Source organism: Chenopodium quinoa, unplaced genomic scaffold (assembly GCF_001683475.1).
Source record: "Chenopodium quinoa cultivar QQ74 unplaced genomic scaffold, ASM168347v1, whole genome shotgun sequence".
Classification (NCBI taxonomy): Eukaryota; Viridiplantae; Streptophyta; class Magnoliopsida; order Caryophyllales; family Amaranthaceae; genus Chenopodium; species Chenopodium quinoa.
In genome coordinates, this window is record NW_018742204.1 from 9,183,868 (window position 1) to 9,255,956 (window position 72,089).

Genomic DNA, 72,089 nt, shown 5'->3' on the forward strand with positions numbered 1-72,089 from the left:
GGCATTTTTAATGAGCTAGATTATCTCATTGGTTAACCCGCCTCAACTACTTAGGAAAGATCTTTTTAGAGTGAGGGAAAGTGTAAGGCATCCCCACCCCTAAGTTTCCTATATTGAGAATTGGTACCAAAACCTCATGGCTGCTCAGATTGTTTTGCCTATTTTTGTTTTAGTTGTGTATTATGAGCTACAACTAAAAAATGCAAATACCAAATCAACCTATAACATACTTATATTATTCCTCGACTAATTTATAATAATAATATTTATCAATCAATAATCTATAACTTAAAGGAAAAAAAATATCTATAACTATAGATTACCTTGCATGGCTTAAGATCTAATTCAGTATTAAACTAAATGACCTATCCCTAGTGGGTTTTTTTGTTTTTTTTTTTTTTATGTTTTAGATATTTCAATTGAATGAGTAATGTAGACACCTAAAATTGTCTCCCTAAATAAAGCTCGATGACTAAATAACCTTCACTACCTAATTTGGTCTGGCTCATGTAAAGGATCTAAGAATTACTTGAATAATTCTTTATTTTGATCTATTCCACTATCATTATATAATCCATTTTATCCATTTCAATAATACAAACCCTTTTCTTTGCCCAAAATCCATGAACCATTACTCAATTCCTCTTTTCATAATTACAATTCGAAAACTCAGCAAATATGTAATTTTCTCTTCATGATATTTTATCTACATCCTACATGGTTGGATATTCCTTGAAATAATATTTCCAATGGTATAGCATAAGCGCAATTCCGATTTGAAACGAAAAGGTGTATGATCTAAATACTAAACTTGGTCCAAAATTAATACTCTTTCACTATTTTGACTATATCCTGACAAAATAAAAATTATGTTGATCTGATTCGATTTGAAACGAAAAGGTGTATGATCTAAATATTATTTGTTTCATAACGAGTTTGGGATCAAAATTTATGATATAAACAAAACTTGTAAAATTGCAAACCCATGCAACACACTTTCAAAATTCTATCATCTTCCAAGATTCTATCTTCACCTAATTTTTATTCTATTAATATCACCCTATTTTCTAATATTTGGGATAGTAATAATTCGACACCTTGAGTACTAGCTTGATATATAATATCTGATCTATTATTCTTAGCTTTATTTATAACCCTATTCAAGTAATGTTAAGTCCAAAATAAGGTATGAAACTTCTACCTTTAGATCGTGAAGGTTTAGTCCTGACAAGGACGACCCTCAATTAGGAATGAAAAAGTATGGAGCAGCCAACAAGCTCTTAAGGAGCTTGTAAACCGTTCATGGATGATTTAAGGTAACCACTACCGGGACAAACAATAATTACACCTACTAGGGTGTTGAACGGTCGCACAATCCACACTAGGTCAATCAAATTTATAAACAAACACCTGAAAAACCAATCATAATGATAAGTAAGTGTTTGGTCCACAAGGAAACGGGGTACATTTGCTAAAGATCCAAATGCATTAGTTAATTTGATGAAGAATTTAAGATGGTTGTGTAATGGTTCATCAACTAGACATTTAGACAAATAAGCAAAGGGTTTAAACCAATTAAAGTTATATCCCTTGTAAAAAAAATTGACCTTTCAAATGTGATTTAACAATAAAAACAATACAATAGCATGTGTTTTAATTTATAAAGCAACCATCACATATATATTTTATTTATTACCACTTTTATATTATAAAGTAAAGACATAAAAATATATTTTATAATTTTAGATCTACTTAATAAATTTCACTATTTTGACTATATCCTGACAAAATAAAAATTATGTTGATCTGATTTGCTCATAATGGAGTTTAATTTGCTCAATGGTCTTTCCCGGAAGCCTTATAGCAATTTGCTCAAACAAATCATTTTCGCTAACATCCAATTCCCCAAGAGAATTCTCAAATATCTTATTTTCCTCCTTTGTCCATTCTCCATTATTATTCTTCTGGTGGCATTTTGGCGATTTTTTTGAAGGTCGTTTTGATGATTTCTTGGAACTAGAACTTGAATTCATTGCTTGGTATTGTTTATAATTGAAGACAATTTTTTATTTTTAAGGGATTGTGGAAACTAAGATGTTGTGAATACATCAAAAGAACTAAAGGTAGCTATATAAGCAACAATTATCTAGGTTAATATGGTATATATTCCGTTTAGATTTTGCACTAGAAAATCTCATACGATACGCTCTTAAAATTTACATCAAAAAGATTATGTATATGATGATTCTTTAAGATATATTTTGTATCAACCTTTTTATATGGGTCCTTCGGTATCACTATTGATTTTATTTTATAGTTTTGATATTTTTAATAATCGTATGATTTATGTTACCAAAAAAAAAACAGAAATTTAAATGTGTCATAATTATACTAATCATGTTATATTTCAAAACTAACAACTCAAAATAAAAAAACCTTCTAACTGTAATTTCTAATATGGTAATTTTAAACAACAAATTGAATTTAAGATGTGAAATACACAAGGAATAGAGCGACTCTAATTAAAATAATAGTTTTATGAAATATTATCATTGGCAACCCTATGAAATTGCAATTTCTCACTAGTAAACGGAAATAGTACCTGTTAACGGTAACCTTTTGTTCTTAATTTATATAATTCATGGTATTGATGAAAATTGTAGCTTAAAACAGTTTAATTTTCTAAAAGTGGTGTTACATTAAAAGTTAGATTTTTTACTTTTATTAACCTTTTCTTGACTTTGACCTGATTGACTTAGTAAATTGGACTTGAGAGTCAGTGAAAGGTTTTGAGCTAAACAAGCAAGGGTAAATGAAAGTGGGCTTATATTAACTAATGGCCTAATATGGAAATTACAAGAACTGGTTTAGAGGTGTAGACACCTAAAAATGTCTCCTCGAAACCAACCCCGATGATGAACAAACTTTCATTGCCATTATTGGTCAGGTTGAGTATTTAATATTTGGAATTCTTAATCCATATTTCTATTCAACATATTTCATAAACCAGCCTAATTCTTAGCATATTTCCCCACACCATAACTTGTTTTCCTCTTTTCGTGTCCACATCACAAAACCGAGCTAATCTGATTTCATGGATATATAATTTGGTTCCAATTATTATTTAGTTAGATAGGTCTTTCAAAATGTTTTCCAACAATATATCATAAGCCCAATACCGATTTAAACGAAAAAGATATGAGCCAAACACTAAACTCTGCCCAAAACCGATACCCTTTCACTAAAACGGCCATATCTTAAAATCTACAAATGATTTTGATCTGATTCTAATTGGTTGGAAAGTATACTTGATAAGCTTTCTAAGATATAACATATGCCTTATTCCAAGTAACAGATCAAAATTTATCATAGTTTTAAGAACGCATAAAAAACTAGAATTACCGCGCAACAGCTAAAACGTCGTGTCATGGAAAAATTTGACGCGGCACGGTGCCTGGTGCCGTGAAATGATAATTTTCACCATTTCACAGTGTTTTCCTGTGTCTTTTCCGCATTTTTTTTCACACGCTTATGAACCTGGACGCATTTCTGGAAAACTGTACACCGCGACACGGTATGTTATACCGTGCCACGGTAGACAGTGCCGTGTCGCGGTGTCCTTTGCCGTGTCACGGTACACATACCATGGAACGAGATTTTTCTACGTACTCTCCACATACAACTCTTTACGCGCTTTATCAATTTGGACGTATTTAGGGAAAAACTTATTGTCGCACCACGATAGATAATACCGTGACACGGTGCTTGTTGCCGTGTCGCGGCAGACATGCCATGTCACGGTGCCCAACTTAGGGTTTATAAGCAGCTCTAGGGTTCCGTGCATCCCCATATTCATTTCCTTTATAAATACCCCCCTCTTTTCTGCAATTCGGGGCACCAAATCATTCTCTCTTCCTCTCTTCTACACCAAAAATCATTCTCTTCTTTCTCTCTCATACTCTAGGCCTTAAACCTATATTCCTTACTACATCATTCCTTCCTTAAGCACTCCAAGGAGTCCATACAGCACCCGAGGTTTCGTCCTTAAATCAAGGCGTGAAAGGTAGAATTAACCGAGGGTTTGGACAAAATCAACTCTACTTTTTAATTTAATTGTTTCAATTTGATATATATTGTTATTGAAGTTACTAACAATTTATTCATGATGTATCAATTTAAAGGAGCGCTCGAAATATGAGCAATTAATTAATTTAATTAATTATTTTATTTTAATATTTCTAGTATCATGATTAGGCTTATATTTATTTGATTTGACTAACATTATTATGGTTATTGCTTCCAATATTAATGTTGATTTTATTATATTTTTTATGATCACTATATTGCATGTTTAAAGGGAATATGTAATGTAAAATCATGACTAACAAGATAATTTGGACAACCGATTTAGGTTCCTTTTTAATCTTGTTAGATCACAAATATTTTAGAATTATGTGTGTGCATTAATATTCAACTAATTGAGCATAATTATAGTTTGGAGAAAATTGAATCTTTGTTTGCATCCCTTTGAGATTGCAAGAATACTTTTTGCTATAATAATCAAGTAGAGGCCAATACGGGCGAATGTGACTCCATGACTCACTTTGTACCATCATCCCCGATCCTCCTTTCGTAATTCCGAACCATATGGAATTAGTAATCTCATGGATTATGAATGGAGTGTAACCTTTACGGGTCAATCTTTGTTGCCTATCGTTGTCCCTTTATTTGTGGTTACTTTTAATCTGTGAACAGTATACAAGTTCCTTAAAAACGTGTTGGCGGCTCCCTACTTTATTTGTCCCTAATCGTATACGTCAATTCCCACTTCCTATGAGTGTCAAGCATATTCACATATGCTTAACGTAGGCGCACTTCAAACGACGCCTACAAGAGGCAAAGCGGATAATTCAATTTCCAAATAGAGTTGGCGCCAAGAAGCGTAAATGCAAAACAGTTATGGGTTTTAGCCATAACCACTCCAATTTGTCTATAAATAGAAGCATGAAGACCGAAAGGAGGAGATTAGCAAAGCAATCAACAACAAGCATTTCATTTCTTCTAAAGCTTTCTTCTTAGCTTTCTTAGTTCCCTTGGCTTAGCTGCCAAGCGATACCATAGTTTTCTTAGCATGTATTAAAGATCATTTGTCGTATCCAATTGTATGACCATAGAGATAATCTCTCCTTCAACTTATACAATTGCAGTCTTGACTCTATCCTTTATTTAATGAAATGCATTTGTATCTTTTGTCATATATTCATCTACTCGTTTCTTTAAAGAATCTAGCTTGTTTTACTCTCTTTGGGAAAGATTCTTTATTATAATTTGTTTTGTTACACTAGCAAGGTTATCAACCTTTGAAACCGATAACTTGAGGAGCAGCCTCCTAATGATCTAGAACAAGATAGGATATTTGACTTGTAGGCAAACAACAATATTTGCCTTAACAAGTGGTTAACAAATTTATGGTAAAATTAAGTCCTCTGATTCTCCTTCATTCCTCTTTACCCACGCACCTACTATGGCCTCAATTTTTCCTAAGTTAAAAACCATTATTAGCTAATTACCCTTCCTCAAATTACCATCCTCATTCATGGATAAAACGTATTTAAAGTAGTTTGGTGGGTGTATACACCTAAAAATGTCTCCCCAAAACCAAACCCGATGATGAACAATCTTTTACTGCCATTGTTGGGCGGGTCGAGTATATAATCCCGGGAGTTCATAAAATCCATGATTAGTCAAACGCAACTCACAAAATAGTAAACAGATCAGTCCTAATGTTTAGTCAAAGCATAGTCCAACTCTAATTTTAGCCTCATCCCTTTTTTTAATTCATTTTGTATTAATTTTAATTGGGCTCGATTAATGAATAGTAAACCTAAGTAAGCCCGAAACTCTAAAACGACACCTAAAAATACTGTGCTTAATGATTAAAAATTAGGTTTAAAATGAATATAGACGATTTTTAGGCAAAACTGTATACCATGTCACTGCGCGCAATACCGCGTGATAGTGTCCAGTACCACATGACATTGCTCAGCACCGTGTCACAGTATATACACACTGTGACGCAGTGTTCATCAAGGGTTTTTTGCGGCGCTTATCACTTCTAGGGTTTCGTGCAATACCATGCTTATTTCCTCTATAAATACCCAGTTAATTTCCTCAGTTTAGGGCATCAAATCATTCTCTCTTCTCTCTTCTATGCTCTAGCCTAAACACTAGCCTACCCTATTCTTTCACAATACTTCCCTTAAGTACTCCAAGGAGTCTGTACTTTACCCGTAGTTCTACACTTAAAAAAGGCGTGAATGGTAGAATTGTATGAGGGTTTGGCCCCAAATCAACTCTTGTTTATTTTAATTTAATTTACATTGTTGTTTATTATTTTCCTTGAAGTTACTAATGCGTTTATTATTTTATAGTTGCAAGCAAGAAAAATCAAAGTAAGTAATCATGTTCCTTTTGTTCCTATTATTTTTCTAACAATTTTTATTATGTTTGTCATATATTAATTGTTGGATTTACTATTAAATTGCTTCCAATATTTATGTTAATTCTATTATATTGATCACCATATTGCATGTTAAAAGTAATATATAATTGAAAATCATACCTAATAAGATAATTTGGATGACCGGCTTAGGTTCCTATTAATCTTGTTATTTAATCGAAGTGATCACAAATATTTTAGAATTATATGTTGCATTAATACTCAACCAATTTAGCACAGAAATAGTTTGAAGCGAATTAAAAGTTTTGTTTGTATGCCTTTGAGATCGCGGGGAATACTTTTCACTAGAACGAGTAGAGGCCAATACGGGTGAATGTAACTCCATGACTCACTTCGTACCATCATCCCCGATCCTCCTTTCCTGGTTCCGAACCATATGGAGTTAGTAATCTCATGGATTATGAATTGGCCGAGGTGTAATTTTCACGGGTAAATCATTGTTTCCTATCATTGTCCCTTATTCGTGGTTGCCTTAAATAATCCGTGAACGGCTTACAAGCTCCTTAAAAACTTGTTGGCGGATCCCTACTTTATTTGTTCCTAATCGTTGTCTCTAATCGTATATGTCAACTCCCATTTCCTATGAGTGGCAAGCATATTCACACATGCATAACGTAGGATCACTTTAAACGACGCCTACAATTTGGTGACTCGACTGGGGAGGATTCTTGGTTATTTATCGATTTGAGTGATTGATATTTAATTAAGATGAGTGGATGAGATTTGAAAGATTCTTGAATTGTATTTTAGTGATTAATTTGGCATTTTTTGCATATACATCGACGTTTAACCTTCGTTTTTAGGTTGCCTGTAAGAAAAATTGAATAACTCGATCGCGAACGAAGAAAACAGAGGCACCAGTCTGATTTCCAGAATGTCGCACCACGACATGACTACCGTGTCAAGGTACAAAATACCATCACACGACGTTCTATATATACCGTGAAATGGTGCTTCCTGCCGTGTTACGGTAGTCCTGAAATCCGTACAGTGTTTATGTTCTTTTTCTCGTTATTAGCTTCCTTTGATTTTTCTGAAAAAACGTGTGTGTTCTACATACGTCTTAGCCCTAGGTAATTGAAGCTCTATCAACACAAAAACGCTCATGGAAATAAGGGATCATCCGAGTTATTAAATCACCTTAACCATTGAATTGAGTACAATTTAATCACAAACTTGAGGAGTCGCCAATTAGCATACACCTTCAAGGGAGGCTGCCTTGATAACGCGTCCAAAATCTTAACCATGGTACCCTTTGACACCAAAAGCTTGACCATAGTCGAACATAGATCTTGACCATAGTTTGAGAACTTTTTCATCGCATCATCGTGACTACGTGCTACTTGGTTTCTTTGTTGCTAACCCCACATGTGTTTGTTCATCTTGTTATTTGAACTAACCTATGACCGAGGGTTTTTAACTCCACATAGTAATTAGTATGGACTTAAAATCGAATAAAATCAAGAATAAGTCACGAACTACACCTGGAATTGTGTACCGTGTACAACATAGATGTCACGCCACGATATATAGTGTTGTGCCACAACGCTTTGTACAACTTAACGGTATAAAGCACTATGTCACGACAGTTGCATCGTGACACGGTGCCCAGGAAAGGTCGCTGTTAGTTTTTTTGGTCAGCTGTGTGTAAGGAGGGTGATCCCATCATAAGGGGGTCCTTCCTTAGATGCCCATGGCCACTTAAAAGTCTAGGACTTTACACTTGTTAAGGTGTAGTAGGATTTGAATTCCTGACTTTTTGGGGGACTTTGAATTAGAATTGATTCTATCATTACGCTTTTTTATAAAAAACAAGTAGGAGTCGCCAACGAGTTTTAGGAAAACTCATAAACCTCGTTCATGCCTTTCTTCCATGTGGAGTTCATGGAATAATTAGCACGAATCGTAAGTTTACCCATTCCCAAATTGGTCTTCATAAACCAGAAATAAGTTCGGGAGCGAGGGTACTAAAATAACGTTCTCTTTAGGGGGAATTGCTATTCTAGCCCTAGTACGACCTCTACTAGCTCTTCCTTTTTACAATTTCATCACCAAACATTATATGCAACGCGATACCTAAAACTAAGTTAGTTGATTTTATTTACACACATTTATTCATGTAGGAATTACATTGCAAAGTCGTTATAATTATTCTTTATTTAATCAAATTCGTTAATATGACAAGAAATAAACAATATTCGCCTTGGCTTAGGTGATCAACCAACAATTAATTATTCAATTCTAATCTTATTTAACGCAAGATACTATGTGGAATTGTTTAATTAAACCTTTTAAAGTGATCAATCAACACTAATTAATTAATTAAATTTCTTTTAAACAAGAAAATATGAGTGATTTATCTAAGTGCTCGGGAATTTACCACTTCTCTTTGCTAGACCTCCGTTTAAAATACTTATGGACTCCTTCTTGTTCGGGAACCTCCACCGTAGTAACAACATATCAAAGGGGTAAGTGTTTAGGACAAGAGGGTTAGGTAGCACAAGTTCACAAGTTTTTCGCCAGAGTTTAGGGTTAGTTTCTGTCTGTTTAAGCCTCGGATTAAGCCTCTATTTATAGGGAATGAGTAGGTTTAGGGTTTTGAACATTCTGCCGCATCAAGCGTCGCGCGCAACTAGATGAGTTGCGCACGGCAACCCAGCTCAAGTGATTGCGCCGCGCTGCTATAGGAAGTGCAACTAATTGTCTTGCGCGCGACTTTATGGTAAGATTCGATTTTCAAATTTTTGAAATTCTGAATCTTTCACAAGCGCAACTCTGGCAGTTGCGCTGAGTGTAACCCGTAACTGAATTAGTTGCGCGCGCCAGCCTAGCGCGACTCCTTGAGATGCGCGCGTTATTTTCTGGGGCAGCGCTTATTTTAACCTAGGCGCTCCTAAATCCGTCATTATTGGGTTTTAAGTATGGGCTTAAGCCTAATTATTATCGGATTTAGTTAATTGGACTTTGTTTGGCTTTGTTTCTTGGTTTGGGCTAGTCTTTTGTGCTTTGTGGTTTAACCAGTTATCCATAAGCATTCTTCACTTCGATCAAACACAAAGATGGTTTTATTTATCGTCATTGCACTTCCTGTCAGGACAGCAGGCCAAAAGTAGATGTCTGCAGTTAGCCCCCACTTTGATCGAGTCTAGAATAGACGAGGATCAGAGTAGTCAAGGAAATAGTTCCGAGACTCATTCTGCAAAGTTCTCAAAGAGTAAAGAATCTTTCAAAAATGTTATGGATGTAAAAAACGATCCTCGATTCGCTAAGTGTATGAAAAAGTAGCATTAAGGCCAAAAAAAGTTATTTCTAGTCTTAACTCGCTAACGAATCTAGATTGATTCTTTGCTTTTATAGAACGCTTTTACAAGTAAAGGTGTTCTGGGTGATGTCTAATCATGAGCAGAGATCGGTTTAAAAAAGGGAGTAAAGGGGGTGATTTCCTCTAAATGATGTCATCGTTGGTCTAAAGTCCCTCGATATGTCATTGAAACTTTAGCCTGACTTTAACAAAGTAAAAAGATGAAAATGGTGTTTTTGGCATTTGAGCCTAGACATTTCGGCATTTGAGCCTAAATGTTTCGGCATTTGAGCCTAAATGTTTCGGCATTCGAATCGGATGTCCACAAGATAGAAATACATGTCTCAAGACTAGAGGCACATATCCAAATCCAGTGAGAGAGAAGAAAGTCAACAATTCTCTCAGCAGTTTTGTCAACAAGATGAGTACACGTATCTCAAGACTGGGGGCACGTGACTACATATGTGCGACATCGTCTCGTCGCTCTTTATACAGGGGGTGGATGGACACCCTAACTGTCCGGTAAGCTAGTAGGCTCACTAACTACCGTATTTGCTTCCAATCAAGAAGTGTATGTTCCTGATGGTTCGGCTTGCCTGTCGACTTGTGAGCTAATGCCTAAAGTAATCCTCTACCTTTTAGTTTTGAGTAGATCTCGCAAAGCTTGGGCTGAAGTGAAATTTTACGCAACACCTACGCCATACAATTTTATGTTGTACGATACGTCTTGCATTTTTACGCTACATGTTGACGCCTTCTTTTTTGCTTTATACTTGAAAAAAAAAGCCGGACATTTATAATGTTAGTACAGTAAAATGACAAACCTGTCTATGGGAGCTTTTACGTAAAGCACCACTACGGAACGTCTTAAGATACTTTTACGAAAAACGTTCAAAACATATTCTTAGGAAGGCACAAAGCACGGTGCGCAAGCAAAATGATGCAAAAAACTAACAAAGAAGAAAATAAACTACACAATGCAAATCAATTAAAATATTTTGATAATTTGCGTGCCATTACGTCTAATAAGGAGCAAAAATTGTTGAAAAATGATCAAACGGATCAAAATCTAGATACCGGTCATTTTAGTGACCAGTATCCGTGCGCAACTCAATAGGTCACGCTGGCCAGGCGCGCGCATCATTCTGAGTTATTCTGGTTAATCGCGCACAAAAGATTCGGTTGCGCGCGACATTTAAATCAGCGAAAAGAAATCGCTAAGCGCGATTTTCAGTTCGCATCTTCTCTTTTCTTCCTTCACCATTTTGACCCTTTCTCTCTCTAGAAAGCTCAATTTTTGGCGAATTTTGAAGCCAAAGGAAGTGGATCTCGTCCCCTATTCATATTTTCCATAATCTAATGTAAATTGTTTACTAAATTTCGCTCGTTTTTGGCTGAATTTAGGCGATTTTCAAATCGTTAAACCCCAAAATTCGAATTTGGGGGTTTTTTATTTGGTCCATCATGCATCCTTGAAATTCTTTGTTCCATGTTGTTATGCTATGTTTAAGGAGTGTTTTGCAACAAATTTCATGGAAAATGGTTTAGTATTGAACCTTGTATGAGCATTTCTTTGTTTAAATTTGTTCTTACTTTTTTTCATCGAATTTTGCTTGAATCTGTTGCTTTTTCTTGCTCACTTTGGTTGCATTTTCTGATTATGAAGTAGATTACATTATTTCAACTAGTATTACTTTCATAATTCATAGTTTGCAAATTTTGAAATTGAAAAATGGCTCGAAGCATACTCTGAGCTTGTTTTTGCCATGTTTAAACCTCAAAATTGTTTGGTAGATGATAAATATGTTTTTATTACCATTATTTGTCTAGTAATAATTGATTCTTTGAGATTTTGAAATAAAATCCCTTGAATGCTTAGTTAAAACTGGCATAGGATGGCTTTTGTGGGTGTTAGAAGCCCCCATTTACTGATTTTAACTGCAGGTATTGTAGCCCCCAAGTATGGGTGGCATTTGATTTTTGTGTTTTTCCCTATCGGCAGCCGTTATGCGGCCGAAATGGGATTAAAACACGTATATAGCTTAGTTTTAGAAAGAAAATAAACTAATAAAGAAACCTTATCCAATCATAGCATGGACTCGCCTCCATTCGTCGATGCTGAGGAGATTCTAGAAAGGTCCTGACGAGGAGGTCCGCCCTCGAAAGAGGGTGACCTGTCCTCGTGAGGAGGTTCGAGAGCGACGCGCAGCCGATCAACTTCGCCAGGAGGATGTGGTTTGGGAGGTTCCTCCCAACTGGGACCCTAAGGTCCTTAAGTGGGACCTAGACCATCATGTCTCCATAAGAGGGTCACGCGACATTGTGAGTTCTTTGCACCTTCGCTTTAATTTTTGTTTTTTCTACTTTTCAAACCATAACTGTTTTTTTTATTCTTTTTACTTTTCCTTAGAGTAAGCCTAGCATGTGTCTATACGGCTCTGGTGACCTGCAAGCCCGTTTTGAGAGTTTACCCGAGGTGGCAAAGAGGTTGTGGAGCTTTCGGAGATCAGCCCCCAGCTGGCGGCTCTTCGGGATTTATCGAGTTAGCCTGCGTCGTCATCTTTCCTCCGTGGATTGTTGGAGTTTTGGTGGGATTCTACCAACACTTTTCACTTTCCATGGGAGAGATAACTGTTACCCATTTTGCTTTCTCTATGATTACAGGTTTTCCTTTTGGAGGCGAGCCGTAGCCATAGATATCGTTAAGGGGTCAGATGAGAGACTGCGTGACCTTGTAGAGGACCAACTCGCGGCGGCCCTTTATGTGTACGCGCAGTCTTGTCCGTACTCGGTTCTTACCAATGAGTTGTCGGCCGATGAGGTTAATCGGCAGTGTACACCTGAGCAGTTGGCTCGGATATACGTTGCTCAAGTTCTTTCCGTCACTATCTTGAGTGATCGGGGAGAACATTTCGCTATCAGGTTATTTATTGGCCTCAGTGATTTGGGGCAAGTAGGTAACCTGAGTAAGGTGGAGGTGTCGTATGCCCGTATGCTTAAAGCTATAGGCAAGGCAACCCAGGTGATGGATCCCGCGGCAGCTACTGAGATGCCTCGGATCTCACTTACGTGGCATGGTCGTATCCTTGAGGTACGTACTTTAAATTTCTTTCAATCATTATTTTTGCTTTTTTCCTTTAAGCTTATCATTTTTCGGTTTTCTTTAGGCTTGGGGATACTCGTACCTGCCTTTCTTAGCCCCCAGGATGCTTGGGGTTGCTCGTTTTCCTATCGGCCATCGACTGGTCACGATTAAGAAGAGACGAGCCACTTCAGCCGGAGACTTTCGCCAGAGGATCCTTTCGGCGACTCGTGCATCGGTGACTATTTCAACCACCTGTGCATCGTTTGATTTTTTGTTTATTTTCTTATGATTTTCATGTGGTTGTGTTTATAGATCGACCTCCGTCCTTGGAGTTTGATCGTCAGAGTACTTGAGGCTGTCCGGTCTGGCATGATTCGTTGCTGTTTCTAGGCCCTTTATCAGGGACTTCCAATCCTCTAGAGGACAAACGCTTGGTTTTTAGGCGAGCGTGTTCTCTGGTAGTCTGCATTCGAGGAGCCCAGGGTTCTTGCGGATCCTCCGATCCGGATGTTACGTCCGGATTTGTTGTCTACCGAGGATCGAGCTCATGCGATCCTTTATTATCTAGCGAAGCAGCTGGTGCTACCGGATGCATCTTATCCGACTTTCATTGCATCCAGGCTGACTCCTTTCCTAGCTTTTGTTCCGGTTAGTACTTTAACTCTCTCTTGTTATTTATATTAATTTTTTCAAAACCTTGACCCTTTTATTGTATTTTTAGCGGGTCGAGCTAGGTGGTAGGATGCCTCCTACGACGGAGATCACGTATACCGATGTTGTTGGGTCGGTAATTCATGAGATCCTTCCAGCATCAGAGGATGAGGAGGGGATACCGTTTGTTCCTAAGACGGTTGATTCGGTATGTTCCTTTTGTATATGTATTTATATGTTTTTTTTTATACATTTTGTTTGCTAAATGTCCTTGTACTTTGGAATAGGTTGCGCGAGAGACCGTGAACGGCATGGTGAGGACTTTGCGCACTTTCCGAGCTGCGTATCGGAGAGCCCTCATCACTTTGTCATGTTGTGATCATCGGATGGTCGCGGTAAGTTTTATTATATTTTTTTTCTTGTAACGAAGTTATCACATATTTTATGTATTAATCTTCGTTTGGATTTCGCAGGATGTGCAGCAGCCGTCTGGGAGTCGCCGAGCATCCTGACCTCCCTTGGACACATTTTTTATTTTTATTTATTTTTTAGGATACAATGTACATTTTATATTATTTTTATTATGTATTTTTTTTGTTGTACATATGACACATTTTTTGTATATATATGTCATTATTATTTTCTTTTGTTTCCATGCGTACATTTTTTTATATATATAAAAACAAAAAATAAAAAAAATTTCCGAGGGAGGGAAGGGTTCCCGACTTACCCCCCTCGAAAAAATAACAAAAAGAGACACAAAAAAAAGAAAAGAAAAAAAAAGGAAAGCATGGATATATTTCTTGAAAAATGTGATACAATTAAGCTAAATGGGGTAAGTGAAGATGCTATTGGACTTGGGTTGTTTTCATTTTCACTTAGAGATAAATCAAGAAAATGGTTGTCTTCTAAATCATCTGATCCTTTTACTACTTGGACTTCTTTATCTCAAGCTTTTCTGAATAATTTTTTCCCACCTACTAAAACGGTTAAATTGCGTAATGATATTACTAATTTCACTCAAAATGAATTAGAGCCATTATATGAGTCTTAGGAAAGGTTTAAAGATTTGCAACACCAATGTCCTCACCACGGTATCCCTGATTGGTTACTTGTGAAAACTTTTTATAATTGCTTAAATCACTCTATTAGAAGTACTATAGATGCTACAGCAGGTGGTGCTTTAATGAGTAAGACTACTGAAGAAGCGAATAGTTTATTAGAAGAACTTGCTTTTAATAATTATGGTTGTTCTAGTGAAAGAGCAGTCTCTAAAAAGAGTACAGGGATGTATGATATGGATGGTATTAACATGTTAAATGCTAAGGTTGATAATTTGACTAAAATTTTCAGTAAAATGAGTAATGTTAGTCTTATTTCTAGTTCTGATTTGTCTTGTGATAATTGTGGGGGTGCACATGCTAGTAATGATTGTCCTAATTTTGAACAAGATCAATTTGTTTCTAATTATAATCGATCACAAAATGACCCCTACTCTAATACTTATAATCCTGGTTGGAAGAACCATCCTAACTTTTCATGGAGAGACCAAGGAGACCAAGCTAATAATCATATTAGACCACAAAACCCACCTGGTTTCCCACAAAGACAACAACAATCACAACAAGAGAGATCTTCATGGGAATTGGCTATTGAAAAACTTGATAATGCTACTTCCGAGAGATTAATAAAATTGGAAAATAAGGTTGATCAATTAGCTAATTCAACTAAAAATATGGAAGTTAAAATTGGACAAATAGCTAATGCTATTATATCTAGAAACCAAGGAATTCTTCCTAGTCAAACTGAGGTTAACCCTAAAGAGCAATGCAAAGCTGTAACCTTAAGATCGAAGTGGTAAAACCCTGAATGAGTTAAATGTTCAATCTAAAACCAGTAAGCTCGTAAGTGAAAATGCCAAGAATGAAATTGAAAAGCAACTTGAAGATAATAATGATGATTATTATAAACCTGTTCCTATTAAGCCATATGTACCTCCAATTCCCTTTCCTCAAAGACTTATACAGAACAAAGTGGATAATCAATTCGAAAAGTTTCTTAGAATGTTTAAACAATTAAAAGTTAATGTTCCTTTTTTTGATGCTTTGATGCAAATGCCCTCTTATGCTAAGTTTCTTAAAGAAATTATGTCTAAAAAGAGAAAATTGGAGGATTATGAGACTATTGCCTTAAGTGAAGAATGTAGTGTTGTAATTCAACAAAAGCTTCCCCCTAAATTGAAAGACCCTGGCAGCTTTTCTATTCCTTGCAAAATTAGTGAGATTAATTTTTCCAGAGCTTTATGTGACTTAGGTGCAAGTGTCTCACTCATGCCATTGTCTATTTACTAGAAGATAGGCTTAAATGATTTAAAACACACTACCATGTCTTTACAACTTGCTGATAGATCCATTAAATATCCTCTAGGAGTAGTGGGAAATGTGCTAATGAAAGTTGATAAGTTTATCGTACCTGTTGATTTCATTATTCTTGATATGGATGAGGATGTTAATGTCCCTATTATTCTAGGAAGACCATTTTTAGCTACTGCTGGTAATGTAATTGATGTTAAAAATGGTAAGCTAACTTTTAAAATTGGTGAGGAAGAGGTGCATTTCGATTTGTTTCAAGCAACAAAAGACCCTCTTGCTGCAAATCATGTGTTTAAAGTTGATGAGATCACTGATTTAGATAGAAAATCAATAGATTTTGTTTCTAAGAATACCCTGGAAGTATGTCTAACAAGTGCAGGAACAACTCAAGACGAATATGCAGAATTAAAAGAGAATGCAAATGCTATTGAAGCATGCCCACCATGGAAGAAAAGAGGTAATTTTGAAGTTTTGGATATAATTGACCAGCGCTTCAAACCCTACTTAGGCTGTGAGATAGGGCGTGAGATGGTGACTAAAGAAGTGACTAAGTTCTTAAAAGACCCTGGTTAAGAACACTCATGAAAGTCAGGCTCGCGACTTAAAACACGCGCTACATGGGAGGTAACCCAAGCTCTTTTTCTTTTCCTTTATTGGTTTTTATTTGTTTTTCTCATTCCTATTTTATCTTTTCTGTCTTTTTGTTCTGTTTTCTTGCAGTTTAGAAAATAAGATGGTGATCTGTACACTTATAAATGAAGAAAAGGGAATTACTGCTCTACTAGCTCAGCACCTGGTAGAATCTGTTGTTTCAGGGATGTGGTTGTTATGTGGTGTAGCTGCTGTTGACTAGAGTAGTTTTAGCTGCTACAAACACCAAGCCTAAAATTCCATCAGGTTGTCTCTTTCCTTGTTTGCTTTCTAAGTGTTTTAACTTTCAGCATGCTTAAAAAAAAAAAAAAAAAGACTCCTACTTTCTGCTCTCCATTTTTGGTTATAACATTGAGGACAATGTTTGTCCTTAAGTGTGGGGGAGAGGTCAGAAATTTCTGTAAATGCCCTCTATGTTTTAAGTTATACTTAGTTTTGTTATGTGTTGCCATGTATGCAGCATGGTTGGGATTTTGTGCAGGTTTCCAATGAGTTTAAAATTTTGATTTTTGCCTGTTTCAAGGGAAGTGCTGTCAAATTTTCTGCAGAATTTCATGAAAAAAAATATATATTATCACTAATTGACTTGTTTTGGATCAATAAGAAAAGTTACATGGTATGTAAAGATAGCATAAGTCCTTCATTGACATTGGTTGTGATAATTTTTGTGACTTTGTGGTAAGATGGATTGTTTTTCCCTTATGCGATGAATCCCGAAAGAAGGGCCACGACCCTCGTAAGACTCAATTTTCTACATATATATCCTTCTTCTTGATTGCTCAAATTGGAACTTGCATTTTAGCTTCCTGAGATCAAAGACCAAGGTGTATAAGAAATGATAAGGCATTATTTTTCTTTCATGATTAGAACCTTCAAAATTTAAGCTCACTCATATTTTTTTTTCTTTTATATTTTCCTGTTGCTTAGCCCTGTTGTGCCGCTTTATCCATCTTTTGGCTAATCCTACATTACAAGCTTATGGCCTTTACCTATGCCTTGCTAAAAGGAATGATGTTATTATTGAGTTATGTCGTAAGTTTTGTAATAGAAGAGGGAAGAGAAAAAATTGAAAGTATGAAAACTAAAAAAATGAAAATGAGCCCTCAAAGAAAAATGAAAAGAAGGGTCGAAAAAAAAAGAAAAAAGAAAAAAAAAGTTGAAAAAAAAGCAAAATTATTATACAAGCGAAATAAGTTGAAAATGATGAATATATGATGAAAAAGGGGTTATAGTCTTCACAAATATTGGAGTATGGTGATGATATATAGGTAAGAGTTTAATATGATCTCTATTTTTAAAGGTTGTGTACTTGTAGGGAATAATTTCAAGCCTTTAAAATCCCACTAGCCTGAACCCCACTGTGATCATACACTAAAGTACGGTGGCATCCAAAAGGGAAGAAGATAGAGCAAAAGAGTCGCCAACAAGTTTTTAAGGAACTTGTAAACCGTTCATAGGATGAAGGTTACACCCCTTAACGATCCTAGAGATCGTCAACTCTATGAGGTCATGAACCAAATAAGGGTTCGGGGATGATGGTACAAATCCAACCTAAAAGAGATTGAACCTGCCCTAATAATAGGCCTCTACTTTATTATGATCGTATTCATGTGCGCTTTCTGACTAACATACAATCAATAGGATAACCCTAAACCTGTTTAATCTATGTTGGTTGAATTTAATGCACAAATAAACTATTATTGGCGATCACTTGAATTATAATCACATTAACCCTAACAAGATTATTAATTATCTTATTAAGCGTGATTGCAAGTACCAATTCCCTTTAAACATGCATCAAAGGTGATCAAGCAATAAATAATAAGCATCAAGCAACATAATAATAATCAACAATAATTATAATTAAAATAATCACGAATAGCAGTAATAATCATAATAATCATAATCATGTTCATGTTAATATTAAAGCATAATAAAAATAGCAAGATCCTAGGCATGATACTAACAAGATTAATAACAAACCCTAGCATGTCACTAAGCGATAAAAATCAAATCTTTAGCCCTAACATGATACTAACAATCATAAATATTAGGAAGAATAAAAGGCATTGTACTTTTAATCATACTTAATATTAAAGTTACCCTAGACATGATACTAGGAATCAAAATAACAATCTAAGCATGATATCTACATCATAAATCAATTAAAGCACTTACTTGGATGCCTCGTACCTCTTTCTAATAACAAAATACACACGTTAGTAACTTCAAGGAAAATAATCAAAACAATTAAATTAAATAATTGAAATAGAGATTTGGGACCAAACCCTCAGAAATTAAAACCTTTCACGTCTAGGGCGAAGGCAACTCCGAATATGGATAGGCGTTTCTAGATCTAATGAATGCGGAATTTTGTATGAAAAAGCAAGGCATAAAAAAGAATGCTAAAAGATTAATGTTATTGAAAATTGATGAATGAATGATGAAGATGAATGAAGAGAGTTGATGAATAAAAAGAGTTGATTATTGGTAATTCATAAAGTGATTGTTGATTGTAGATGATTGTAGATGATGAATGAAAACAGAGTTTTTGATACGATATTTATAGAGAAAATCATCCAAAAAAGATAATTTATCAAAACAGAGTCTGAAGATCGCAAAACCACCTTGGCGCCAGCCCTGGCTCATTGGCGTCAAGACCAGTGGCTAGCGCCAGGCGCCAATGGCTGGCGTCTAGCGCCAATCCTGATTCCAGGCGCCAAGGCCTGGGGTTGGACGCCAAGCCGACTTTTAACGCGTTTTCGAAAATCTGATAATTTTACTGTACTGGAAGATAAAATAATATAATTTCAGTCGAAAATGCTATTTGATCTTGATTAAAACTCTGAAGAGTCCTAATTGAATTAAGAATGATAAGACATTCTAGAATGTTCTAGAAGACCAAAACCATTCCTAATTACATTAGGAATGATAAATCATATTAGGCCCTCCCCTAGATCATTGGGCCGTACTTAAAACTCAAACCGGGCCCAGTTTAGTAAATTGGCCATAAATTCCTCAATATTCATCGGAATTGGGCTTATAATATATCGTTGGAAAGGTCTTTGCAAGACCCATCCAACTACACCACTATTGGACCCATATCATGGACCAAACAAACTAGATTGGCTGTTTTCTTAAAATAAAGTTTTCAAAAACAGAGAGAAGAGAAAAGAAAAGAAAAGAAATAAAACTTTCCGCAACACTAGACCTTTCCACACTTTCGTTTCATTCGATTATGATTCAACGTGAAAGGCACTCATCACTGGGTTTGGTTTTGGGAGACACAAATGGGTGTCTACAGTACTACTCTTTTAGCTTGGCATTTTTACCACCACATTCCTAAATATTTACACCCTTAACCCTAGCCTCGTTACAACCATATGAAAGTCCTTTTGATCTATATATACTATTGGTCTACAAATTGGTGGAGGGTTAGATTTTGTGCAAGTCCTGACGAGGGTCATCAAACCGAAGAGAGGCATGAGCTAAACGGTTGAGCATCCCTAGGGTTGATTCAAATTTGGGGAAAAGAAGCGGTAAGAATGATTGGTAAATGAGGGTGCTAATTCTTGTTTCATATCATATTTGATCTGTTCTTGTTGATTGTGACGATGACAATAAAGTAAAGTTGAAATGAAATTTGAAATTCCTGATATGATTTATTATTATTTGCTTGAGGACTAGCAAATCTCAAGTTTGGAGGAGTTGATAAGTTCTTATTTTATATACTTGTAAGTCCTTATAAGTCCTAAATTAATAACTTTTACTTAATAATGTTCATAATATGCAATTTTGACTAAGGAACTACTAAAATTCCATCTTTCTTATTGTTATAGGTTAATTGCATATGTGATGAAAATAACAAGGTCAACTTAAAGAAACAAAAAACCCACATTCTACTCTTTCACGTGAGGTGCATCAGTAAACAAGGATTAGTGGGTTTTCAACCCATTAACTTTTAATTGCAAGAGAGTAGCAGCGGCAGCAAGAGGCAAAACCCACGAAAAAACCCTGACAAAAACTCACTGATATAGAAGAGCAGCCACGCAGCAGAAGGGGGTATCACTCACACACGAAGAGACGAAGAGTAGCCCGAGATTAAGGACGGAGCAGCAGCACCTCGCGAGAGCCGTGACTGGACCGAGCTTGGAGCAGCGTTATTTCTTCCCTTAATTTTATGCAATTGACTGGTTTTTGCTTGATTTGATATGTTTGAAATTGACTCTTCGTTAATTAGTTTTGTTCTCTTGATTTCCATGTCTAGCTAATTTCGATTGTTCTAGGTTAAGGATGTAGTCCTTTATTTTCTATCAATGAATTGAATTACTTTGTTTGGGTTTTATTTATATGATTGCAATTGATAATATTGTTTTAATTCGTACTTTTAATCTGGCCAATTAATTGTATGTTTAAGGTATTGGATTATTAGCGGAAGTGAAATTTCAATACTAGTTCGTGGGATTATCAAACGTCAACTAGTATAATTTTAGGAATAGTTATACACTTGGGGTGGTTTTATTGAATTCCTATTCTTAATGAGTTTATTTCAATTGTTGTGATCACGGAAGTAGACATGATATTGATTTAAATATACGTTTTCTACCTTGGGAGAGGAGATTACATACTATTGGTAATTCGATCATTTTTATATTATATATGTTCAACCCTGCAATTAGTTTAATTTCATTATAGAGAGTGATATACGTGTTTTATACAATGGTTTTCCCCGGTTTTACTTAGTAATTTTATATGGTTTTGAGCTCTACGGAGCCATTTCTTGCTAACAATCTCTTCTTTAGTGTATTCGATTGTTTTAGTAAGCTTTTCAGGAATATGAAGCGTTTCTAGGCAATTGGACGTGTTTTTAGTAGATTCGGAAGAGTTGATAGCCAAGAACTGCAATTTATGTGGAGTGCCCGACCGGGCATGGCTTGCCCGGGCAGACCGGGCAATGAAGAGTTCACAGGAAGAAGCCCAATTCTGAACGGTGCAACGCGCGCCCGATCGGGCAGGCTTCGCCCGGTCAGACCGGGCGATGAAGAAGTCAAGTTATGAAGATGCAATTCTGGAAACGTGTTACGCGCGCCCGACCGGGCGAGGTTCGCCCGGTCTGACCGGGCAAAGAAGGAAAACTGTCGTATTTTACGCAGCCTTCCTCCGCCCGATCGGGCGAGGTTTGCCCGGTCTGACCGGGCGATGTTCAAGATTGCGCGATTTCAGCTATTTCCGAATTTCTATCTTCTGAGGGTATAAATACCCTTTTGTAATTAACTTTTAAAGAGAGTTTTTCATTAGTTTTTCTCCTTAAGCCCTAGAAAACTCTCAAGAACCCTAGTTTTATTTCCTTTAAGCAATTTCAATCTTTTAATCCCAGATTAATCAATTGTTCATCAACAATTTGAGTTCTTTCAATTGGAGTAATTGGTATTTATCTTACTTCACTCTTTTCTGATATTCACTGTTCTCTAAATATGTTTTCTTTACTGTTTCTTGTTTTTGAACTTGATTTTGATTTTATTATGATGTGTGAGTAGTTTCCTTAATCCGGGATCTTGCTAAGCCCGATTATGATTGATGTATAAAGTAGATCTTTAAATTCCCCAATAATAATCCCAATTGACATGCTTAATTGATTGTGTTTATGCCAATACTAGATTAGGAATAATTAGTATTGTTATCATCCCTTTGTTCTTATTGCAACGGAAGTTGGGTATTAACGGGATTAGGTTATTCCAATTAAGGGTTTGAAGATCATCACGGAAGTAGATGATTGAATAATTAGGAATCTAGGCATGGTGTTTAATGTCCCTTATTCGCTTGATTCCACGGAAGTAGGCTTGATAGTTAATTTGGGAAGCCATTGATAACTTGGAAGAGACCTTTGGTATTATTATTAGGGATTGCTTTTCTTCTTGTCAATTGATTTATATATTGGGGGTAGATTTATTAGTTTATCAATCATAATCGTGGTAATGCTTGATCTTGGATGCTTTAGTTTATTGATTAATATTTCCTCTAGTTAATTGTGTTATTTAATATATTAGTTGATTATTATCATCCATTATTGATTGGTGACGTGCTTAGTGATTAATTGAGTCTGATTAATTGAATGAACCATAGTCTCTTGGGATTCGATCCTTACTTGCCCTACTACACAGTTAGAAGGAATAGTTAGGTTATTTTTGTTAGGTACGCGATAAGCCTATCAAATTTTGGCGCCGTTGCCGGGGACTAACGGTTTCATATTGATTTTCCGTGATTCGTTTTTACTAAGCGTTGTTTGTTGCTTCGGCTATTGCCTCCTGTGTTTTTGATGTTCTTTGCCTAGTTCTTTGTTGTATGCAAACACGTCGCTCAGGGTCAGACGACTTAGTGCCTCTCGATTCAGAAATTGAAGCGACTGCAAGAAGACGAAGAAGTAGAAGAAGAGCAGGTAACAGAAATATGGAAGACCAAGCAACAAAGTCTCTTTTGGAGTACGGTATCCCTGACACAACAACCGGACTCCTTTCTAGCATTGTTAGACCACCTATCACCGCTCAGAATTTTGAATTGAAACCGCAGTTTATTCAATTCATATCCAATGATTCATTTGCTGGCACACCTCTTGATTGCCCAGTGAATCATATAGATGGTTTCTTGGAAAAGTGTGACACTATGAAGCTGAATGGTGTTACAGATGATGCTCTTAGACTTCGCCTTTTTCCATTCTCATTACGGGATAGGGCGAAGGAATGGTTAAGAGATGAGGGTTCTGGTTCCTTTGATACATGGGATAAACTAGTAAAAGCTTTTCTGGTCAAGTTCTTGGGACAAGAAAAGACTGCAAGATTAAGGAACGAGCTATCCACTTTCAGGCAATCAGATGAAGAATCCTTATATGACGCATGGAGGAGATTCAAGAGATTACAGAGACAGTGCCCTCATCATGGCATACCTGAATGGATGTTAATCCAAACCTTTTATAACGGTCTAACCCATGAATTCCGGATCTATATCGACGCCGCATCTGGAGGCTCCCTTTTAACTAAAAATCCAACCGAAGCAAAGGAGCTGGTTGAGAAGATGTCAGCCAATGACAACTATCACCCAGGCGGCCGAAATAGTGTCAAGAAAGGAGGTAAATTAGATGTTGATGCTCTAACTCTTTTAACTAGTTCTGTGCAGGCACTTTCAAGCAAGTTCGATAGATTACAAACTGGATCTTCTAATAATGTGCTAGAAACTTGTCAAATGTGTAATACTCAAGGTCACATCGCACCTAATTGCCCACGAAATTCGAATGAGGTATCAATTGAGGAAGCCAATGCCTTCTACAATTCCAACCCTAAAAGACCATACGATCCCCATTCTAATACTTATAATGAAGGTTGGAAGAATCACCCAAATTTCTCATACAAAAACACCCAGGCTCAGCAAAATCCACCTCCGCCCCCACCTCGAAACAACAATTATAATCCACCTGGTTTTCAACCAAGACCACCCCTAGTACAACAACCCATGCAACCTATGCAACCACTCCCTCAAAAATCCAATCTCGAACTAATGATGGAGAACTTCATCAACACCACAAATAATTCCATCCAACAGTTACAAGCCCAGAATAAGCTCATGGAAAATCAAATAAGCCAACTTGCTCATCAAGTCGGCCAATCTTCAAAAACACCAGGTACGTTTCCTGGCCAAACAGAGCAACCACAAAAGGGGCACATGAATGCTGTAATTTTAAGGAGTGGAAAACAGTTGGAAGACCTTCCCGTAAGGGAACCATCAACGATAGATATTGAGGGAATGAGTGAAAAACAGGGGATTTTGCAAAATTCTTCTTCGCCCGGTCAGACCGGGCAATGTCCGCCCGATCGGGCGCGAGAAGCAGTCGACGAAAAACAGGGGACTGTGCGAATTTCTTCTTCGCCCGGTCAGACCGGGCAAGGTCCGCCCGATCGGGCGCAAGAAGAAATTCCAGACAAACAGAAGAACATAAGCAGCTCTTCTTCGCCCGGTCAGACCGGGCAATCACTGCCCGACCGGGCGGGAGATCCAGACAGCCTAATTCCAAGGAATGATGTTCAAGAAAAGCCACGGGAACCGATCCCACCTCTCGCCCCATACATGCCAAGAGTCCCTTTCCCACAGAGGTTAGCCCAGGCTAAGTTAGAGAAAAAGTACGGTAAATTTCTAGACATCCTTAAGAAACTTCACATTAATATACCGTTCTTGGATGCAATTTCTGAAATGCCTTCTTATGCAAAGTTTTTGAAAGACATGCTATCTAACAAGAAGAAGCTTGCAGAGAATGCTACTGTTTCTCTAACTGCAGAATGTAGTGCCATTCTGCAAAACACTCTTCCTAAGAAACTAGGTGATCCAGGCAGCTATTCAATCCCAGTGAAGCTCGGAGATATAGAGATCAATAGAGCGCTATGCGATCTTGGTGCAAGTGTAAGCCTTATGCCGCTCTCCATCTGCGAAAAGCTTCAAATGGGTGAGCTAAAGCCTACAAGGATATCTCTGCAACTTGCAGACAGGTCAGTTAAATTTCCCCTCGGTATACTTGAAGATGTTCCATTGCGAGTTGGTAAATTCTTTATTCCATGTGATTTTGTTGTTATGGAAATGGAAGAAGATGCCCATGTCCCTATTATTCTTGGTAGACCATTCTTAGCTACTGCAGGTGCAATTATTGACATGAAGAATGGGAAAATAACATTTGAAGTAGGGGATGAGAAAATGGAGTATTCATTACTGAATGCTATGGGAAATCCGTCTATGGGTGAGACTATTTGTCAAGTGGATGTCCTCGATGATCTACAACAAGAACAACTTCCCCTGATCAAAAAGGAAGATGCTCTTGAAACGGTGTTGATAGGGAGTATCCATGATGAAGATTGGGAAGTAAGGGAGTACACGAGGCTACTAGAAGACGCAAAAGCTAATCCAATCATCGCTCCAGTCAAGGAAGTCCTTAGTACATCGAGTGTTGGGGAGAGTTCGACGCCTCCCGAGGTAGAGTTGAAACCCCTTCCATCTAATCTTAAATATGCATATCTTGGTCCTAAAAATACATACCCTGTTATTGTTAATGCTGAGCTTAATAACATTGAATTAGAGAAACTTCTCGCTGTTTTAAGAAAATATAGAAATGTTATTGGGTATACCATTGATGATATCAAGGGTATTAATCCCTCTTTTTGTATGCATAAGATCATTCTTGAGGACGATCATGCCTCCTCTAGAGAACCTCAAAGAAGGCTAAATCCAACTATGATGGAGGTAGTCAAGAAAGAGGTTCTCAAATTGCTTGCTGCAGGAATAATCTACCCTATCTCAGATAGTAAGTGGGTTAGTCCTGTACAAGTAGTACCAAAGAAAGGAGGTATGACAGTTGTCAAGAATGACAAAGGCGAGCCTGTTGCCACAAGAACTGTTACAGGGTGGCGGATGTGCATTGATTACAGAAAATTAAATAAAGCCACCCGTAAAGATCATTTCCCCTTGCCTTTCATTGATCAAATGCTCGAACGATTGGCTAACCATTCCTTTTTCTGTTACTTGGATGGATATTCCGGTTTTTTTCAAATCCCCATCCGCCCTTGTGATCAGGAAAAGACTACATTCACATGTCCATATGGCACCTTCGCATATCGCAGAATGCCATTCGGACTGTGTAATGCCCCAGCCACGTTCCAACGGTGTATGATGGCTATTTTCTCAGGTCTCATAGAAAATTCTATGGAAGTTTTTATGGATGATTTTTCTGTTTATGGTTCATCTTTCGATATTTGCCTTGATAATCTAACAAAGGTGCTCCATAGATGCCAGGATGTCAATCTGATATTGAACTGGGAGAAGTGCCATTTTATGGTACAACAGGGAATCGTTTTAGGCCATGTAGTTTCAAACAAAGGGATTGAAGTGGACAAAGCCAAAGTAGAGGTAATAGAGAAACTTCCCCCTCCAAATTCTGTGAAAGGAGTACGAAGTTTTCTTGGCCATGCAGGTTTTTATCGCAGGTTTATCAAGGACTTTTCAAAAATTGCTCGACCCTTAACCGAACTGTTAGCTAAGGACGCCCAATTTGATTTTAATGATGCTTGTCTTGAAGCTTTTAACAGGTTGAAGGAAGCCTTAACCTCTGCTCCTGTTATGCAACCCCCGGATTGGGCCCTACCCTTTGAAATCATGTGCGATGCTAGTGATTATGCGATAGGGGCCGTCCTGGGGCAACGAAAGGATAAGAAATTGCATGCTATATATTACTCTAGTAAAACTCTTAGCCCTGCTCAAATGAATTATGCAACTACTGAAAAAGAGATGCTAGCTGTCATATATGCAATAGATAAGTTTCATTCTTATTTAGTTGGGTCAAAAGTGATTATCCATACAGATCATGCGGCATTGAAATATCTGATGAGCAAGAGCAATGCCAAGCCGCGGTTGTTTAGATGGATCCTCCAATTGCAGGATTATGATATAGAGATCAGAGATACGAAGGGGACAGAGAATGTCGTCGCAGACCATCTCTCTCGCCTCCTCCTTGATGAGGAGGATGAGGATAACCTCCCATTTGACGACTCTTTTCCCGCTGAGCGTTTGTTAGCTCTTTTACAGGTTGAATCTCCTTGGTATGCTGATTTAGCTAACTATCTTTCTACAGGTACACTGCCTCACGGGTACTCCTATCAACAAAGGAAGAAATTCCTTTATGAGGCACACCGACACTTTTGGGAAGACCCTTTCTTGTACAAACTATGTGCCGATGCAGTGATCAGACGGTGCATTCCCGAATGTGAGGTAAGCAATATAATTTCTCATTGCCATGACTTACCTTGTGGTGGACATGCAGGCCCCTCGAAAACAAGTGCGAAGATCCTACAATGCGGATTTTACTGGCCCACTATGTTTAAGGATGTGTACTCCTATGTCAAGGCCTGTGACCGTTGTCAACGAACGGGAAATATTTCCAAGAGGAACGAAATGCCACTCACCAACATACTCGAGGTCGAGTTGTTTGATGTGTGGGGGATAGATTTCATGGGCCCTTTCTCTTCCTCTAAGGGGAATCGATACATTTTGGTAGCCGTTGACTACGTGTCAAAATGGGTTGAGGCCATTGCTACACCAAGCAATGATGCCCGTGTGGTAAGTAAATTCTTCAAGAAAAACATTTTCAATAGATTTGGTATCCCACGTGTGTTGATTAGTGACAGGGGAACACACTTCATGGAGAGCCGATTCGAAGCAATGTTGAAGAAATATGGAGTGCAGCATAAACTTGGAATTGGCTATCACCCCCAAACCAGTGGCCAAGTAGAGGTATCAAATCGAGAGATAAAGTCCATCCTAGAGAAAACAGTTGCAAGAACGAGAAAGGATTGGGCTGACAAAATTGATGATGCACTTTGGGCCTACCGAACAGCTTACAAAACTCCAATAGGTACAACCCCGTACAGACTTGTATACGGAAAAGCTTGTCACTTACCCGTCGAGCTAGAACATCGAGCATTCTGGGCCATCAAAAGCCTAAACTTTGACGCTAAGGCCGCGGGAGAGAAGAGGCTATTGCAGTTGAATGAGCTAGATGAGCTCCGCCTCGAAGCCTATGAGAGTTCAAAGCTTTATAAGGAGAAAACAAAGAGGTGGCACGACAAGGGCCTCATAAGAAGAGAATTCAAAGAAGGAGAGCAAGTCCTTCTATTCAATTCAAGGTTGAAACTATTCCCAGGGAAACTCAGGTCAAGATGGTCGGGCCCTTTCACGGTCTACAAAGCATATCCTTATGGCACCATTGAATTATGGAACAACACCGGGGGCACCTTCAAAGTCAATGGACAAAGGGTGAAGCACTATCGAGCGGGAGATCCTATTGAAGAGAAGTCAGATATCACGTTCTCTTCCCCACCACAAACTCAATGAGGATGAATACGGTCAAGCTAATGACCTTCTAAACAAGCGCTTGCGGGAGGCAACCCGATTCTTTTTTTTTTTTTTTTTCTTTTCCTTAGTATTTTATACTTTATCTTTCAGTTTATGTCTGTGTTATGCTGTTTTACAGAGAGTATCAAGCTAAGCACGAAGTGGGATGTCAAGAGAGCAGTCAAAGATCGAGTTACCGCGTTTTTGCTCTTCGCCCGGGCAGACCGGGCAAATTCCGCCCGATCGGGCGCGAGAAACAAAGAGCCAAAAAGAGAATATGAAGTTAAGCTTTTCTCCACCCGATCAGACCGGGCAATGTCCGCCCGATCGGGCGCGAGAAACAAAGAGCCAGAAAGAGAATATGAAGCTAAGCTTTACTCCGCCCGATCAGACCGGGCAATGTCTGCCCGATCGGGCGCGAGTAGCAGAATCTGAAAAAAAAAAAAAAAAAAAAAAAAAAAAAAAAAAAAAAAAAAAGGTCCAGTCTCCTTCGCCCGGTCAGACCGGGCAAAGAGCGCCCGATCGGGCGCGACAGAATCCTGCGGGCTTAAATTAGAGATTTCAGCGTTTTCTTTTCTTCTCCATCCCTCAAACTCTCATACCCTCTACTCTTTCTCTCTCTAAAAATCCCCAATTCCACAACCCTAACTTCATCTCCCATCCAATTTCATCAAGATTCAACAATCAAATCCCTCAAATTCACCACGAAAACCCAATATTTTTGCAAAAATTTCTGCAATTCCGTCCCTCCTCCTTGTTTAACCTCAAGAAATCCCCAAGCTATCTCATCACTCACATAATTTCGGGCTCTTGATGATGTCTCAAAGGAAAAGAACGAGAAGCACACCACAACAACAACCACAATTGGACTTGGAAAGTGTACCCGGGTACCCACACGTGGTCTTCGTCCCGGAATTTCCAAACCAAAAGCAGCGGTTCATCGAGCTCTCGCGCCGAAAGGTAATCCCTACCCGATTTTTTGACCGTTCATTGCTTTCTAAGCTAGGAATAGATTCGGAATGTAAGAATTTGTTTGCAAAATTAGGAATGTCTCAATTATTCAATATGAACTATAGAACTTATGAAGATTTAACTCTTGAATTTTTGAGCTCATTTGATATTGAAAAGGGTAGGAATGGTTTGGTGAAGCATGTTGTGTATAGGTTGCTGAATAGGTCTCATAGAATGTCCTTAGAAGGCTTTGCTAGGAAGTTTGGACTTCCTTGTACCGGCTTAACCGTGCAACCTAGTAGCTTCAATTCTGGGGAACTTTGGTTTGCCATGACTGGTGAAAACATTGAATCTTTCCAGCACGCCCCTTCACACAAAATCCACCAACCAGTCCTTAGGCTGTGGACTAGATTCACTGGGTGGACTATTTTTGGTAGAATCGAACCTAATAATGTTAGGTCGGACGAGATTTCGATCCTAGGTAGTTATTTAAGGCGTGGGGATGAGGATGGAGACTTTACAATGAATATTGCACACTTGTTTGCCCTTCACCTTAAAAAGCAAGGCACCACATATACGACAATTAAATCGAATGGTGAACGCTCTAACACTCCTATCGTCTTAGGAGGCCTTGTCACTCACCTAGCACTTCGGGAAGGCTTTGATGAAGCCAGCCGATGCCCAGTGCCTGGCCCCATTACCTTAGATCAGCATTATCTCACTACTGCGGGTTGGTTATCCATAGATTTTAATAGATTTAGTTGGATCATAGGGAGAACCAACAGGTTTTCTGTGCCTCTACCTTCCCCTGCCCTAACTAAGATTATGCCTCACCAGCCCTCCTACCTTCTCCAGTTCCCTAGTGATTCGTCTACCCCTGTACCAGCTGCCCCCACTAGGACCTATTTTAGGAGAGAGTCTACCTCCTCCCCTGCTCCGCCTCCTCCTAGTGATAACGAGGCCATTATGGCCGGTATTAGGGAGCTTAGGGTAGGTCAGCTGGACCTTTCTACCCGAGTCCAGACCATAGAGACTAGCCTTCGGGAGCTTAACGCAGGCCAGCAGGATTTTCGCTTGGCTATGTATCCTGTTTATGACTACTTCTGCAGGCAAGGGAATATCCCGAGGGATGGTCCCCATCCTTCTTGGTATCACTTTCCCGGTGCGGGAGATATGGCAGGTGGCAGTGGCACAGCTGTTGGTGATGATGATGATGTCGAGGATGATGATGTTGGTGATGATGATGATGGCCCCTCCGGTTCCTTTTGAGGAGCCGTCGAGATTCCTATGCTCTCCTTACGCTGCAATGAGGCCATTGCCGCATTTAGCTTGGGGGAGTTGCTTCGTACATGTGGTACTCTCTCTCTCCTTATCTCTCTTATCTTTCTTGTTTTATTTTAGTGTAGTTATTTTAGTTTTTTTTTTTTTTTTTTTTTTTTTTTTTTTTTTTAAAAAAAAAAAAAAAAAACATACAAAAAATACGATCCAATGACTAATAAATCATGCTTCCCTGTGCCCCATTCATGAAAATTGTTTTAATTCTTGGTATATGATGACGAGTATTGTGGATAGGTTAGCCATGATTTGATGTTTGATTACTTGGATGTCTTAACATGAGTCAATTTTGCCCAACTACTTGTGAATATAGTGCTTGACTAGTTGATTTGGTTAGGAATGTGTGTTAGTTCCTGGTATGTCAATGAAGTTGAGTATTGGTTTATAACTTTGAGTAATGTTTGCATGACTCATTAATATGCACATTGAGGAGGACGAAGGCATTTGTTCCTCTAGGTGGCTTTCAGACGATATTAGATACATTTGTTCCCTTCTTGCTACCCATGTTGTTGCTTGTGCCCTTCTATTGTTTATTTTGCCACATTACAAGCCTATTTAAGCCCCATTGGTTACTAGTCCCAAGCTTGGCTTGGGGGAGCTAATAGTGAGTGAGGTGAGGGAGTTGTAGTGTGCATGTAATCTGCACAATTTTGGGTGGATTTGAGAAGTTTTTATTTGTTCTTATTGTTGTGGATTGAAAAAATTGAAAATTTATTGTGCAAAGAAAAAATTCCAATGTGAGAAAAAAAAAAAGGGAAAAGAAAGAGCAAAAGAAAAAAATTGTTTCAATGTTCAAGTGTTCTAATTGAAGGCTGCTCAAGAAAAAAAGGAGAGTTCAAAGTTTGTTTGTTCACTCAAGTTCTATAATTTTATATTTTGTATATATGAGTGAAATTTTAAGTGTTGGAAATTTTTAATATAATTGGATGTTTGGTGAATTTTTGGTAGAGTTGAGTTGTGTTGGAGATGATTTGGTCATTAATTCATTTTGACCTTGGTTTTATTTATTAGGATTTTGGCTCCCTTAAGCATAGCTTTACTCTTACATTTTCCCAAATATTTCCTACCTTTTATCCTAGCCTTACATTACAAGCTTTGAAGACCTTCTGACCTTTGTGCATAGAGTTGTGTGAATGTGAAATTAGTTGTTTTCCAATGCAAAGAATGATTTGATATATTTCGAGTCGACTGCTAGGTTGAGTGCTTGTTTTCTTTAAACACACGAGTGCGTGAGTTTGGGAGGGCATTGTTCACATTTAAAGGAGTTGGATGGAGAGCGATCGAGTATATCTTTTACTCGCCACATAAATGAGAGTTGAGTGTGTGAACACTAGTCTTGAATTCTATATGCTCTTGTGGTTTGCTCTATTTGACTATTGTCGGACAGGATGAGTAGTCAGATGGATTTGATTGGTTGACTTTGATGCATAACTGTCGAGTTTACCTTTAATCGTATTTATTGATTTGAATTGCTTTTGGGGTGAAGTATTGATTTATTTATTCATTGCTTTGCTTAGGGACAAGCAAAGGTTTAGCTTGGGGGAATTTGATATACGTGTTTTATACAATGGTTTTCCCCGGTTTTACTTAGTAATTTTATATGGTTTTGAGCTCTACGGAGCCATTTCTTGCTAACAATCTCTTCTTTAGTGTATTCGATTGTTTTAGTAAGCTTTTCAGGAATATGAAGCGTTTCTAGGCAATTGGACGTGTTTTTAGTAGATTCGGAAGAGTTGATAGCCAAGAACTGCAATTTATGTGGAGTGCCCGACCGGGCATGGCTTGCCCGGGCAGACCGGGCAATGAAGAGTTCACAGGAAGAAGCCCAATTCTGAACGGTGCAACGCGCGCCCGATCGGGCAGGCTTCGCCCGGTCAGACCGGGCGATGAAGAAGTCAAGTTATGAAGATGCAATTCTGGAAACGTGTTACGCGCGCCCGACCGGGCGAGGTTCGCCCGGTCTGACCGGGCAAAGAAGGAAAACTGTCGTATTTTACGCAGCCTTCCTCCGCCCGATCGGGCGAGGTTTGCCCGGTCTGACCGGGCGATGTTCAAGATTGCGCGATTTCAGCTATTTCCGAATTTCTATCTTTTGAGGGTATAAATACCCTTTTGTAATTAACTTTTAAAGAGAGTTTTTCATTAGTTTTTCTCCTTAAGCCCTAGAAAACTCTCAAGAACCCTAGTTTTATTTCCTTTAAGCAATTTCAATCTTTTAATCCCAGATTAATCAATTGTTCATCAACAATTTGAGTTCTTTCAATTGGAGTAATTGGTATTTATCTTACTTCACTCTTTTCTGATATTCACTGTTCTCTAAATATGTTTTCTTTACTGTTTCTTGTTTTTGAACTTGATTTTGATTTTATTATGATGTGTGAGTAGTTTCCTTAATCCGGGATCTTGCTAAGCCCGATTATGATTGATGTATAAAGTAGATCTTTAAATTCCCCAATAATAATCCCAATTGACATGCTTAATTGATTGTGTTTATGCCAATACTAGATTAGGAATAATTAGTATTGTTATCATCCCTTTGTTCTTATTGCAACGGAAGTTGGGTATTAACGGGATTAGGTTATTCCAATTAAGGGTTTGAAGATCATCACGGAAGTAGATGATTGAATAATTAGGAATCTAGGCATGGTGTTTAATGTCCCTTATTCGCTTGATTCCACGGAAGTAGGCTTGATAGTTAATTTGGGAAGCCATTGATAACTTGGAAGAGACCTTTGGTATTATTATTAGGGATTGCTTTTCTTCTTGTCAATTGATTTATATATTGGGGGTAGATTTATTAGTTTATCAATCATAATCGTGGTAATGCTTGATCTTGGATGCTTTAGTTTATTGATTAATATTTCCTCTAGTTAATTGTGTTATTTAATATATTAGTTGATTATTATCATCCATTATTGATTGGTGACGTGCTTAGTGATTAATTGAGTCTGATTAATTGAATGAACCATAGTCTCTTGGGATTCGATCCTTACTTGCCCTACTACACAGTTAGAAGGAATAGTTAGGTTATTTTTGTTAGGTACGCGATAAGCCTATCAGAGAGTAATTGGAGAAACCCGAAACCTAGAAATATTTCTCATACTTGTTTGCAACTTTAATCATATCGTTTATAGTTTAGTACTATTTTTCCCTTATTTTCGCCGTCTAAATAATATTTTAGTTTCTTAATTTGATAATTGAGTAGACCTCCTTGTGGATACGATACCTTGCTCACCCTATATTTACTATAATTGACCCGTACACTATCGGTAGATTTAGACCCGACCACGCGTGTCAGCATTAGTAGATTTTTAATCGCCGTTTAAGTTTTTTTAGTTTAGGATTCTTGCTTAATATAAATACTTTTCCGTTAAGCAAGTTTAGTATCTTCTTTTACTCTTTCTTAATTATTCTCTTAGATTTTCTCTCTCTACTTAGCTTTTAGATTAGTTTCTCTCTCTACAACTTTGTTCTTTACTCAACTCTTAATTCCTGATTACTTTGGTAACGATTTCTTTTCTCTTAATCTCAGTTATTTATTTTATTCCTACGATCATGTCTTATTTTATTGCTTTGATTAGTTTAGATTTATTTATGTGTGAGTAGTTTTCTTTCTAGGGTTTGTGGGGATCCATAAATAATATGAAGGGGTAATTTATAATTGTTTATTGTCAATGTTAGATTAATTTCCTATTGATTGATTTAATGCTCTGTGACTAGATTAGGCCTGATTTTTTATGCATGAGTTTGATAATATTAATTCGAGATTTGAGAGATGAGAATTGATGTTTAGGTCTAGTTTCAATAGGCAGGTTAATTTATAAATGGTTAAGTCGAGATTCGAGAGATGAGATTTAATACCGGTAGATTAATTTTGTGATTGTAATACGTAGCAAAAGCCCTTTATGATCAGATTAATTGATGCATTGATGATTGATTATTATGTTTTACCCTGGAATGTTATTTATTGGTGAACCTATTCCCTAGGCCTTTATTCATTGTCTTCTCTTTACTCTTAATCTCCGTAGTTTAGTTTTATATCCATATCATTAAATTGTTACTTGATAATTTAGATTGCTTTAATTAATTAGGAATAGAATGACCAGTTTCCTTGTGGATTCGACCCTACTTCCCTATCTACATTAGTTACAGGATTCAAGAATTACTTTTCATTAGGTGATACGACTTTAGCCTGTCAGCTTCCCTGCAAATATTCTCCCTGTGACCTATGCGCCTACCTTGTCGGATCCCAAACCTATATTCCAAAGATTTTTTGGTTTGTCTTACAATGATATGACTAACATTGGAACTGACAAAGGCGTGAATTTGATTCAATTTATTGAACACTTTGTCGCCCCTCTTGACAACATGACTAAACAACGCTTTAAAATTCGCGCTTTATATTATTGTCTTGTTGTTAATTGTTTACTTAGGACAAGTAAAGAGTATGGATATTATTTCATGGTGTCCATAGTAGAGCAAATAGAGGGATGTCATTCACCCGCTCCTTTGGCTTTGGCGGAAACCGTTCTATGCTTGAATCGCCTTAGAGGAGACCCTAACGAAAACGGTTTCACGGTAAGTCCACTCCTATTACACGTACGTTTTTTTCGTCATATAGCAGCGCAAGCTCTGAAGTTGCGCTGTCTTGACCTACACAATCTTTTGCGATGCGCGCGGACGGCGCGTGCAACTGATTTTGATGCATGCACCACCTGCTTGTGTAAAATCGCAATCAATTTTTTTTTCTTTTATTTTTTCAGATTTGGCTCACGGATCGTTTGCGAATTGTTGATAGCCATAAAACCATGAGGCTAATCGAGTAAGGGCATTTTTTGGACGTCGAATTCTCTACAAGCACAAGAATGAAGAAGAATGGACGTCGTTTTTCTGTCACGGGGTTCCTAACATACGCTTTGTGATTCCTTGGTTGACCATAAGTAGTATGGTTGGGAATAGTTTTAATTGCCCTTATATTAGGCATCTAGGCCTATCTAGTACTACTTTTATCTTTCCTTGCAGGGTGATGAGAAAGTACGGGATGAAACAAAGTATTCCCCCGCAAGATTGTGAAGCCCCTAAAGATGTGATCATTAAACCCGAACAAATTTCTCGTTGGATGTAATATTGGTCAAGTTTCCCTAGATGGATAGTACAAAATCCTATTGCGAGTATTGTATTATTTTCCTTTTACAAGGCTTGGATGAATGCGGCGGATAAGGGCAAATTAAACAAGGCTCGATCACAACATCATCACAACATCAAGTCGCCACGGCTCGCAATCCACCAAAGCCTTTGATGCATTCGGCCACCACTACTCCTCCTAGTGGCCAAAACAAAGGAGTGAGAAGAAAATTAGACTTCTCATCTCCTAAGGCTCGTTCGAAGAAACCAAAGAGAAAGGCTCCTCCTAAACATGCACAACAATGGGTGAAAATTAAGGAACCTTCACCAAATACTCGCAAGAAGGCTCCAATTGTTAAAGGAAAAGGAAAACAGTTTGCAAAGGCCCCAATCCCTAAATTGAAGAACAATGTTTGGGTCAAAAAGAAGAGTGAAGGGGAAAGCTCTAAGGTTTTTGAAAATACTGCGATGATACTACTCCTCCATCATATCATCCATGACAATCGAGGACATAGTAAAACCTTAGAGTGTTACACAATTTTGTCATTAGTTTAATTTGAATAAAGTGTAATCACTACTATGTTTTTTTTGTTATTTATCATCTAGTTCAATAATGTCACTTATTTTGAATTTTGAATGAAATAAAATGAGCTTTATATTTTTTTCTTTTGATATGACCGAATCATAGAGATTGCCTACGTATTCGTAGTACAAAATCAGGTCTTTGCGTAATTCTTTTGCAATGTTAATTATTATTTTTTTCTTTAATCTGTGTAGAAATTAAATAAAAAATTAATCTAACTTTATTTAGAAAAAGCTTAAATCAAAGTTTAATTTTTATTTTCCGAGTATATATTATTTTCGAGAAACACCCTCTTTTTATCGCAAGTAAAAGTTGCAACTTTAATCAAGCGTTAAAATTATGGGTTCGCAGTTCGTCATCAGGTGGCGCACGCAACCTCTGAGGTTGCGCGGGCCTATCGCGCGCAACCTCTGAGGTTGTATGAGCCTGTCGCGCGCAACTGGATTTGTTGTGCGTGACATCCGCTCGCAACCATTCTGGTTGCGCGCGACACCTGTACTACGAATGTTTTTTTTTGCATTATTACCCCCCCCCCCCAAGTGTGAAGTGTTTTTCGTGATGTTCGAAAAAATCTGAACTCTTAGAATGGCCAATAATTTTAAATTACCCCCCCAAGTGTTATGTATTTTACCGTGTTATTCGGTAAAGTGCATAACACTTAGAATCTTTCAATTGAATGCTAAAAATTATTTACTTAATGAATGAACGAGTTTATCCGAATTTCATATGTAATATTTTTTAAGTCGATCAATGTTTATTAATTGGCGAATTTCATCACCTCCAATATCCATTAATCTGACGGCTCCTCCTGATAGGATTTCAATTACACGGTAGGGACCTATCCAATTAGGCTTGAATTTCCCTCTTAGATCGGTTGGTGGATCCCTAACCTCCTTTAGTACAAAGTCACCTTCTTTGATATTTCTGAGTCGTACCCTTCTGTTAAAATGACGTGCAATGCGTCGTTGGTAAACTTGTACATGATGCAAAGCTCTTAGCCGTCGTTCATCGAGGAATAAAAGCTATTCATACCTCGCTCTTACCCATTCAACTTCCGGTAACTTACTTTCGAGTATGATGCGTAGGGATGGTATTTCCAGTTCGACTAGTTGAACTGCGTCCATTCCAAAAACTAAGGAGTATGGAGTTACTCCTATTGATGTTCCTATAGACGTTCTATAACCCAATAGTGCGAAGTGTAGTTTATTCGGCCAGTCTTTATAATTTTCAGCCATTTTCTTAATGATGACTGTTATGTTTTTATTTGCCAATTCTACAACTTTATTCATTTGAGGTCTATATGGATATGAGTGATGATGTTTTACTTTATAACGATTTAAGAGGGTCTCGACTTCATCTTTGAATTTTGATCCCTGATCACTAATTAGTTCATGTGGAAATCCATATCTACAAAATATGTTTCATTCGAGAAACTTTGCGACATGTTTAGAAGTGATATTCACATAAGAAGCAGCCTCAATCCACTTGGTAAAGTAATTGATGGGTACTAATACATAATTGTGTCCTCCTGCTCCTGTTGGAGAAATTTTACCAATTATGTCAATTCCCCAAGTTGAAAAAGGCCAAGGGGAAGTGAGATTGTATAGTTCGGCTGGTGGAAGGTGTTGTAAATTCACTACAAAATTAAGTCAATATAGCATCAACGAAAATTTGTTGTTATTCATCAAAATTTCGTTGCCAACTCTATTTAGCAACGGGTTGGAAACAAAAATTTGTTGTTTCTAAAAGGCTTATTGCCATGGGATTTTGGCTACCAGTTGCAAAGCAATTTTGTTGTAATATTTCATCCATTTAAATATAGTTTCCATGATGGTTGTTGTTTTTGGTGCATTCGTTGCCAACTTTGGCAACATATTACCATTGGTCGTTGCTAAAATTAGCAACAAATTATTAATTTTAGTTCCTAAAATAGCAACAAATTACTAATGTTGGCTCCTAAAAATAGCAACAAATTATTAAAGTTGGTTCATAAAATAGCAACAAATCATAAATATTGGTTGCTATCAACACTACGAGACAAAACCTAATCTTTATTAGAAATTTGGTTCAACTCGATCCCGGCCTTTACCAATCTGAAATCTCACTCACGTCAGGTCAATTTGGCTCGACTTTGCATGTAAGGCTCTTTGAATCCCAAGTCTGTAGTCTCAAGAATTGCAGTTGGTAGAAGTCGAACTTGTGACCTCAAAGTCATATGGTGAATCTCTTACCAACTATACAAAGTACCATATGTTTACTTCTATGCATATAATTTATAGTAAGTGAATGAAATATTACAGTTGAAATTGAAAATTTTGTCTCTAAATTAGGGACAAAATAAAAAATCTGTCTCTAAATTAGAAACGAAATTGAAATCCGTCTCTATTTGATGTCATTATAGCAACAAATAATAAGAAGAGTGTCTTCAAATAATTTTATACATAATAGCAAAAACTGACTTACATATAAATTAACAACAAAATGTAACACAACTTGTTTCCAATGGCAACAAATAAAAAAATATGTTATCATCTAGCAACAATAGTTTAGATGACTTGTTTCTAATGGCAACAATTCAAAAATTCATTGCCTTTGTTTGTTTCTAAATCAATACAAATAAAATATTTGTTGTCATAGTTTGTTACTATATTGTTACTATATGGCAACAAGAGAAAAATATGATGCCATCTAGTAACAACTAGTAAGACAATTTGTTTTAAATAGCAACAAATCAAAAACATGTAGTCATTAATTATTAAAAAACTAAAGCATAAAATGTCGCTTTTAATTAGGCAATGAAATAAATTATATTTGTTGCTATTTAGCAATGTTGTAAAAATTTGTTGCCAAACTTAGTTTCTAAAAAACTTTTATTTTTGTACTCCCTCTGTTCCCTTTTGTTCTTGACGTTTGGAATTATACGCGGTTATTAAGAAATTGTATAAATTTGAGGTAAATTGTCATAAATTCAATCATTAAAGGCACAATTGTAGTTAAAAAAAGAATATTGTACATGTGGGGTAAAAAAAGTAGGCAAAAGTAGAAGAGCGATGAGAGAGAAAGTAATGATGAGTATTAAAAACAAATTAAAATATTATAAAAAGTACATTTGCACATGAAAAGTAGATGGCAATTGAGTATTTAAATTATAAAGCAAGGGTAATTTTGTCTAAAATCAATGACTTAAACGAGAAAGATCCTAAATGTAAAGAATAAAAAGGAACACCCTAAATGGAAACGTAAAAAAACAAATGGGAACGGAGGGAGTAGTGATTAGCGAACATTTGGCACTCTGGACATTTTTTAACATAATGTATGCAATCATGTTCCATAGTGGACCAATAGTATGTCGTGAAATAATTTTTGCATGCATTTTACCATTCATGTGAGGTCCACAAACACCGTGGTTTCAGGTTGGTCTATACACAACAAACTTTGACCATTAGGTCCTTTTTTCATAATTGACCATTTAATAGACCGTATTGGGCCGCAAGTGTTCTCAAGGCTCATTGGTCTTTCGATGAAGTATTTTCAGGATATGTGCCATGGGTAATATATTGGAGGATATGATCATACCAAGGATTGTCTCCTTCTATGTCATTTATTTCCTCTATTGCGTTGCAATATGTTGGTTCTTCTCTTCTATCAATGCATAATGGCATCATATTTAAGTGATCTGGAATGTTGATCATTGAGGCTAATTTTGCTAGCGTATCGGCAAATTGATTATCATCCCTTGGAAGATATTTAAAATATATGTTCAAAATGATCAATGAGTTTCTCTAGGTGTGCTTGGTATAATATCATTGTGGAGTTCTTTATTTTCCATTTTTTCAGTATATGATTTATAATCAAACTTGAATCTCCATATACCTCTAATTTTTGCACACCTATTCTATCTGCTGCTTCTAATCCAATAATACACGCTTCACATTCCGCGGCATTATTAGTAACCTCAAAGTCTAGTTTGACAGAGATTGGAGTATGTGCTCCCTCTGGACTTATGAGTAACACTCCTACTCCACATCTTTTTTTATTGGATGCACCGTCGAAGTACATTACCGATTTGTCATCTTGTGTCATGAGAATCTCATCATCTGGAAGATGAGTAGTTTTTGCATGACTTGTTTGAATTGGATGTTGGGCCAGAAAATCAGAAATTACTTTCCCTTTTATTGATTTTTCTGAAATATATTTTAGCTCAAATTCGGCCAACATTACCAACCACTTGGATATTCTTCCTTGTATAGGTGGTTGTTCAAACAAATACTTTATCGGATTTTGTTGAGAAATCACATGAATAGTGTGTGGTAGCGTATAATGTCGTAGTTTTTTGTTGCCCACACTAATGTTAAACTTGTTTTTTCGAAGGTGATATATTTTGTTTCATATTGAATGAATTTTTTACTTATGTAATATATTGTAGGCTCGAATTTTTCTACCTCTTGTGCTAACATGGCGCCTGTGGCCGTGTTTGTAATTGTGATGTGTAGCCTAAGAGGTAGTTTGGGTAATGGTGGTACTAAAATTGGTTTACTTTTGAGATGATCTTTGATTTTCTCAAAGGCCTTTTGGCATTGATCGTCCCATTCATGTTTTTCTTCTTTTTTCAATTTTTTAAATATTTGGCTCACAATCATAGTCAATTTGTTGATAAGCCGACTAATGTACTGTATCTTGTCAAGGAACCCCCTAATTTCTTTTTATGTTTGAGGGGGAGGCATATCAACGATTTCCTTTATTATAGAGGGATCGATCTCAATACCACGTGTGCTTACTACGTATCCGAATAACTTGCCGGAAGTTACTCCGAAGGTGCATTTTTGTGGATTTAATCGCATCTTGTATTCTTTTATGCGAGTGAAAAATTTGCGTAAATCTTTTATATGTCCCATTCTATCTTTGGACTTTACGAGCATATCATCCACATACACTTCTACATACGCGAATGAAACTTGTGTCTAATTGTTTTTGTACTTCTTATTTTATTTTCAAAGCGACATCAAGTTTCATTCGTTGAAAGTTTTTGTTTTACTGATTTAGAGGTAGGGTTCAAGGGAATGGTATGTTCCGCAATTTCCCTATCTATTCTAGGCATGTCCTTGTATGACCATGAGAACACGTCTTCGAATTCTTTGAGCGTCGATATGAGGGTCGATCACTCTTCCGGATTTAGAGATAAGCTAATTTTGACTTCTCTTTTGTTTTCATTATTTCCTATATTGACTGTTTCAGTTTCTTCAATTATAGGGTTTTTTTTGTTCTCGTTCATTCATTAGTTCAACTACTTTATTAATATTATCATCTTCATTAGATTGATTGTTATAGCATTCAAAAGACTCAAGAGAAGGCATATACTCGAAAATAGAGCTCATATTATTAAATTCAAAAGAGAGTACATCAAGAGAAGAACCTTTTTGGGATCTTCGTCCTTAGAACTAGAAAATAAATATTTAATAATGGCCACAAGGCCTAAATTTTCAGCTTCCCTAGAGTCTATACTAGATTCGTCGTCTAATTCTTCAAACATCTTCCCTTCTCCTGTGACGATTTCTAGTTTATCGCCTTTGTGATAGGTTCATTTGAAAGACTTCCTCCATCCATGCTCAAAGTTTTTTTAGAAAGGGTGATCAACGAGGTTGGGTCGAAAGCTTCATCTTGAATGGCATTTTGATTAGTCATTGTAGCGACATGATTTTGCTCTAGTCCAAATAGAAAGTTGAATGCTTGCCCATCATAGCACCCTGGAGTTAGGTGTTTTGATTCAACGATTTTAAGATCATCATTCAAGAAGTAGCAATCGTGAAATATTTCGAATCCAGGCTTCTTGATTCCTTCCAGAACTAGTGGTTCTGGAAAGTCATAGCAAGGGTAATCTTCTCCCTCCCTAATGAATTGTCCATTAAGGGTTTGTTGGTAAGATGGGAGCAAAGTGATTATCCCCTTTTTAGCGTCGTCCTCTATGGGCTCATGCTCCCGTCGAACAACTCGGGACCGTGAAACAGAGCCTCGCTGTCTAGCCATGCTACATTGTGCAAAATCATCATAAATTAAAGTTCTATAGTATCTAAGGTTTGCCTAGCCGCATGATACTATGTTCGCAAAAAACAGAGTACGTAGTACTAAAACAGAGCACAAACTCAAATTGAGCATATACGGCATTTTTCAAGCAATCAAACAATTTCTTGCAATACTATAGTAATTATTGTGACAAATTGGACAAGAATTGCTAGCAAAAACGTCAAGAACAAGTCACATTGTCTTCCCGACCTTAAGAGGTCCAACAATGGTGATTCGTTCGTTTCTTCACCAAATTGAGTCAAAAAAGTCTCAAATGACTCCTAAAGCAATATATAAACATAATCAAGCAATTTCATGGCATAAAATTTGATAAACAAAGAGAATTTAGCAATTTAAATTTCGAATTTTTAAGAAATTCGTAAACAAATGCATGCAAAATTCATTAAAACTGGCATGAGTTAGGAGGAAAATTACATAGATCGGGAAAATGGATGGAATAAGCTTTGATTTGCAAAAAATTTGAGCGAATTTGGTTGAGAAACGAGCAAGAACGAGCCAAGTGAAGTTCTGGGCAATTTTCGAGCAAAAACGCGAGCAGCAACAGCGAAAATGAAGAAGAGAAGGGTATTTAAGGAAAACCCGACTCTAGCGTCAAGCGTCAGACCTTGGCGTTAGTCGATAAGGCTTAGCGAGCGCTAGTACCAACGTCTGGCACTACAGCCAAATAAGCGACGCTGGCGTTATTTCAGCGGCGCCAGATCGCTCAGTCGCTCAGTACGGGTTTTTCAACCTTTTGCAATATATTTTAGGCTCCTTCGTACGCCCGTCAGCCCCTCTAAGCAATTTGACATGATCTTAGTAATCGGCTTGATTACAATTATATAAAGTGATCGACCTAATGAATGATCGTCTCACTTAGCTTAAAGCGCCTAAGCATTGGCTCATCGTAAAAGGCACCGACATACTGGTTCATTCAGCAAGGCACCGACATACTGGTTTATTCAGCGAAAGGCACCGACGTACAGGTTCAAAAACAGCAAAGGTGCCGACGTACAAGCATAACGGAAGCAAAGTTCAAGCGAGCTTTTGAAGATCGACAAGCGTAGGTCCTCGGTAATTTTCTTTGGAATATTATCGCAACAAATGAGGATAGCTTCAAGCGAGGATATCTTTGGCAGCGTTCCCTAGCTTGCGGAGAGTTGTCACAAACAACTGGAGGTGATTTCAAGCGAAGTTGTCTTCGATCGTGTTCCCTGGCTTACGGAAGATGGTCACAAAGTGCTAGAAGGTCGTTTCAAGCGAAGCAATCTTCGATGGGGTTCTCTAGCTTGCAGAAGTCTATCATGGCGGAATTGGAGATGGTTACAAGCGTAGCAGTCTTTAGGAGGCATTCTCTAGCTTGTAGGAGGTCGTCAAAAATACAAAAATATAAGAATACAGCAGCAAATCGGTTACCTTCAGAGACGTGTGCTTGACGGTGCAAGATACGTGTTTCTTAACTCTTTTATCTGTTTAACTAACGCTAGTTTGTAGGTATTGGTGTTACAAGAGTGGTTTAGAATCGCAGAACAATCTGAATCATTCTCCGTCCCTATTGCTACTTTGACTTTCGTTTTCGAAACTTGCATTTCTCCAAACTCAGTCAAAGTGGGGGCTTCTATAGAAACCCATTTGTGTCTCCCCAAAACCAAACCCGGTGATGAGTACCTTTCATGTCGAATCATAATCGAATGAAGTGAAAGTGTGGAAAGTCTAGTGTTGCGGATAGTTTTAATTTCTTTTCTTTTCTCTCTATTTTGAAAATCCATTTTAAGAAAACAGCCAATCAAGTTTGGTTGGTCCATGATATGGGTCCATTAATAGTGTAGTTGGATGGGGCTTGAAGAGCGCTTTCCAACGATATATTATAAGCCCAATTCCGATGAATATTGAGGAAGTTATGGCCAAATTACTAAACTGGGCCTGGTTTGAGCCTTATATGCGGTCCAATGATCTAGGGGAGGGCCTAATATGGATTTATCATTCCTAATGCAATTAGAAATTGTTTTAGTCTTCTAGATTCTTCTAGAAGGTTCTTTTCATTCCTAATTCAATTAGCATTGATAAATTGACTTTTGTTGACTTTTTAGAGTTTTAATCAGACTAAAAAAATGTTTTTGAGGAAAATACGATTTTATCCTTCTGTACGGTTAATTTCTATCTGATTTTAGAAAACGCGTCAAAAATTTAATTAGCGCCAAACACCAGTCATTAGCGCCTGGCGCTAAGCCTAGCGTCTGGCGCTAATGTCAGCGTCTGGCGCTAACTTCGTTTTTTCGCGTCAGAACTCTTGTTTGATTTTCTATCTTTTTAGCTGATTTTTCATCTACAATCATCAACTTTCTAATTCTCTTCTCTCTCTAAGCTAAAGCTTCTTTCTCTCTCTTTTCTAAACCTACTTTCTTTTTCACAAAATTCTGCATTCACAAGACCTAGATACACCTAAAATAATTCGAAGTTGCCTGCCCTAGACGTGAAAGGTTTTAATTTCTGAGGGTTTGGTCCCAAATCTCTCTTTCAATTATTTAATTTAATTGTTTTTTTATATTTTTCTTGAAGTTACTAACGTGTGTATTTTTTTATTAGAAAGAGGTACGAGGCATCCAAGTAAGTGCTTTAATTGTTTACATTGTTGTTATGATGTAGAAATCATGTCTAGGTTGTTGTTATGATTCATAATGTTATGTTAGGGCGTTTTGATCTTCCTAGTAACATGTTTAGGGTAACTTTAATATCAAGTATGATTAAAAGTATGATGCCTTTTATGTTCTTCCTAATATTTATGATTATTAGTATCATGTTAGGGTTAAAGATTTGAATTTTATATGTTTAGTGACATGCTAGGGTTTGTTATTAATCTTGTTAGTATCATGCCTAGGATCTTGCTATTATTATGCTTTATTATTAACATGATGATTATTATGATTATATTTGTTATAATTATTATGATTATTATTATGATTATTATGTTGCTTGATTTTTATTGTTATTGCTTGATCACACCTTTTATGCGTGTTTAAAGGGAATTTGTACTTGTAATCACGCTTATATAAGATAATTAATAATCTTGTTTAGGGTTAATTTGATTATAATTCAAGTGATAGCCAATAATAGGTTTATTTGTGCATTAATATTCAACCAACATAGATTAAACAGGTTTAGGAATAATCCTAATGATTGCATGTTAGTCAGAAAGCGCACATGAATACGATCAGAATAAAGTAGAGGCCTATTATTAGGGCAGATTCAATCTCTTTTAGGTTGGATTTGTACCTTCATCCTCGAACACCACTCATGGTTCCAGACCTATTGGAGTTGACGATCTCCTAGATCGTTAAGGGGTGTAACCTTCACCCTGTGAACGGTTTACAAGTTCCTAAAAATTGTTGGCGACTCTTTTGCTCTATCTTTCTTCCCTTTGGACGCCACTGTACTTTAGTGTATGATCACAGTGGGGTTCAAGTTAGGGATAATGCTTGAAATATTCCTTACAATTACTGTTATTATATTGTGTGGAATTTGCAAATACATCAATAGAGGATGAAGTATATCATTCCCCTTTTTGTAGTTATTCCTAGATTGATGATGATAAGGTTTGTTTGCTTTTTCTTTAGCAAGATCATCTTCAATCCTAGTAGCCACACAATACACCTTTTGGAAAGTGTCTAAACCAAGGTAACGTAGATGCTTGTTGTAGTTTTCATGACAATTGTCAATGAACTTTTGTACCAACTCGAGTTCAGGTGGCCTTTGGACAAGGTGAGCCGCCTTTTCTCGCCATCTACCATAGAAAGCAAGGAAACCTTCATCATCGCCTTGCTTGAGCATTTCAAGTTCACGTAAAGTCAATTTGAACGCTACGTTACTCTCATATTGGGTAATGAAAGCCGAAACTACATCTTCCCATGTTGTTTTGAATTTCAAATCTAACCCATAGTACCACTCTCTCACGGTTGGGTCTAGAGATAAAGGGAAAGTCAAAGCCTAAAGCTTAGGATCAACTCCCTTTAATGCCATGGTGCCAATAAAACACATTAAGTGGTTTTGTGGATTATTGGTCACCTTAAATATTGGCAAGTCCGTAGCTACGAACTTTTCCGGTAAAGCAAGTACTGGGGAACGAGCAAACTTTTCTTCGTCAAAGTACTTGTTCCCCATGGTGGGACAAAGAACAAGCTTCTCCAACGAATTTTCTTTGATGGATAATTGTTCCATATTTTGTTGCAAGGCTAAGTTTTCAGCATTTTTCTTTTCAGCCTTTTCGAGTTTCCTAATTCTTTTCTCCTCGGCCTCTTGAGCCTTTTCCTCTCTCAAACGACGAATCTCCTCTTGAAGTTCTTTAATGGTTGACATTGTTGTTGGACTAGGACTAGTTGTCGAAGGAAGGTGATTCGAAAAGGGTTGATTATTGGATGGTAAACGTAGAATCCGAGTACCCGGGAGTCTTTGTTCCCAAGCTTGAAAACCATCCCTAAAGGAAGTACAAAAGGATAAGTAAATCAATACGCTTGTTTAAAAGAAAGAAAAAAAGAAATGACGCAAGATATATTCGAACGGATAACATCATCCTTAAACAATTATTCAATAAAGATATCGTTTGAACGAGTCAATTTGTTTTTTGAGAAATCAAATTGACTCGTAACAGGGGGTGCGCGCAAGTGATTAAGCTGCGCGCGAATGAAGATATCGTTTGAATGATTCAATTTGTTTTTTGAAAATCAAATCGACTCGTAACAGTGGGCGCACGCAAAAGATAAAGTTGCACGCGGCTAGCACATGCATCTGAATCACTTGCGTAGTTGGGGTCGCGCAACTCAGTGAGTTGCGCACGCCACTTGATCGTAAGATTTTTTTTTTAATTCGAGCGCTTCTCTTTTCTTGTCATCGTTTTTTTTTATTTTTTTTTATGTTACTGAAGACACCTAAAAAATTCTCCCGAAAATCAAACCCGATGATGAACAACCATTCACCGCCATTATTGGTCGAGTTGAGTATTTAATCTTTGGAGTGCTTAAATCCATGTTCTATCCAATATATTTCATAAACCAACCGAATTAATAGCCCATTTTCCCAAACCATAACCTATTTTACACTTTTCGTATCCACATCACAAAACCGAGCTGAACTGATTTTATGGATATATAATTTTGATCCAATTATTATTTGGTTGGATAGGCCTTTTAATGTGTTTTCCAACCATATATCATAAGCCCAATTCCGAGCTATAACGAAAAGCATATGAGCAAAACACTAAACTCGGCCCAAAAACGACACCCTTCCACTAAAACGACCATATCTTAAAATATATAAATCATTTTGACCTGATCAGTTGGGTTGGAAAATAGACTTAATAAGCTTTCCAATGATAAATTATATGCCTTATTCCTAGTTACGGATCAAAAGTTATAGCAATTTCAAAAACGTGTAAAAAAAACTGGAATTACCGCGCACAGTGCAAATGCACTGTGTCACGGCGCCTAATGACGTGCCACGGTGCCTGGTGCCGTGACACGGTACTGTACATTGAGTCACGGTGCTATTTTCGAAGCTTTTTCCCGTCAAATTTCACCGTGGCACGGTACATGTTGCCATGACACGGTACCTGCTGTCGTGACACGGTATTTCTCACCGTGTCACGGTGCTTTTTCCGTGTAATTTCTGCATTTTCCCATATCGTGACACGGTGTACTGTACCGTGCCACGGTGGACACTGCCGTGTCACGGAATTTTCTCGTGTCTTTTCTGCGTAAACCCTTCACGCGTTTTCACTTCCCGTAGTTCAAATATGTCCCACGTCACTCCAGTTGTCCACCGTGTCACGTTAATTCGCCCCGTCTGACATTGCCAGGCACCGTTTCACGGTGTTATTTTTTAGGGTTTTTATCTTTTTAGAGTTCGGCGTGTTCCCTCTACTCATTTTCCCTATAAATACTCCCCTCCTTTCTAAGGTTTGGGGCATCAAATCCTTCTCTCTTTTACACCAAAAATCATCCTCTTCTCTCTCTCTCATATTCTAAGCCTTAAACCTAAATTCCTAAATACACCATTCATCCAGTAAGCACTCCAAGGAGTCCATACTGAACCCGAGGTTCCGTCCTTAAACCAAGGCGTGAAAGGTACAAATAACTGAGGGTTTGGACCAAATCAAATCTATATTTATTTAATTTAATTTTCATTTGATTTATATTTTTTGTTGAAGTTACTGACAATTTATTCATGATGTAGCAATTTAAAGGAATGCGCGGAATGTGAGTAATTAATTAATTTAATTACTCTTATTTTATTTTATTTTAATATTGCTAGCATCATGATTAGGTTTATTTTTATTCGATTTGACTAACAATTTATTGTTAAATTTCTTCCAATAATAATGTTTATTTTATTATATTTTATGATCACCATGTTGCATGTTTAAAGGGAATATGTAATTGAAAATCACGCCTAATAAGATAATTTGGACAACCGATTTAGGTTCCTATCAAATCTTATTGTTTAATCAAGTGATCACAAATATTTTAGAATTATGTGTTGCATTAATATTCAACCAATTTAGCATAATAATAGTTTGGAGCAAATTTAATCTTTGTTTGCATGCCTTTGAGATCGCAGGAATACTTTTCACTATAAGAATCGAGTAGAGGCCAATACGGGCGAATGTGACTCCATGACTCACTTCGTACCATCATCCCCGATCCTCCTTTCGTGGTTCCGAACCATATAGAGTTAGTAATCTCATGGATTATGAATGGGGTGTAACCTTCACGGGTCAATCGTTGTTGCCCTTCGTTGTCCTTTATTCGTGGTTGCCTTTTATGATCCGTGAACGGTTTACAAGTTCCTTACAAACTTGTTGGCGGCTCCCTACTTTCCTTGTCCCTAATCGTATAATGTCAATTCCCACTTCCTATGAGTGCCAAGCATATTCACAACATGCTTTAACGTAAACGCACTTCGAGCGACGCCTACAATTTGGCGACTCCACTGGGAGGATTCTTAGTTATTTATCGATTTGAGTGATCGATATTTAATTAAGATGAGTGGATGAGACTTGAAAGATTCTTGAAAAATATTCCTGTGATTAATTTGGCATTTTTGCATAAGCATAGATGCTTAAACGTCACATTTAGGTCTGTCCCGTAGGAAAAATTGAATAACTTGATTGCGTACAAAGGAAAATAGGGCACCAGTCAGATTTTCTAACTGCCGGACACGGCAGATTCCGCCGTCTCACGGTGCGGTACACCGTCACACGGTGTGCAGCATTGTGACACGGTGCTCTCTGCCGTGTCACGGCAGTTCTTAAATCAGTCTGATGGCTTATTTTCTCTTCTCACAGTCAACTTCCTTTAGTTTTTCCAGAAAAACGTGTGTGTTCTACATACGTCTTAGCCCCGGGGATTTAAGCTCTATCAACCCAAAAACGCTCATGGCAATAAGGGTTCATCCGAGGTTTTAAATCTACCCAAACCATGGAGTTGAGTTCAATTTCATCACGAACTCGCGGAGCCGCCCGTTGGCATACACCCTCAAGGGAGGCTGCCTTGCTAACGCGTCCAAACTCTTAACCATGGTACCCTATTGAAACCAAATAAACCTGACCATAGTCGAACATACAACTTAACGTTAGGTTGCGAACTCTTCTTTGCATCATTGTGCCTATGTGTTCTATGTGTGTACATTTGATGTTTTGATCCTAACCTTAACGATCTTTCTTTGTCTATGGTGGATTACTTTATGACTAACGATTGCCAATGGACCGTACTCACTTAGTAATTAGCGCAAACTAAAAAAAAATAAAAAATTGTCGTGCCACGTAAGCATCCATCGCGTCGCGGGAGTGTTTACCGTGTCACAGCAATTTTCACCGTGCCACGGTTAAAAAAAAGGGAAATGATCACCGCGTCACGGCAATCAATGCCGCGTCACGACAGCTTGCAGCTTGTACCATGACATGATACAGTTTGCCGTGTCACGGTGCCTAGGAAATAAGTCCGGTCGGCTTTTTTGTAGTCTTCCGTGTTAATTTGGTCCTCGCATCAGTCATTTTGGTTACTATTCACATGTCTAGCCATACGATCATACCACGAGTCTTATAACATCACTTAATCACTCACGAGTCTAGTATTATCCACACACTTTATTTATTTATTTATTTATTTTTACTCGAGTCATACACCATGTCATTTATGATCGTATACTAGGTTCATGCACCCCCATTTTCGTCATAATAAAAGATGAGTGGATCGGAGTTATTCTCACCTGTTTTCAAATAACTTTTTTCCCCTTCTTTTCCTATCTTGAGCAATGTGTCAAACAATTAAGTGAAGTTTTTTTATTTCACAGCACTTGGTCAAGGAGCAAGGGTAGATTGGTACGGTTAGACTCATTAATGCATCAACCTCTTAGAACTAAGAGGCGTTTAAAGAGAACTTTGCCATCTCCACGTCACTCATCACCTTCAAACTAATTTCAGTTTTTCTTAATGGCCACTAAGGAAGATATTGAGAACATTAACAAGTCTATTGAGACAATTTCTAACATGTTACAAGCACTCACTACCAGGGTCAACACTTTAGAGAAAAAAAAGTTACCGCGACTGCAATGGACAAGATCAAAGAGCAAATGAGCAAGATTTATAAGGATTTCACCTATGTGGAACGGCCTCCTACTCCCTTGGATTTGAAGGACAAACTGCCTGAGAAGTTCTCCACTGCTGATATCCCCAAGTTCAAGCCAACTAACAACCCAATGTTCCATTTGAAGGCATTCTCTACAACCATCGCTCTCAAGGGATTGGACGTAACACTCTTACCTACGGTGTTCCCTCTCTCTTTAGAGCATGCTTGCCAACAACGTTTTTATCTCTAGATGCCAAACACATTGCAACTTGGGAAGATGTCACCGAAAGTTTCATGAATCGTTACAAGTGTAACATTCAAGCTAGAACTTCTGAACGTGAACTCTCCATTCTCAAAAAGAAAGAGAATGAAGGCTTCACCGCTTATCTGAACAGGTGGAGGGAAACAGCTGCACTCTTGGTAGATCCTCCCAAAGAAAAAGAGATGATTCGCCTCTTCATCCAAAATTTGACTCACAAGTACAAGCAACATCTCAAATTTCTTCCTTTGAACACTTTTGAAGATGTATGACATTGGCATCAATAACGACGATGATCTAATAAAGAATGCCGGTAGTAACAATAATAACACTTGGAAAAACAAGAAGAACAACCTTCCTTCTTCTTCGTCTTCTAAGCACGAAAATACTACCAACAATATAAGCCAAATTAATCTCAATGAAGTATTAGCTCTTGATGCTCCATTGCCCAAGAAGAAAAGAACTTACACTCCTTTAGGAATGACTTATGATGCGGCCTTTGATCACCTTTACGGACAAGGCTTGATCACACCTATTGGGTCATTTCTAGAGCCAAAACCTGAAGAAAGGAGCGCCAAATGGAATCCCAATGCCCATTGCAAGTACCATCAAGGAAGGGGCCACACTACGGAGCAATGTTGGAATTTGAAGGACATCATTCAAGACTTGGTGGATGCAAACAAACTTCCTGTCCCTCCGAGCCGCAAGAAGTAATGAACACAGGGCGCACAGCAAATCCTTTACACAAGATTTCATGACTTCTTTTTTTTTATCATTCATCTCCATTCCCCCATTCATATCTAGCATAGGTTTTCCATTTCGAATTTTTTAGACGTTTCATGTGTTTCGTTCACCTTTTCCATTAATAAAATGAGCAAATTTCCTTTACATCTCGATCATAGCATTTTTCAATCACTCATTCTAAAAAAAAATCAATTACCGAACTAAACACAAGGTACACCAATGATTTGAGGCACCTTTGCAACCCTGTCATTTCCTTTTTACCGTTCAATCACATTCCATTTCTTCATCAACCACTTTGAGCCTCGTCTAACGTTTGGCCTTCATTTCTTCAACCTACATTCACTTAACCCCGGGATTGGAAGATGTGTAATTGTATAAAATTCAAAAAGCAAGTAAAAAAAAGCAGCAAAGCACAATAAAACAATGTCTAAAGGCAAGTGTTCCAATGTCTTTGATATGAACATGTCTCGAATTGCATCTCTCATCGAGTCCTTGGTACCGTTGTAGACACCTAAAAATGTCTCCCCAAAACCAAACCCGATGATGAAAAACCTTTCACCGCCATTATTGGTCGGGTTGAGTATTTAATCTTGGAGTGCTTAAATCCATATTTCCATTTCATAAACCAACCCAAATCCTATCCCATTTCCCCAAACCATAACTTATTTCCCTCTTTTCGTGCCTTTAAACCCAAAATAATTCATTTCGTGTCTTTTAAATTCATTCATTCTGTGTCCTTTTTATAAAAACATTTAATCCAGTTTATTTAGGTCCATAATCTGGGTAAAATGATTAAATAGTTGGATGGGGATTTAAAATAGCTTTCCAAAGATATATTATAAGCCCAAGTCCGAGTTATAACGAATAAGTTATGCCCAAAATATTAAACTGAACCCAAACCGAACCTAAGCCCACCTTACCTACGACCCAATGATCATGTGGAGGGTCCAAATGATTTAATCCAATTCCTATAAAAATTAGGATTAATTGGAAGTTTCTATAAGTTTCTAAAAGATCTTAATTATCCTTTTTGAAAAGATAAGATTAAAGAGTTTGAAATTGAATAAAACTCCTTTTTTTTAAAGTCCTAATTTTATCCGAATTGAAAGACGTTCAAAGATAGTCAGATATTATTTTCGTGCCTCATAGTTTTTATCCAAATTTTATATGTTGGATAGTACTTGAAATTACCTTTCCAATGATATATTATAATATCAATTCCGAGCTATAACGGAAAAGATATGAATAAAATATCAAACTCTATCCAAAACTAACACAATCTCACTTTTTCGGCCATATCTTTTATTCTACAAAATATTTTAATTGATTCTAATTGGGTTAGAAAGTAGACTTCAATATATTTCCAACGATATCTTATTTATCTTATTCCAATTTCTGGATCAAAAGATATGATAAAAACAAAAACCGCAAAAACTGTTGTCTATCGCAAGAGTTTTAATCCAATTCGAACTCGATCTTTTCTTGATTCTTCGACCCTCTTTTTTCCCTATAAATAGAGGTCATATCACCCCTTTTTCTAGGGATCAACAAGCTTGATCATCAAATAATTCTCTTCTCCCTCTTTAGCCAAAATACTAGCCATCCTATTCTCTAAAAATACTTCCCTTAATCACTCCAAGGAGTTCATACTTAACCCAAAGTTCTATACTTAAACCAAGGCGTGAAAGGTAGAATTAACTGAGGGTTTGTACCAAATCAAATCTACATTTATTTAATTTAATTTTTATTTGATTTATATTTTTATTGAAGTTACTAACAATTTATTCATGATGTAGCAATTAAAAGGAACGCGCGGAATGTGAGTAATTAATTAATTTAATTACTTATTATTTTTATATTGCTAGTATCATGATTAGGTTTATTTATTATTCTATTTTACTAATGATATTATTTTTAAATTGCTTCCAATATTAATGTTTATTCTATTGTTATTTATTGATCACTATATTGCATGTTTAAAGGGAATATGTAATTGAAAATCACGCCTAATAAGATAATTTGGACAACCGGTTTATGTTCCTTTTTAATCTTGTTATTAAATCAAGTGATCACCAATATTTTAGAATAATATGTTGCATTAATATTCAACCAATTTAGCTTAATAATAGATTGGAGCAAATTGAATCTTTGTTTGTATGCCTTTGAGATCGCATGAAGCACTTTTCACTATAAGAATCGAGTAGAGGCCAATACGGGCGAATGTGAATCCATGACTCACTTCGTACCATCATCCCCGATCCTCCTTTCGTGGTTCCAAACCATATGGAGTTAGTAATCTCATGGATTATGAATGGGGTGTAACCTTCACGGGTCAATCGTTGTTGCCTTCGTTGTACCTTATTCGTGGTTGCCTTTTATGATCCGTGAACGGTTTACAAGTTCATTAAAAACTTGTTGGCGGCTCCCTGCTTTATTTGTCCCTAATCGTTGTCCCTAATCGTAATGTCAATTCCCACTTCCTATAAGTGCCAAGCATATTCACAACATGCTTTAATGTAGGCGCACTTCGAACGACGCCTACAACCGTGCCTGAGAAACATGAATTCTAAATGAGTGATGGACCGCATGATCTGATATTGCCTACATTGATTCAAAAGAATGAAAAAAAAAAGAAATTCAAAAAAAATGTTGAAAATAAAACTTGCAAAGTCTAATACATAATTGCATATCTTGGGGGCTTTTCTCGGGTCTTAAGCCTTTTACCCCTTTCTTCCTTAAACCTTCAGCTAAACCACGTTACAACCCTTGAAAGACCTTTTTGAGGTGTACACACACTTGTGCAAAGTTCGATTAGAGCTACGTTTGGCCTGATTCCTAACGATACGTAGGCAACCTCACATCGAGGTGCGGCCACATTCATATTCATATCCATGCGTGATTGAGTCAAAGAATATCCAATGCTTACCCCTACCCATTTAGAGCTAGACTTGTGTGCTTGAACCCACATCATTTAGCCTACCCAGCCTAAAGAGTCATCATCTTTGACTCTTCTCACATATATTTCCATCACCATAACCTTTGCAGCCAGCCTTAGTATCACATTCACACACTTCACTCACACATCCATATCCATATCATCCTTCCCTTTAAGAACCCTAGCTTTATCATGGAATCTTGTTTCAAAACTGTGCATATTCCATCGTCTTTCAAGACAGCATTTATTAAAAGAAACATTCTATACTTTCTTAGCTTCCTGACCTGAGCAATGTTCATTGTTTCACGCATCACATAATGTGCTGAGTACCATTTATATATCAATGATTGGTAATCATACAAAGCATATCGTTCTTAGCTCCTTGCCCTATGCAACGTTCATTATGCAATAATCACTTCATCTATATACGTGCTTAGCTTCCAGACCTAAGTGACGTTCAAGATCGTTTCTTTACACCATTTATGATACTTAGCTCCATGACCTAAGTTTATTCATCTATCGTGTCACATGATGTAATTGTCCTTAGCCTCCTAGCCTAAGAACAAACATCATGCATACTTTATTTTCAAGATAAGCAATTCAATCCATGCAATTCATTTTGTCTTGCTCAACGAGGAAGTTCAAAACTTCTTTCCTTTTCTTTTGGAGAAGTTCAAAAACTTTTTCAAAATATTTTATTGAGGGAAGTTCGAAAATAAAATTTTATTTTTCACGTCTTTCTTTTTCGGGAGAAATTCGGTACCCTCCACTCGTCTCATGACAAAAATGACGGAAAATTTTTGCTTTTGCATTTTTGGTTGCTTGTTTCTGCACACACACACGCACACCATACACACACACACACACACAACCATAAGTTATACACATGTCATGTCGTGACAAGTCAAACTTGGTAAAGTCAGTTGGTCAAGTCAATCACAGTTTATACGAGTCCCTTGGCAAATTTTATTTTACAGGTCTCAATTACAGCCCACGTTTGGGAACAAGAGAACCATCTACAGCCCACGTCCGGGGACAAGCGGACCATCTACAGCCCACGTCCGGGGACAAGCGGACCATCTACAGCCTACGTTCGGGGACAAGCGAACCAATTACATCCCATTTTCGGGGACAAGCAAACCTTTTACAGCTCACATTCGGGGACAAACAAACCAACTACATCCCACGTCCGGGGACAAGCGGACCATCTACAGCCACGTTCGGGGACAAGAGAACCAACTACAACCCACGTTCGGGGACAATCGAACCACCATCATTTCACGGCGCAAGGTTCTCGATGCACAGTGACTTGCAATCTCATCATTTGTCGACTTTCCTCAAGCATGGAAAGTATTATCCGGTGGATTTCTTCAAGCATAGAAAGCTGCCAAAATCATCTGTCGACTTTCCTCAAGCATGGAAAGTATTATCGGTGGGTTTCTTCAAGCATAGAAAACCGCCAAATTCCTTTGTCGACTTTCCTCAAGCATGGAAAGTATTATCGATGGGTTTCTTCAAGCATAGAAAAACATCAAATTCATCTGTCGACTTTCCTCAAGAATGGAAAGTATCATCCGGTAGGTTTCTTCAGGCTTAAAAAGCTACCAAACTCATCAGTCGACTTTCCTCTAGCATGGAAAGTTTTTCAACGAAACGTCATCCGGTGGATTCCTTCAAGCATAGGAAGCTACCAAACTCGTTTGTCACCGATACACTGGTGTCAGATAAGCATTCTATTCCTTTACTCTTTTATCTGTGGAACTAACATTTTTCTGCAGGTATCGGCGTATAAAGAGTGATTTAGGATTGCAGAACGTCTTAAATCATTCTCCGTCCCTATCGACTACTTTGACTATCGGCATTACCCAAAACTTGAACCCCACTGTGATCATACACTTAAGCATGGTGGCGTCCAAAGGGAAGGAAGCTAGAGCAAAAGAGCCACCAAAAAGTTTTAAGAATTTGTAAACCATTCACAGGGTGAAGGTTACACCCCTTAACGATCCAAGAGATCGTTAACTCCAATAGGTCTGGAACCATGAATGGTGTTCGGGGATGAAGGTACAAATCCAATCTAAAAGATATTGAACCTGCCCTAATAATAGGCCTCTACTTTATTCTGATCGTATTCATGTTCTCTTTCTGACTAACATGCAATCAATAGGTTTACCCTAAACCTGTTTAATCTATGTTGGTTGAATATTAATGCACAAACAAAACTATTATTGGTGATCACTTGAATTATAGTCAATTAACCCTAAACAAGATTATTAATTAGCTTATTAAGCGTGATTACAAGTACAAATTCCCTTTAAACATGCATAAAAGGTGTGATCAAGCAATAACAATAAATATGTATCAAGCAACATAATAATCATCATAATCATAATAATCCAAATAATTATAATCATCATAAAATTATCATAACAATCATAATCATCATCATCATCATCATCATCATCATCATCATCATCATAATAATAATAATAATAATAATAATAATAATAATAATAATAATAATAGTAATAATTATAATAATAATAATAATAATAATAATAATAATAATAATAATAATAATCATGTTAAAGCATAATAATAGCAAGATCCTAGGCATGATACTAACAAGATTAATAACAAACCCTAGCATGTCACTAAACATTAAAAATCAAAGCTTTAGCCCTACATGATACTAACATGATATTAGGAAAGAAAATAAAATGCATCATAGAAATCATAATAAGCATATTTGATATCATAACCTTTACCCTAAACATGATACTAGGAAGATCAAAGCACCCTAACATGACATTAGGAATCATAATAACAACCTAGACATGATTTCTATATCATAATAACAATGAAAACAATTAAAGCACTTACTTGGATGACTCATACCTCTTTCTAATAACAAAATACACACGTTAGTAACTTGAAGGAAAATAATAATCAAAGACAATTAAATTAAATAACTGAAAGAGAGGTTTGAAACCAAACCCTCATAAATTAAAACCTTTCACGTCTAGGGCGAAGGCAACTTAGAACTTGGATAGGTGTGTCTAGATCTTGTGAATGCGGAATTTTGTATGAGAAAAGCTAGTTTAGAAAAGAGAGAGAGCAAGCAATCAAGAATTTTTTGATGAAAATTAGAAAGAAGAATTGATAGTCGTTAATTATTAATGATTGAAAACAGAATATTAGAAGGCTATTTGTAAAGAAAATCAGCCGGATATGATAAAAAATGAATCAGAGTTTCAAAAAGAATAAAACACGACGTTGTCGCCAAACACGCGCTTGTCGCCAGAAAATAGGGCTATCGCTCGATGATGCGCGTGTCGCCAGACGCTGGACCTGTCGCCAGAAGCTGCAATCAATTTTTCAACGCGTTTTCTTATTTCGATAAAATTTAAGCGTACGAGAGGGTAAAACTGTAATTTCCTAAAAACACTTCTTTTATTCTAATTAAAACTCTTAAAAGTCAATTCAAGTCAATTTATCAATGCTAATCAAATTAGGATTCAAAAGAACCTTCTAGAAGATTCTAGAGCTATAATCAATCCTAATCGCATTAGTAATGATAAACCATAATAGACCCTCCTCTAGATCATTGGGCCGCATATAAAGATCAAATCGGGCCCAGTTTAGTAATTTGGCCATAACTTCCTCATTATTCATCGGAATTGGGCTTATAATATATCGTTGGAAAACACTTTTTGAACCCGACCCAACTAAACTATTATTGGATCCTTTCCATGGACCAAACCAAACTAGATTGGATGTTTTCATAAAATAGGTTTTCAAAAACAGAGGGAAAGAAAAGAATTAAAAACTAATCGCAACACTAGACCTTCCACACTTTCACTTCATTCGATTATGACTCGACGTGAAAGGTAATTATCACTGGGTTTGGTTTTGGAAAGACACAAAGGGTGTCTACACTATCGTTTTCGAAACTGACGTTTCTACAAACTCAGTCAAAGTGGGGGCTTCTATAGACACCTAAAAATGTCCCCCCAAAACAAAACCCGATGATGGACAACCTTTCACCGCCGTTATTGGTCGGGTTGAGTATTTAATCTTTGGATTGCTTAAATCCATGTTCTATCCAATATATTTCATAAACCAACCCAATTAATAATTCATTTTCCCAAACCATAACCTATTTTCCACTTTTCGTATCCACATCACAAAACCGAGCTGATCTGATTATATGGCTATATAATTTTGATCCAATTATTATTTTATTGGATGGGTCTTTTAATAAGATTTCCAACCATGTATCAGAATCCCAATTCCGAGCTATAACGAAAAAGATATGAGCAAAACACAAAACTCGACCCGAAACCAACACCCTTCCACTAAAACGGCCATATATTAAAATATAAAAATCATTTTGACCTGATTCTAAATGTGTTGGAAATTAGACTTGATAAGCTTTCCAATGATATATTATATTTCTTATTCCGAGTAACGGATCAAAAGTTATCGCAATTTTAAAAACGTGAAAAAAAACCTGGAATTACCGCGCACAGTGCAAAAGCACCGTGTCACGGCGCCTGATGACGTGGCACGGTGCCTGGTGCCATGACACGGTACTGTACATCGTGTCACAGTGCTATTTTTGAAGCTTATTTGCGTCAAATTCCACCGTGGCACGATACCTGTTGCCGTGACACGGTACCTGCTGCTGTGACACGGTTTTTTTCACCGTGTCATGGTGCTTTTTCCATGTAATTTCTGCGTTTTCCCATACCGTGAGACGGTGTACTATACCGTGACGTGGCACACGGCAGTTTCCACCGTGTCACGGAATTTTCTCGTGTCTTTTTCGCGTAAACCCTTCACGCGTTTTCACTTCCCGTAGGTCAAATATGTCCCGCGTCATTCCAGCTGTCCACCGTGTCACGGGAATTTGCCCCGTGTCACGGTGCTCTTTGCCGTGTCACAGTGTTATTTTTTAGGGTTTTTATCTTTTTAGGGTTCCGCGTGTTCCCTATACTCATTTTCCCTATAAATACTCCCCTCCTTTCTACAGTTCGGGGTATCAAATCCTTCTCTCTTTTACACCAAAAATCATTCTCTTCTCTCTCTCTCATATTCTAAGCCTTAAACCTATATTCCTAATTACATCATTCTTCCCTTAAGAACTCCAAGAAGTCCATACTTAACTCGAGGTTCCGTCCTTAAACCAAGGCGTGAAAGGTACAAATAACTTAGGGTTTGGACCAAATCAAATCTATATTTATTTAATTTAATTTTCATTTGATTTATATTTTTTATTGAAGTTATTGACAATTTATTTATGATGTAGCAATTTAAAGGAACGCGCGGAATGTGAGTAATTAATTAATTTAATTACTCTTATTTTATTTTATTATAATATTGCTAGCATCATGATTAGGTTTATTTTTATTCGATTTGACTAACAATTTATTGTTAAATTGCTTCCAATATTAATGTTTATTTTATTATATTTTATGATCACTATATTGCATGTTTAAAGGGAATATGTAATTGAAAATCACGCCTAATAAGATAATATGGACAACCGATTTAGGTTCCTATTTAATCTTATTGTTTAATCAAGTGATCACAAATATTTTAGAGTTATGTGTTGCATTAATATTCAACCAATTTAGCATAATAATAGTTTGGAGAAAATTTAATCTTTGTTTTCATGCCTTTGAGATTGCAGGATTACTTTTCACTATAAGAGTTGAGTAGAGCCCAATACGGGCGAATGTGACTCCATGACTCACTTCGTACCATCATCCCTGATCCTCCTTTCGTGGGTCCGAACCATATTGAGTTAGTAATCTCATGGATTATGAATGGGGTGTAACCTTCACGGGTCAATCGTTGTTTCCCTTCGTTGTCCCTTATTCGTGGTTGCCTTTTATGATCCGTGAACGGTTTACAAGTTCCTTAAAAACTTGTTGACGGCTCCCTACTTTCCTTGTCCCTAATCGTATAATGTCAATTCCCACTTCCTATGAGTGCCAAGCATATTCACAACATGCTTTAACGTAGGCGCACTTCGAGCGACGCCTACAGTTACCCTTTGAATATGACTCAAAATTACGAAGAGACAACTTCTTAATTGGGAACCTAGACCAAACTAAAAAAAAAAAAAAGATTATCCTACACGTTGCATATAGTCACATAATCACATAAAGCATGTCATAAGCCAATATTCACGCAATGCCATTCTAAGGTCAAAAGGCTTGGGTGTCCAAAGGTACCATATCTTAAGAAACAACGCACAAATCAATCACTCAACGTGTTGACTCATAACATCGCTCTCCCAACATTTTGTTGGCGATATGGGTAGGATGATTGTTACTGATTTTGGGATAGAAGCCTTGTGTTGGCGACCCGTAATCATAGTTATCAAAATCGCGATCCGGATCGTAGAATCGTGCGATTCTACGATCCTAATACACCTAGTCGATCTGGATCACCCATAGAATCGGTCTGCGGTAGGATCGGCCATAGGATCGGTAGAATCGTATAGGATCGGTATGATCGACAACGATTCTACGATCCTATGGCCGATTCTACCGATTCTACAAAATAAGCTTAAAAGGAACATTTTTATCTTAGTGGAATTAAGTATGGGCTTGCTCCACTGGTTTCTTTCCAATTTATTTATTTTTCTTTATATTTTTCTCTTTAATTTTTATTTATTTATTTATTTATGCTTAAAATAAGTTAAATTTGCGGACCTACTATTGTTCTTGGTTAGTAGATATTGTGGTTTTAACCCTGCCTGATTTCACTCGAATTTCACTTGATAGATGTAGCTGATTATGTTACAATGAATTTTATTATCTAATTTCAAAGCAAGCATGTAAATTGTACATAAAACTGTTAATATTTACTGAGTGGAAGCTAATTTCTTTGGATTTTTTTTACAGAGGTTAACTTTTTTTTATTATTGGAATTAGAATATAAAAGTAACAAGTAGTATTAGAAATTTAGATTGCGTATGTATACACTATCGTCATGTAATGTATTTAAGGAAATAACTTTTTAAGAAAATTGATATATTTTTATTATATACTTAATTCGGTTTAAATATGAATAAATAATTGATAAAGTTTAGTAAAAATTTTAGTTTTTGCAATTTTTTTAGGATCGGTCGATCCTACGATTCGATTTTACGACTCGATCCTACCCCCATCTTCCGATCCAAAGTAAAATCCCGATCCTGATAACATTGCCCGTAATCATTGAGCCAATCCCCAAAGGTTGAAGTGTGCTATGATTATGCATGATGCAATGTTGCTTGTTTGGTTTTTACTTTTGTGCAAAAGGAAGATATTATGCGTTTAAGTCTCGCTCTCTAACTAGATATTAACCAAGTTAATTCCCATTACAACCCATAGGAAACCTAATGTTGGAAACCTTAAACCATAACTAAGAACTAATCATGTAACCTCTAAGTCCCCAGTTGAGTCGCCACTGTAAGGAGGGTGATCACATCGTAAGGGGGTCCTTCCTTAGATGCCCATGGCCACTTAAAAGACTAGGACTTTACACTTGTTAAGGTGTAGTAGGATTTTGAATTCCTGACTGTTTGGGGGACTTTGAATTAGAATTGATTCCATCATTACGCTTTTTTTTATAAGAAACAAGTAGGAGACGCCAATGAGTTTTAGGAAAACTCATAAACCTCGTTCATAACTTTCTTCCATGTGGAGTTCATGGAATAATTAGCACAAATCGTAAGTTTACCCATGCCCAAATTGGTCTACATAAACCAGAAATGAGTTCGGGAGCGAGGGTACTAAAATAACGTTCCCTTTATGGGGGAATCGCTATTCTAGCCCTAGTACGGCCTCTACTAGCTCTTCCATTTTTACAATTTCATCACCAAACAATATATGCAACACGATACCTAAAACTAAGTTATTTGATTTTATTTACACACATTAATTCACGTAGGAATTACATTGCAAAGTCATTATTCTTTATTTAATCAAATTCGTGAATATGACAAGAAATAAACAATATTCGCCTTGGCTTTGGTGATCAACCAACAATTAATTATTCAATTCTAATCTTATTTAACGCAAGATATATGTGGAATTGATTAATTAAACGTTTTAAAGTGATCAATCAACATTAATCAATTAATTAATTAAAGTTCTTTAAACAAGAAAATAAGAGTGATTTATCTAAGTGCTCGGGAATTTACCATTCTCTTTGCTAGACCTCCGTTTAGAACACTTATGAACTCCTTCTTATTCGGGAACCTCCACCATAGTAACAAAATATCAAAGGAATGAGTGTTTAGGACAAGAGGGGTTAGGTAGCACAAGTTTACAAGTTTTTTGCCAGAGTTTAGGGTTAATTTATGTCTGTTTAAGCCTCAGATTAAGCCTCTATTTATAGGGAATGAGTAGGTTTAGGGTTTTGAACATTCTTCCGCATCAGGTGTCGCGCGCAACTGGATAAGTTGCGCGCGGGAACCCAGCGCAAGTGATTGCGCCGCGCTGCTATAGGCAGCGCAACTAATTGTCTTGCGCGCGGTTTTATGGTAAGATTCGATTTTCCAATTTTTTGAATTTCTGAATCTTTCACGAGCACAACTCTGGCAGTTGCGCTGAGTGTCACGCTCAACTGAATTAGTTGCGCGCGCCAGCCCAGCGCGACTCCTTGAAATGCGCGCGTTATTTTCTTCGACAGCGCTTATTTTAACCTAGGCGCTCCTAAATCCGTCATTATTGGGTTTTAAGTACGGGCTTAAGCCTAATTATGATCAGATTTAGTTAATTGGACTTTGTTTGGCTTTGTTTCTTGGTTTGGGCTAGTCTTTTGTGTTTTGTGGTTTAACCAGTTATCCATAAGCATTTTTTACTTCGATCCAACACGAAGATGGTTTTATTTATCGTCATTGCACTTCCTGTCGAGACAGGAGGCCAAAAGTAGATGTCTACACTGTGCATATTTCTGGGGTGTGTATGTCCCGTTTAGCATCGTGTCTAGCTATACGGTTATAACACACGTCCATAACCTCACTTAATCACTCACAAGTCAAGTCGAGTTCACACACTTTTTTCTTTTATTCGAGTCGTGCACCATGTCCCAATCATGACCGTACATCAGGAAGGTCTTGTGTCGTTTTTTTTTTTTTTTTTTGTTTTTCTAGGAGTAAGTCGATGGTATCCTCCCATACATGATTTAAAAAATTCAAAAAATTTCTTACCTTTTCTTTTTCTAGATGGGTCAAGGTTAAGTCTAGTCATTAAAGGTGTGTTTGTTTTCATCTCGCCACACTTGGTCGAGAGGTAGGGGTAGATTGTTACAGTTCGAGTCACTGCCACAACAACCTCTTAAACCTAAGAGGCATGCAAGGAAACCATCGCAATAATCTCCACATAATTCATCTGCATCTCTAGTTTATTTTGAATTCTTTTCAATGGCTTCTAGGGAAGAAGTTGAGAACATCAACAAGTCCATTGCAACACTCACTTTCATGATGCAAACGCTCACTATCAAAGTCACCAGGCCACCGTGGAACAAAATAATGTCATTGTGGCTGTGATGAACAAAATCAAGGAATAAATGAGAAAGATTTCTAAGGACTTCACCTATGTGGAGCAAGCTGCCACTTCTTTGGCCGTTAAGGACAAGCTTCCTGAAAAATTTTCCATCACAGACATTCCAAAGTTTAAGCCTACTGGTAACCCAATGTTCCACTTAAAGGCTTTTTCTGCAACTATGGCTCTCAAGGTATTAGATGTAGCATTCTTCCATACTGTGTTCCCTCTTTCCTTGAAGCATGCCTGCTAACAGTGTTTTTACTCTATAGAATCCAAGCATACTACGACTTGGGAGGATGTTGTTGAAAGCTTCATGAATCGTTATAAGTGTAACATCCAAGGTAAGACTTCTAAGCGTGAACTCTCCATTCTCAAATAGAAAGAGAATGAAGGCTTCATTTCCTATCTGAGCAGGTTGAGAAAAACAGCTGCACTCTTGGTGGATCCTCCCAAGAGAAGGAGATGTTTCATCTCTTTATTCAAAATCTGACTCATAAGTACAAGCAACATATGAAGTTTCTGCCTTTGAACACTTTCGAAGTTGTATGCGAAATTGGGATCAATATTGAAGATAAGTTGATAAAGATTGTTGTTAGCAACAATAACAATAACACTTGGAAAAACAAGAAGAACGACAGTCCTTCTTCTTCGTCTTCCAAGCCCAATGCTACCAACGACATCAACCAGTACAACCTCAGTGATGTGTTGGCTCTCAATGCTCCCAATTAGAAATTCCAAAGGAAAAAGAGGGTTTATACACCTTTGGGAATGAGTTATGATACTGCTTTTAATTGCCTGCACAGTCAAGGATTGATCATGCCTATTGGGCCATTTCCGGAGCTTAGACTTGAGAATTGAACTGCTAGCTATGACCCCAATGCTCATTGCAAGTTTCACCAAGGAAAAGGTTATACGACTGAGCAATGTTGGAAGTTAAAGGATGCAATTCAGGACCTAATTGATGCTAATCAGTTTCTTGTCCCTCCAGGGGCCAAGAAGCCTAATATTCAAACAGGTCCTCTTTTATCGCTACTCATTTAACCTGTGGATGAACCTCTGCTAGAAGTTATTTTCATTCCAGCTTATGAAGAAGTTAATGGAATTTAGGGTAGTGACAATGAAGATGTATATCTCAAAGATATAGCATATCCACCTCTTGGCACTGTCAACTATGAAGATAGTGAATATGTTTGGGGGGACCTCGAAGTCAAGGTCCTCATCGGGAATGGAAGGTTACAATAACCTTGTCCACCTCCACCTTCACCGCAAGCACAACCAGTAGTTGATCCCATCAACCCCTTAAGCAACGATGTGATCAAACAACTTCAAAAGACCAAGGTGGAAATGAATGTATGATCGCTTTTGGCTACTTGTTAAGAGCATCGAAAGGATATGATGAATGCTCATGTGAAGGTAGGAGTTGATAGTGATATGACTCCTCAAGGGCTAGTCAATTTTCTTACTACTGAATTACCAAGTACCAATAATCTGATCTCATTTTCTGACTAGGATCTAAACCCAGTAGGGGATCAACACAAAAAGGCCTTGCACCTTAATGTGGCGTATAGGAAGATGAATGTTCCTATGAGCCTAGTTGATAATGGCTCGGCAATTAATGTATGCCCGCTTCGCACTACAAAGAAACTTGGCATAAAAGATGAAGAATTGATTCCCTCTACGTAAGGGATCTGTGCTTATGATAATACTTTCCATCAAGCCGTGGGTACTATCATGTTAAACATTGCTACTAGAGACATTAAATGTCGCACCAAGTTTCAGGTGGTGGACATTATGTAGGAGTTTATTGGTACTAATTGCGAAAAACATGAATCATATTCATAAAGCACCTAATCCCAAGATCATGCATAACACATAAAGAATAAGAATTAATACCTTTGTAGCATGATTCCACATATGATCGAGCAAGAACAAGGGAGGCAAATAACCTCAAACGTGATTCCTCTACTTGGTATACGGGCACGAATTAAGACCTTCACTAATACGAGTTAGTTGCAATTGAACCCTTCAATTGACCTTCTACGGAGAAGAGAGAGCAACGAACCAACCACGAACCACCCCACGCGCCACTAGGGGTGGCCGTTTGTGAGTCCAAAGGGGGAAAGAAAGAGAGCTGTGAGTTAGACAGAGAGAGAGTGAGGGGTTTTGGGATGCATTGCCTTGTTTCACAATCTACTGTAAGTTGATTATGACTTAATTAATTCAACCCCTAGTCATGGATATTATTTATAGATCACATCTCTAAATAAGACCATGTCAAGCCCAAAATCCTAACTCTAATCTAACTATGCTAGCCCAATCCAATTCATGATTAGGTACTTGCTCATGAGGCCCATTAATGGGCCTCTATCTTGCTTAACCCAATACCCTTGTTATGTGACCTCATAGGATCCATTCTAGCGGGCTTTGGACTATTTGACTAGCCCAAAGATCATTGATCATAGTCTAGCAACAGATAATAACGACCCAAAATAATAAACTTATTATCTCCATGATAGTGATCCTTGACATATCTAGTAATTGCAATCGAAGACATAACCCCTTTAATCTCATACTTGTCTAAGACAAGTGCGCAATATTCAAATTCCTTAAATCAATGTGTTTCGATTTGATAATATGGATGCATCTCATGTCGTGATCATATTAATCTACAAATATTTTCTTGAAATCTGAGTTAGAATTACAAAACAAATGATTACTATGTAAACCATTTGAGCACGGCCATGCATTTTTTGAATTCTCCCTCTTCAAGAGGCCAAGACACATTACTAATTAAATAGGTAGACTCAATCCAATCTTGTGGCAACCAAAGCTCCCACTCAACTCATGAAGTAACCAAGAAACACCCTTTATAATCTTCCGTTACCGATAGACGTTTGAGTGTACACAGTTATATCAATCATTGAATGGTATCAATGTTCCACTCATGTCAAAGAAATCCACTAATATATCCGAAAGCTCTATACTTGAACTTCAAAGAAGGTCTATAGCTCGATCATGCATCATTAATGCATATCCATGTGATTGACCAAGCTTCACTACGCTCCTATAGCCCATAAAACTGCACTATCCACTCAATCTTACATGCTAGTACATTTATTGAAATCATTTATGTCCACTTTAATGATTTCGAACTAGGAACTTAAATAATATATGGATTTTGTTCACCTGTGGGGTTTCATTCACCAGGTCATCAACTTGATGAGCCCATTAATCCATAATTATTTTGGACATTTTATTTTATATCAAAAACCATAATTAAATAAGAGAAATAATGAATTTCTAATTAAACATAATTATGCCAATGAATGTATTACATATGTAATGAGTTTTTCTCAAAAACAAATACAACTTAAATTACATCATAAGCCTCAATCCAGTTGCATTAGCATGTTTCTCATGCTTAGGCAATGGAAGGGGTTTAGTAAGTGGATCAACAATATTCTCATCCATATGAACTTTGCACATCTTGACATCTCCTCTGCTAACAATCTCTCGAATGAGATGATACTTCCTCTCAACATATTTGGATTTGAAGTGTGACCTTGGCTCCTTTGATTGAGCAATGGTGCCATTGTTGTCACAATAAAACTTGATTCCCTTTTGAGCACTTGGTACAAGTCCAGCTTAATTAGGAATTTCTTAATCCAAACTGCTTCTTTAGCTGCTTCAACAGCAGCCAAATACTCTGATTCTGTCGTAGAGTCTGCGATAGTGCTTTTCTTCGAACTCTTCCAGCTCACTGCTCCTCCATTCAGACAGAAAATGTGCCCAAATTGGGATTTGAAATCATCTTTGTCAGGTTGGAAACTTGCATCCGTGTAACCTTTGACAACCAACTCATATTCGCCGCCATATACTAGAAACATTCCTTTAGTCCTTCTCAAGTACTTAAGGATGTTCTTGGCAGCTGTCTAGTGTGGTTCACCTAGATTTGCCTGAAATCTGCTACACATGCTTAAAGCATATGAAACATTCGACCCTTGTACAAATCATGGCATAAATTATTGACCCTACTGCCTAAGCATAAGGTATAATAGCCATACGTCTCTTCTCGTCTGGCATAACCAGACATTGAGATTTACTGAGAGTAATTCCATGGGACATGGGGAGAAATCCTCTCTTGGAGTTTGTCATCTCAAACCTATCAAGAACCTTATCAATATATGTCTCTTGACTCAGTCCAATCATCCTTCGAGACCTGTCTCGATGATCTTGATTCCCAAAATGTACTCAGCGTCACCCAATTCTTTCATGGAGAAACAACTCTTCAACCATTCCTTGACTGACTCAAGCATTGGTATGTCATTCCCCATGTCGTATGTCATCTACATACAAGACTAAGAAAACTACGTTGCTCCCACTGGACTTCTTGTATACACAAGGGTTCCTCTTCGCTTTTGAGAAAACCAAACTGTTTGATCGCTTCATCAAAACGAAGATTCAAACTCCTCGATGCTTGCTTCAATCCATAAATGGATTTCTGAAGTTTGCATTCTTTTTAAGGACTTTCTGGATCTTCAAAACCCTCAGGTTGTGTCATATACACTTCCTCCGTCAAGAACTCATTCAAGAAGGCGGTTTTGACATCCATCTGCCAAATTTCGTAATCGAAAAATGCAGCAATCGCTAGAAGAATCAAAATGGACTTTAGCATTGCTACTAGGGAAAAGGTTTCATCATAGTCAATACCATGAATTTGTCTGTACCCTTTTGCAACCAGTATTGCTTTATAGATGTAGGCATTTCCATCCTTGTCTATTTTAATCTTGTAGACCCACTTTCAACCAATGAGTTTTACCCTATTAGGCAATTCTACTATGGTCCACACAACATTTTCAGACATTGATTCCATTTCGGAATTCATGGCCTCAAGCCATTTATCTAAGTTGGGGCTCGCCAAAGCTTTCTTGTAGGTTGCAGGTTCCTCATTCTCCAATATGAAGATTTCAGAATCCTCAGTTAACAGAACTTCAACAAACTGTTTGTTTTTAATTCTGGCAGACCTACGTGGGGTAGGAGCAACAATAGAAATTTTCTCTTCAAATCTTTGAAGATTTTCGCAAGAATTAGATTCAAGTGGGACGATAGGAGTTTCGCTTGTCGAATTAGCTTGCTCCGACGCATGATTATGCGCCCTTGCCTCTGATGTGGTGTTATCCACATCCCTTTGTTGCTAGTCTCGAATTTCTTCGAGAACTAGTTTACTCCCACTTGGCTTTCTAGAGAGGAATTCCTTTTCTAGAAAGACACCGTCGCGAGCATCCCTAGAGGGTTATGACCATATTATAATTTGTATTTTGTATATATAGTAGATAACATGTATTATTACTTGTGTTTACTAGTGAGAAAGTGCAATTTTATAGGGTTACCAATGATAATATTTCATAAAACTATTATATTATTTAGATTCGATCTATTCCTTGTTGTTTCACATCTTAAATTCAATTTGTTTTTAAAAAAAAAAAATTAAAGTTAGAAGGCTTTTTTTATTTTGAGTTGTTAATTTTGAAATATAACATGATTAGTATAAGAATGACTCATTTAATTTCTTTTTTTCATAAATTATATGATTATTAAAAATCTCTAAACTATAAAATGAAAATCAATAGTGATACCAAAGGACCCATAGGAAAAGGTTGATACAAAATATATCTTAAAGAATCATCATATATAAGATCTTTTTGATGTAAATTTTGAGAACGTATCGTTTGAGATTTCCTAATGCAAAATCTGAACGGAATAAATACCATATAAACCTTGATAATTTTTGCTTATATATTTACCTTTAGTTCTTTTGATGTATTCACAACATCTTAGTTTTCACAATCACTTAAAGTAAAAAAATTGCCTTCGATTACAAACAATACCAAGCAATGAATTCAAGTTCTAGCTCAAAGAAATCATCAAAACGATCTTCCAAAAAATCGTCAAAATGCAACCAGAAGAATAATAATGGAGAATGGACAAAAGAAGAAAACAAGATATTTGAGAATTATCTTGGGGAATTAGATGTTAGCGAAAATGATTTGTTTGAAAAAATCTCTATAAGGCTTCCGGGAAAGACCGTTGAGCAAATTAAAATCCATTATGAAGCTTTGGTTAAAGATATTGAGCTCATAGAGCTTGGAGAGTTTGATCACCTTATTAAGTAGGTCTAAAATTATAATATATATTTCTGTCATTACCTTACAATATAAGAGTTTGTAATAAAAATATATATTAAAACACAACTATTTTAGACCTTGTGCCCCTTTTCACATACTTCTCTTCAACCATCGTCTTTATCCTTCTTTTCCAATCTTTTTTTTGCCATTTTTGTTACTTTATTTTTTTTTACCAATACATCTTTTCTTGTTTTACTTTCAAGGTTATATTACCGTGTTTTTTTGGTTCCTTGGATTTTCATTTTTTTATATTTTAAATTTATGTAAATGATTGTGTTTACAAAATCTAAGTTAAGAGATATTTATTTTGCTTCTTTAGCCCTGCCTAAATATTTAGATTACTTGACACAATTATTTGTCTATGTGTTTTGTCTTTTGATTAGCCGATTTGCCTTTGATTGTTGTACTTATGATTATATTCAATCATCAATTTTATGAGATTACAAGGTAATATCACCTATAATTTTGTACCTAGTTTCTATATTTTATTCATAGCTCTACTCATGTTTGAAGCTTCCGCTAGACCCATGGTTATAGTTTTGAAATTTATTTTCACTAATATGGTCATTTGCTTACGTGTCTTTTTTTTTGGAAATTTAAGCTTATTTATGATAATTTGTTTATTTAATGAAGCTTGCCTCCATTGCATGTTACTTTGATTTTAGTATTAACCTTGTTTGGCATTTGATAATCGTGTTGTTTAGTGATTAGTTTCATATTTAATCTATTATATTAACATATCTCTTAATTTTAATTTATTTATTTTTATTTTATGGGGGTTAAGGAGGGGGTTTCTAAAGTTCATCTAAGTATTTTAATTTTCTATTAACGATTTAGCATCCTCGCTGATATTGTCATTCAATGATCATTTTCCTTGTCTAGTTATATTTGTTGTTGTCTTAATAAGTATCCCCGTCAATTACATGTTTCTTTTATCACTCATATCTTCCTTAGCGGATTTATGTCACTTGGCTTTATTAAAAAGACCGTATTTATTATAAAACTTAATATTATCTTTTATGTATTATTTTTTCCTAGTTTTTTTAATTTTGGCATGTGGTTTTTCGATCTCTAAAACAAGAACCACTTGCCACTTATGGTATTTTCTTTTCATAAAAAGACCATTAAAAATGTACCATTCTTCTATTAGTTATATTTTGTTAAAATTTTATCTTCTTTTACACTCCATTCGATTATGTTCAAGTCATATACATGCTTTATTAACGGTATACAACTCTATCTCTAGTGCAC

The 72,089-nt window shown here is 37.0% G+C and overlaps 1 protein-coding gene across 1 annotated transcript; it reads left to right on the forward strand.

Annotated features, from left to right (window-relative positions):
- The first annotated feature begins 13,648 nt into the window (after nucleotides 1–13,648).
- Nucleotides 13,649–15,908, forward strand: LOC110721288. The gene is made up of 4 exons (XM_021900453.1): nucleotides 13,649–13,765; nucleotides 13,845–13,952; nucleotides 14,612–15,411; nucleotides 15,455–15,908. The coding sequence occupies exons 1-4, from the start codon at nucleotides 13,649–13,651 to the stop codon at nucleotides 15,906–15,908; spliced, it is 1,479 nt and encodes a 492-aa protein (XP_021756145.1).
- Nucleotides 15,909–72,089: the final 56,181 nt, after the last annotated feature.

What these genes read in the sequence shown, in the direction of transcription:
- LOC110721288 (XM_021900453.1), top strand. Translation starts at nt 13,649, where the DNA reads ATGCCTCCTACGACGGAGATCACGTATACCGATGTTGTTGGGTCGGTA. An exon ending in GTGATCATCGGATGGTCGCG is followed by an intron (nt 13,953 to 14,611) that starts GTAAGTTTTATT and finishes TATGAGTCTTAG; the next exon opens with GAAAGGTTTAAAGATTTGCA. An exon ending in GCTGTAACCTTAAGATCGAA is followed by an intron (nt 15,412 to 15,454) that starts GTGGTAAAACCC and finishes ATCTAAAACCAG; the next exon opens with TAAGCTCGTAAGTGAAAATG.